The sequence below is a fragment of the Triticum aestivum genome, chromosome 5D (genome assembly GCF_018294505.1).
Source record: "Triticum aestivum cultivar Chinese Spring chromosome 5D, IWGSC CS RefSeq v2.1, whole genome shotgun sequence".
Classification (NCBI taxonomy): domain Eukaryota; kingdom Viridiplantae; phylum Streptophyta; class Magnoliopsida; order Poales; family Poaceae; genus Triticum; species Triticum aestivum.
The window spans coordinates 541,038,100-541,110,188 of record NC_057808.1 but is presented as its reverse complement, the minus strand read 5'-3'; the positions used below and the strand labels follow the sequence as shown (position 1 = coordinate 541,110,188).

The 72,089-nt window shown below is 46.5% G+C and overlaps 3 protein-coding genes and 1 pseudogene across 4 annotated transcripts; 2 read left to right on the top strand and 2 right to left on the bottom strand.

Annotated features, from left to right (window-relative positions):
- The first annotated feature begins 42,843 nt into the window (after positions 1 to 42,843).
- LOC123123639 (guanosine deaminase) lies at positions 42,844 to 45,551 on the top strand. The gene is made up of 5 exons (XM_044544187.1): positions 42,844 to 43,099; positions 43,800 to 43,859; positions 44,022 to 44,212; positions 45,034 to 45,138; positions 45,227 to 45,551. Exons 1-5 carry the CDS (start codon positions 43,084 to 43,086, stop codon positions 45,413 to 45,415), a joined length of 561 nt encoding a protein of 186 aa, XP_044400122.1. The 5' UTR covers positions 42,844 to 43,083; the 3' UTR covers positions 45,416 to 45,551.
- A 255-nt stretch (positions 45,552 to 45,806) lies between these two features.
- LOC123123638 (probable polygalacturonase) lies at positions 45,807 to 50,006 on the bottom strand. 2 transcript variants are annotated; one of them, XM_044544185.1, is made up of 7 exons: positions 49,701 to 50,006; positions 49,491 to 49,617; positions 48,129 to 48,446; positions 47,799 to 47,919; positions 47,534 to 47,708; positions 47,370 to 47,440; positions 45,807 to 46,815 (listed from the first exon to the last, which is right to left on the bottom strand). In XM_044544185.1, exons 2-7 carry the CDS (start codon positions 49,506 to 49,508, stop codon positions 46,088 to 46,090), a joined length of 1,431 nt encoding a protein of 476 aa, XP_044400120.1. In that variant the 5' UTR covers positions 49,509 to 49,617; positions 49,701 to 50,006; the 3' UTR covers positions 45,807 to 46,087. The 2 variants fall into 2 exon arrangements, with proteins under 2 accessions (XP_044400120.1, XP_044400121.1); XM_044544186.1 differs by having other exon boundaries at positions 49,737 to 49,980.
- A 10,243-nt stretch (positions 50,007 to 60,249) lies between these two features.
- LOC123123637 (probable RNA 3'-terminal phosphate cyclase-like protein) lies at positions 60,250 to 63,139 on the top strand (annotated as a pseudogene).
- Positions 63,140 to 63,288: 149 nt separating this feature from the next.
- On the bottom strand, positions 63,289 to 65,054 carry LOC123123636 (mucin-5AC). Its single transcript, XM_044544183.1, has 3 exons — positions 64,085 to 65,054; positions 63,939 to 63,978; positions 63,289 to 63,803 (listed from the first exon to the last, which is right to left on the bottom strand). The coding sequence occupies exons 1-3, from the start codon at positions 64,974 to 64,976 to the stop codon at positions 63,512 to 63,514; spliced, it is 1,224 nt and encodes a 407-aa protein (XP_044400118.1). The 5' UTR covers positions 64,977 to 65,054; the 3' UTR covers positions 63,289 to 63,511.
- Positions 65,055 to 72,089: the final 7,035 nt, after the last annotated feature.

Genomic DNA, 72,089 nt, shown 5'->3' with positions numbered 1-72,089 from the left:
TCTTCGGTACCATGACCAGGTTCGCTAGCCAGTCCAGATGTTTGATCTCTCTGATAAACCCGGCTTCAAGTAGCTTGGCTAGCTCCTCCCCCATAGCTTGTCGTTTGGGTTCGGAAAATCGCCGCAGCGTTTGCTTGACTGGCTTGTATCCCTTCAATATATTGAGACTATGCTCGACCAGTCGGGGTGGGATTCCTGGCATATCCGAAGGGTGCCAGGCGAAGATGTCCCAATTCTCTCGCAAAAACGCGCGTAATGCGGCGTCGACCGTCGGCTCCAGCTGCGCCCCAATGGACGCTGTCTTCTTGGGGGTCCATCGAGTGAACTTGAAATTTGACTATTTCATCCGCTGGCTTCAAGGAAGCGGACTTAGGTCTCTTATCGAGGATTACATCATCCCTGTCCACTGTAAAGCGTAGGGTGGTCAATTCTTCGGCCGCGAGGGCCTCGGATAGTGCCTCGAGGGCCAAAGAGGCGGTTTTATTTTCGGCGCGGAGTGCTATGTCCGGATCACTGGTGATAGTGATAACTCCGTTGGGCCCGGGCATTTTGAGCTTCATATACCCGTAATGGGGTATAGCTTGAAAGCGTGTGAATGCGTCTCGCCCCAGCAAGGCGTGATACCCGCTGTTATAAGGTGCCACATGGAAGAGTAACTCTTCGGACCTATAGTTCTCCGGCATGCCGAATACCACGTCGAGTTTGATTTTCCCCGAGCATCTTGCTTCCCGACTGGGTATAATGCCCCGAAAGGTTGTATGCCTCTGCTCAATGCGACTCCTATCCATTTGCATTTTATTGAGCGTGTCCTCATAGATGAGGTTCAGTCCGCTGCCACCGTCCATTAACACTTTAGTGAGCCAGAAGCCATCCACGATTGGGTTTAGGACCAAAGCGGCTGGTGCCCGGACTGAGCGGGACCTTGGTTCATCGTCGGCGTCGAAAGTAATCGCCGTATCGTTCCAAGGGTTTACTGCTGCTACTTGGCAGACTTCGGCAAGGTCGCATAGCGCCCTTTTGCGCCGATTATTTGATGAGAAGGTCTTGAAGACCGTGAATACTTTGATATCGTTGTCCTCCGAGGAGTATTTCTCTGAGGTAGTGTTGGTGAGGATACCCTCGCCGCTCTTGGACACTTGCCGGAGTATCCAACATGCTCGGTGGTTGTGCATTGGTTCGGTGTTCGGCGTTGTGTGTATTTGACAGGGCCTATCAAGCCATTCCTCGAAGACAGTTTTATGTCTCGAAAAGGGCTTAATTTTCTTGTCCGCGGGATGATGATCAGGTGCCCCGCGAAGCTGCATCTTTTTGCTCGTCCTGGAGATGGCTTAAAGGCCTGCGGTTCCCAGCGGGTTGTCTGAGTTTTCCAAGCGCTTTCCATTGTGCAGTACTTCTGTACTATATGTGCCAAATCTGCAAAGTGCAGTACGCGATGGCGTTTGAGGGCATTAAGGATTCCGGCATCCGTACAGTTGTTGTTAAATACTGAAATCACATCGTCGTCGCAGCAATCTTTGATCTTGTTTTTAACAAGGAGGAATCTTGCCCAAAAGTGGTGGACTGTTTCCTGAGGCTGATGCCGCACATACAATAGATCGCATATGTCCGGTGGACCGGAATTGCTTGGGGAATATTGTCTGTGGTGGGTGGGCGGACTTAAATTCGCACCCTGACCCACAGTGGGATCCGGAGTTTGGTGAATTTCCGAGGTCACCAGCTCGGGCTCCAGAGTGTCCGGTGAGTTTCCGGGCTTAACGTCCGGTCCTATGTTCGGAGAACGGGGAGTGCCTTCCCGGAGACGGGTATTGAAGGAAATATGCCCTAGAGGCAATAATAAAGTTATTATTGATTTCCTCATATCATGATAAATGTTTATTATTTATGCTAGAATTGTATTAACCGGAAACATAATACATGTGTGAATACATAGACAAACATAGTGTCACTAGTATGCCTCTACTTGACTAGCTCGTTGATCAAAGATGGTTGAGTTTCCTAGCCATAGACATGAGTTGTCATTTGATTAACGGGATCACGTCATTAGGAGAATGATGTGATTGACTTGACCCATTTCGTTAGCTTAGCACTTGATCGTTTAGTTTACTACTATTGCTTTCTCCATGACTTATACATGTTCCTATGACTATGAGATTATGCAACTCCCGAATACCGGAGGAACACTTTGTGTGCTACCAAACATCACAACATAACTGGGTGATTATAAAGGTGCTCTACATGTGTCTCCGATGGTGTTCGTTGAGTTGGCATAGATCGAGAATAGGATTTGTCACTCCAATTGTCAGGAGAGGTATCTCTGGGCCCTCGCGGTAATGCACATCACTATAAGCCTTGCAAGCAATGTGACTAATGAGTTAGTTATGGGATGATGCACTACGGAACGAGTAAAGAGACTTGCCGGTAACGAGATTGAGCTAGGTATTGAGATACCGACGATCGAATATCGGGCAAGTAACATACCGATGACAAAGGGAACAACTTATGTTGTTATGCGGTTTGACTGATAAAGATCTTCGTAGAATATGTAGGAACCAATATGAGCATCCAGGTTCCGCTATTGGTTATTGACCGGAGACGTGTCTCGGTCATGTCTACATAGTTCTCGAACCCGTAGGGTCCGCACGCTTAACGTTCGCTGACGATCGGTATTATGAGTTTATGTGTTTTGATGTACCGAAGGTAGTTAGGAGTCTCGGATATGATCACGGACATGACGAGGAGTCTCAAAATGGTCGAGACATAATGATAGATATATTGGATGACTATGTTTGGACTTTGGAAGGGTTCCGGGCAAGTTCGGACAAATACCGGAGTACCGGGGGTTACTGGAACCCCCCGGGGAGTGTAATGGGCCTATTGGGCCTTAGTGGAGAAGAGGAGGGGCGGCCAGGGCAGGCCGCGCGCCCCCGCCCCCTCTATTCCTAATTTGACAAGGAGGGGGGCGGCGCCCCCCTTTCCTTCCCTCTCTCCTATTCCTACTCTTGGAGGGGGGAATCCTACTCCCGGTGGGAGTAGGACTCCCCTTGGGGCGCGCCTAGGAGGGCCGGCCCTCCCCCCTCCTCCACTCCTTTATATACGGGGGAGGGGGCACCCCATAGACACACAAGTTGATCATTGATCTCTCTTAGCCGTGTGCGGTGCCCCCCTCCACCATAATTCACATCAGTCATATCATAGCGGTGCTTAGGCGAAGCCCTGCGTCGGTAACTTCATCATCACCGTCATCACGCCGTCGTGCTGACAAAGCTCTCCCTCGAAGCTCTACTGGATCGTGAGTTCATGGGACGTCGTCGTGCTGAACGTTTGCAGTCCGCGGAGGTGCCGTAATTTCGGTGCTGGGATCGGTTGATCGTGAAGACGTACGACTACATCAACCACATTGTCATAACGCTTCCGCTTACGGTTTACGAGGGTACGTAGATGACACTCTCCCCTCTCGTTGCTATGCATCACCATGATCTTGCGTGTGCGTAGGAATGTTTTTGAAATTACTACGTTCCCCAACAGTGGCATCCGAGCCAGGTTTATGCGTAGATGTTATATGCACGAGTAGAACACAAGTGAGTTGTGGGCGATACAAGTCATACCGCTTACCAGCATGTCATACTTTGGTTTGGCGGTATTGTTGGATGAAGCGGCTCGGACCGACATTACGCGTACGCTTACGCGAGACTGGTTCTACCGACGTGCTTTGCACACAGGCGGCTGACGGGTGTCAGTTTCTCCAACTTTAGTTGAACCGAGTGTGACTACGCCCGGTCCTTGTTGAAGGTTAAAACAACACTAACTTGACAAAATATTGTTGTGGTTTTGATGCGTAGGTAAGAACGGTTCTTGCTCAGCCCGTAGCAGCCACGTAAAACTTGCAACAACAAAGTAGAGGACGTCTAACTTGTTTTTGCAGGGCATGTTGTGATGTGATATGGTCAAGGCATGATGCTATATTTTATTGTATGAGATGATCATGTTTTGTAACGGAGTTATCGGCAACTGGCAGGAGCCATATGGTTGTCGCTTTATTGTATGCAATGCAATCGCCATGTAATTGCTTTACTTTATCACTAAGCGGTAGCGATAGTTGTAGAAGCAAGTTGGCGAGACGACAACGATGCTACGATGGAGATCAAGGTGTCGCGCTGGTGACGATGGTAATCATGACGGTGCTTTGGAGATGGAGATCAAAGGCACAAGATGATGATGGCCATATCATATCACTTATATTGATTGCATGTGATGTTTATCCTTTATGCATCTTATTCTGCTTTGATTGACGGTAGCATTATAAGATGGTCTCTCACTAAAAAAATTCAAGGTACAAGTGTTCTCCCTGAGTATGCACCGTTGCCAAAGTTCGTCGTGCCGAGACACCACGTGATGATCGGGTGTGATAAGCTCAACGTTCTTGTACAACGGGTGCAAGCCAGTTTTGCACACGCAGAATACTCGGGTTAAATTTGACGAGCCTAGCATATGCAGATATGGCCTCAGAACACTGAGACCGAAAGGTCGAACGTGAATCATATAGTAGATATGATCAACATAGTGATGTTCACCATTGAAAACTACTCCATTTCACGAGATGATCGGTCATGGTTTAGTTGATTTGGATCATGTGATCACTTAGATGATAAGAGAGATGTCTATCTAAGTGGGAGTTCTTAAGTAATATGATTAATTGAACTTTAATTTATCATGAACTTAGTACCTGATAGTATTTTGCTTGTCTATGTTGTTGTAGATAGATGGCCCGTGCTGTTGTTCCGTTCAATTTTAATGTGTTCCTTGAGAAAGCTAAGTTGAAAGATGATGATAGCAATTACACGGACTGGGTCCGTAACTTGAGGATTATCCTCATTGCTGCACAGAAGAATTACGTCCTGGAAGCACCGCTGGGTGCCAGGCCTGCTGCAGATGCAACTGACGACATTAAGAACGTCTTGCAGAGCAAAGCTGATGACTACTCGATAGTTCAGTGTGCCATGCTTTACGGCTTAGAGCCGGGACTTCAACAACGTTTTGAACGTCATGGAGCATATGAGATGTTCCAGGAGTTGAAGTTAATATTTCAAGCAAATGCCCGGATTGAGAGATATGAAGTCTCCAATAAGTTCTACACCTGCAAGATGGAGGAGAATAGTTCTGTCAGTGAACATATACTCAAAATGTCTGGGTATAATAATCACTTGATTCAACTGGGAGTTAATCTTCCGGATGATTGTGTCATTGACAGAATTCTTCAATCACTGCCACCAAGCTACAAGAGCTTCGTGATGAACTATAACATGCAAGGGATGGATAAGACAATTCCCGAGCTCTTCGCAATGCTAAAGGCAGCGGAGGTAGAAATCAAGAAGGAGCATCAAGTGTTGATGGTCAACAAGACCACCAGTTTCAAGAAAAAGGGTAAAGGGAAGAAGAAGGGTAACTTCAAGAAGAACGACAAACAAGTTGCTGCTCAGGAGAAGAAACCTAAGTCTGGACCTAAGCCTGAGACTGAGTGCTTCTACTGCAAACAGAGTGATCACTGGAAGCGGAACTGCCCCAAGTATTTGGCGGATAAGAAGGATGGCAAGGTGAACAAAGGTATATGTGATATACATGTTATTGATGTGTACCTTACTAAAGCTCGCAATAGCACCTAGGTATTCGATACTGGTTCTGTTGCTAATATTTGAAACTCAAAACAGGGATTACGGATTGAGCGAAGATTGGCTAAGGACGAGGTGACGATGTGCGTGGGAAATGGTTCCAAAGTCGATGTGATCGCCGTCGGCACGCTACCTCTACATCCACCTTCGGGAATAGTTTTAGACCTGAATAATTGTTATTTGGTGCCAGCGTTAAGCATGAACATTATATCTGGATCTTGTTTGATGCGAGACGGTTATTCATTTAAATCTGAGAATAATGGTTGTTCTATTTATATGAGTAATATCTTTTATGGTCATCCACCCTTGAAGAGTGGTCTATTTGTATTGAATCTCGATAGTAGTAATACACATATTCATAATGTTGAAGCCAAAAGATGCAGAGCTGATAATGATAGTGCAACTTATTTGTGGCACTGCCGTTTGGGTCATATTGGTGTAAAGCGCATGAAGAAACTCCATACTGATGGACTTCTGGAATCACTTGATTATGAATCACTTGGTACTTGCGAACCATGTCTCATGGGCAAGATGACTAAAACACCGTTCTCTGGAACAATGGAGCGAGCAACTGATTTATTGGAAATCATACATACTGATGTATGTGGTCCAATGAATATTGAGGCTCGCAGCGGGTATCGTTATTTTCTCACCTTCACAGATGATTTGAGCAGATATGGGTATATCTACTTAATGAAACATAAGTCTGAAACATTTGAAAAGTTCAACGAATTTCTGAGTGAAGTGGAAAATCATCGTAACAAGAAAATAAAGTTTCTACGATCTGATCGTGGAGGAGAATATTTGAGTTACGAGTTTGGTCTACATTTGAAACAATGCGGAATAGTTTCGCAACTCACGCCACCCGGAACACCACAGCGTAATGGTGTGTCCGAACGTTGTAATTGTACTTTACTAGATATGGTGCGATCTATGATGTCTCTTACAGATTTACCGCTGTCGTTTTGGGGTTATGCTTTAGAGACAGCTGCATTCACGTTAAATATGGCACCATCGAAATCCGTTGAGACGACGCCTTATGAATTGTGGTTTGGCAAGAAACCAAAGTTGTCATTTCTTAAAGTTTGGGGCTGCCATGCTTATGTGAAAAAACTTCAACCTGATAAGCTCGAACCCAAATCAGAGAAATGTGTCTTCATAGGATACCCAAAGGAAACTGTTGGGTACACCTTGTATCACAGATCCGAAGGCAAGACATTTGTTGCTAAGAATGGATCCTTTCTAGAGAGGGAGTTTCTCTCGAAAGAAGTGAGTGGGAGGAAAGTAGAACTTGATGAGGTAACTGTACCTGCTCCCTTATTGGAAAGTAGTTCATCACAGAAACCGGTTCATGTGACACCTACACCAATTAGTGAGGAAGCTAATGATATTGATCATGAAACTTCAGATCAAGTTACTACCGAACCTCGTAGGTCAACTAGAGTAAGATCCGCACCAGTGTGGTACGGTAATCCTATTCTGGAAGTCATGTTACTTAAACATGGCGAACCTACGAACTATGAAGAAGCGATGGTGAGCCCAGATTCCGCAAAATGGCTTGAGGCCATGAAATCTGAGATGGGATCCATGTATGAGAACAAAGTGTGGACTTTGGTTGACTTGCCCGATGATCGGCAAGCCATAGAGAATAAATGGATCTTCAAGAAGAAGACTGACGCTGACGGTAATGTTACTGTCTGCAAAGCTCGACTTGTTGCGAAAGGTTTTTGACAAGTTCAAGGGGTTGACTATGATGAGACTTTCTCACCCGTAGCAATGCTTAAGTCTGTCGGAATCATGTTAGCAATTGCCGCATTTTATGATTATGAAATTTGGCAAATGGATGTCAAAACTGCATTCCTGAATGGATTTCTGGAAGAAGAGTTGTATATGATGCAACCAGAAGGTTTTGTCGATCCAAAGGGTGCTAAAAAAGTGTGCAAGATCCAGCGATCCATTTATGGACTGGTGCAAGCCTCTCAGAGTTGGAATAAACGTTTTAATAGTGTGATAAAAGCATATGGTTTTATGCGGACTTTTGGAGAAGCCTGTATTTACAATAAAGTGAGTGGGAGCTCTGTAGCGTTTCTAATATTATATGTGGATGACATATTGTTGATTGGAAATGATATATAATTTCTGGATAGCATAAAAGGATACTTGAATAAGAGTTTTTCAATGAAAGACCTCAGTGAAGCTACTTATATATTGGGCATCAAGATCTATAGAGATAGATCAAGACGCTTAATTGGACTTTCACAAAGCACATACCTTGATAAAGTTTTGAAAAAGTTCAAAATGGATCAAGCAAAGAAAGGGTTCTTGCATGTGTTACAAGGTGTGAAGTTGAGTCAGACTCAATGCCCGACCACTACAGAAGATAGAGAGAAAATAAAAAGTGTTCCCTATGCTTCAGCCATAGGCTCTATCATGTATGCAATGCTATGTACCAGACCTGATGTGTGCCTTGCTATTAGTTTAGCAGGGAGGTACCAAACTAATCCAGGAGTGGATCACTGGACAGCGGTCAAGAACATCCTGAAATACCTGAAAAGGACTAAGGATATGTTTCTCGTTTATGGAGGTGACAAAGAGCTTGTCGTAAATGGTTACGTCGATGCAAGCTTTGACAGTGATCCGGACGATTCTAAATCGCAAACCGGATACTTGTTTATATTGAACGGTGGAGCTGTCAGTTGGTGCAGTTCTAAACAAAGTGTCGTGGCGGGATCTACGTGTGAAGCGGAGTACATAGCTGCTTCGGAAGCAGCAAATGAAGGAGTCTGGATGAAGGAGTTCATATCTGATCTAGGTGTCATACCTAGTGCATCGGGTCCAATGAAAATCTTTTGTGACAATACTGGTGCAATTGCCTTGGCAAAGGAATCCAGTTTTCACAAGAGAACCAAGCACATCAAGAGATGCTTCAATTCCATCCGGGATCAAGTCCATGTGGGAGACATAGAGATTTCCAAGATACATACGGATCTGAATGTTGCAGACCCGTTGACTAAGCCTCTTCCACGAGCAAATATGCCCTAGAGGGAGACTAAAGACTCCATGGGTGTTAGAATCATTACTGTGTAATCTAGATTATTGACTCTAGTGCAAGTGGGAGACTGAAGGAAATATGCCCTAGAGGCAATAATAAAGTTATTATTTATTTCCTCATATCATGATAAATGTTTATTATTCATGCTAGAATTGTATTAACCGGAAACATAATACATGTGGAATACATAGACAAACATAGTGTCACTAGTATGCCTCTACTTGACTAGCTCGTTGATCAAAGATGGTTGAGTTTCCTAGCCATAGACATGAGTTGTCATTTGATTAACGGGATCACATCATTCGGAGAACGATGTGATTGACTTGACCCATTTCGTTAGCTTAGAACTTGATCATTTAGTTTACTGCTATTGCTTTCTCCATTACTTATACATGTTCCTATGACTATGAGATTATGCAACTCCCGAATACCGGAGGAACACTTTGTGTGCTACCAAACGCCACAACGTAACTGGGTGATTATAAAGGTGCTCTACAGGTGTCTCCGATGGTGTTCGTTGAGTTGGCATAGATCGAGAATAGGATTTGTCACTCCAATTGCCAGGAGAGGTATCTCTGGGCCCTCTCGGTAATGCACATCACTATAAGCCTTGCAAGCAATGTGACTAATGAGTTAGTTACGGGATGATGCACTATGGAACAAGTAAAGAGACTTACCGGTAATGAGATTGAGCTAGGTATTGAGATACCGACGATCGAATCTCGGGCAAGTAACATACCGATGACAAAGGGAACAACGTATGTTGTTATGCGGTTTGACCGATAAAGATCTTCGTAGAATATGTAGGAACCAATATGAGCATCCAGGTTACGCTATTGGTTATTGACCGGAGACGTGTCTCGGTCATGTCTACATAGTTCTCGAACCCGTAGGGTCCGCACGCTTAACGTTCGGCGACGATCGGTATTATGAGTTTATGTGTTTTGATGTACCGAAGGTAGTTCGGAGTCCCGGATATGATCACGGACATGACGAGGAGTCTCGAAATGGTCGAGACATAAATATCAATATATTGGATGACTATGTTTGGACTTCGGAAGGGTTCCAGGCAAGTTCGGACAAATACTGGAGTACCATGGGGTTACCGGAACTCCCCGGGGAGTGTAATGGGCCTATTGGGCCTTAGTGGAGAAGAGGAGGGGCGGCCAGGGCAGGCCGCGCGCCCCTCCCCCTCTAGTCTGAATGGACAAGGAGGGGGGCGGCGCCCCCCTTTCCTTCCCTCTCTCCTACTCCTACTCTTGGAAGGGGGGAATCCTACTCCCGGTGGGAGTAGGACTCCCCTTGGGGCGCGCCTAGGAGGGCCGGCCCTCCCCCCTCCTCCACTCCTTTATATACGGGGGAGGGGGGCACCCCATAGACACACAAGTTGATCATTGATCTCTCTTAGCCGTGTGCGGTGCCCCCCTCCACCATAATCCACCTCGGTCATATTGTAGCGGTGCTTAGGCGAAGCCCTGCGTCGGTAACTTCATCATCACCGTCATCATGCCATCATGCTGACGAAGCTCTCCCTCGAACTCTACTGGATCGTGAGTTCGTGGGACGTCGCCAAGCTGAACGTTTGCAGTCCGTGAAGGTGCCGTAACTTCGGTGCTAGGATCGGTCGATCGTGAAGACGTACGACTACATCAACCGCGTTGTCATAACCCTTCCGCTTACGGTTTACGAGGGTACGTAGACGACACTCTCCCCTCTCGTTGCTATGCATCACCATGATCTTGCGTGTGCGTAGGAATTTTTTTGAAATTACTACGTTCCCCAACAGGTATCCGGCCCGCCGGGCTCGGAAATCCGAACAAAGTTCGTTCTCAACGTAGGAGAAGAGTTATCGTTGGCCTGCTCCTCCACAACCGCTATTAGATGGGTGATCGGCGGAGATATGATTTCTCTCCGATCAGGTTTAAGCCCAATCCGGTCATAGTCAGTTGCGAATCCCAAGGCGGCGATGCGATCTAGCAGCTCATTCAAAGACGCTACATTTGCCGGATCCATCTTGTCGGAGTATTCGGGGCCGATGCGGAGATGATTTTTGGCGACTTGGGGGCCGCCATTGGCTTAATGGCCGAACGGGCGCCCATGGTGAAGTTGCCAAGCCGGAGGGTCTGCCCTGAAGCTAGGGCTCCTCCAGAAGTGATGCTGTCGTTGATGACAAGGCGAGCCATTAATCCTTCTATCGATGACACAGAGGAACTCTCAATGAAAGCACCAATGTCGGTGTCAAAACCGGCAGATCTCGGGTAGAGGGTCCCGAACTGTGCGTCTAAGGATCGAAGGTAACAAGAGGTAGGGACATGATGTTTACCCAGGTTCGGGCCCTCTTGATGGAGGTAATACCCTACTTCCTGCTTGATTGACTTTGATGAGTATAGGGGTTACAAGAGTTGATCTAGCTCGAGATCGTAATGGCTAAACCCTAGATGTCTAGCCTGTATGATTGTGATTGCCTCTATGGACTAAACCCTCCGGTTTATATAGACACCGGAGGGGGCCAGGGTTGTACAGAGTCAGTTTACAGAGAAAGGAATCTTCATATCAGAACGCTAAGCTTGCCTTCCACGCCAACGGGAGTCCCATCCGGACACGGGGGAACGCCTTCCATCTTGTATCTTCACGGCCCACGAGTCCGGCCCAAGTCACATAGCCCGGATGCCCGAGGACCCCTTAATCCAGGACTCCCTCAACTATCAAAACGTTTATTCCAACTCCGAGAGGCTTGCACTAGTCCATAAATGGATCGCTCGAGCTTGCACACTTTGTTAGCATCCTTTGGATCGATAAAACCTTCTGGTTGCATCATATACAACTCTTCTTCCAGAAATCCATTCAGGTTACGCTATTGGTTATTGACCGGAGACGTGTCTCGGTCATGTCTACATAGTTCTCGAACCCGTAGGGTCCGCACGCTTAACGTTCGGCGACGATCGGTATTATGAGTTTATGTGTTTTGATGTACCGAAGGTAGTTCGGAGTCCCGGATATGATCACGGACATGACGAGGAGTCTCGAAATGGTCGAGACATAAATATCAATATATTGGATGACTATGTTTGGACTTCGGAAGGGTTCCAGGCAAGTTCGGACAAATACTGGAGTACCATGGGGTTACCGGAACTCCCCGGGGAGTGTAATGGGCCTATTGGGCCTTAGTGGAGAAGAGGAGGGGCGGCCAGGGCAGGCCGCGCGCCCCTCCCCCTCTAGTCTGAATGGACAAGGAGGGGGGCGGCGCCCCCCTTTCCTTCCCTCTCTCCTACTCCTACTCTTGGAAGGGGGGAATCCTACTCCCGGTGGGAGTAGGACTCCCCTTGGGGCGCGCCTAGGAGGGCCGGCCCTCCCCCCTCCTCCACTCCTTTATATACGGGGGAGGGGGGCACCCCATAGACACACAAGTTGATCATTGATCTCTCTTAGCCGTGTGCGGTGCCCCCCTCCACCATAATCCACCTCGGTCATATTGTAGCGGTGCTTAGGCGAAGCCCTGCGTCGGTAACTTCATCATCACCGTCATCATGCCATCATGCTGACGAAGCTCTCCCTCGAACTCTACTGGATCGTGAGTTCGTGGGACGTCGCCAAGCTGAACGTTTGCAGTCCGTGAAGGTGCCGTAACTTCGGTGCTAGGATCGGTCGATCGTGAAGACGTACGACTACATCAACCGCGTTGTCATAACCCTTCCGCTTACGGTTTACGAGGGTACGTAGACGACACTCTCCCCTCTCGTTGCTATGCATCACCATGATCTTGCGTGTGCGTAGGAATTTTTTTGAAATTACTACGTTCCCCAACAGGTATCCGGCCCGCCGGGCTCGGAAATCCGAACAAAGTTCGTTCTCAACGTAGGAGAAGAGTTATCGTTGGCCTGCTCCTCCACAACCGCTATTAGATGGGTGATCGGCGGAGATATGATTTCTCTCCGATCAGGTTTAAGCCCAATCCGGTCATAGTCAGTTGCGAATCCCAAGGCGGCGATGCGATCTAGCAGCTCATTCAAAGACGCTACATTTGCCGGATCCATCTTGTCGGAGTATTCGGGGCCGATGCGGAGATGATTTTTGGCGACTTGGGGGGCCGCCATTGGCTTAATGGCCGAACGGGCGCCCATGGTGAAGTTGCCAAGCCGGAGGGTCTGCCCTGAAGCTAGGGCTCCTCCAGAAGTGATGCTGTCGTTGATGACAAGGCGAGCCATTAATCCTTCTATCGACGACACAGAGGAACTCTCAATGAAAGCACCAATGTCGGTGTCAAAACCGGCAGATCTCGGGTAGAGGGTCCCGAACTGTGCGTCTAAGGATCGAAGGTAACAAGAGGTAGGGACATGATGTTTACCCAGGTTCGGGCCCTCTTGATGGAGGTAATACCCTACTTCCTGCTTGATTGACTTTGATGAGTATAGGGGTTACAAGAGTTGATCTAGCTCGAGATCGTAATGGCTAAACCCTAGATGTCTAGCCTGTATGATTGTGATTGCCTCTATGGACTAAACCCTCCGGTTTATATAGACACCGGAGGGGGCCAGGGTTGTACAGAGTCAGTTTACAGAGAAAGGAATCTTCATATCAGAACGCTAAGCTTGCCTTCCACGCCAACGGGAGTCCCATCCGGACACGGGGGAACGCCTTCCATCTTGTATCTTCACGGCCCACGAGTCCGGCCCAAGTCACATAGCCCGGATGCCCGAGGACCCCTTAATCCAGGACTCCCTCAACTATCAAAACGTTTATTCCAACTCCGAGAGGCTTGCACTAGTCCATAAATGGATCGCTCGAGCTTGCACACTTTGTTAGCATCCTTTGGATCGATAAAACCTTCTGGTTGCATCATATACAACTCTTCTTCCAGAAATCCATTCAGGAATGCAGTTTTGACATCCATTTGCCAAATTTCATAATCATAAAATGCGGCAATTGCTAACATGATTCGGACAAACTTAGGCATTGCTACGGGTGAGAAAGTCTCATCGTAGTCAACTCCTTGAACTTGTCGAAAACCTTTCACAACAAGTCGAGCTTTGTAGACAGTAACATTACCGTCAGCGTCGGTCTTCTTCTTGAAGATCCATTTATTCTCTATGGCTTGCCGATCATCGGGCAAGTGAACCAAAGTCCATACTTCTTTCTCATACATGGATCCCATCTCAAATTTCATGGCTTCAAGCCATTTCGCAGAATCTGGGCTCATCATCGCTTCCTCATAGTTCGTAGGTTTGTCATGGTCAAGTGACATGACCTCCAAAACAGGATTACCGTACCACTCTGGTGCGGATCTTACTCTGGTTGACCTACAAGGTTCGGTAGTAACTTGATCTAAAGTTTCATGATCATTATCATTAGCTTCCTCACTAATTGGTGTAGGAATCACTAGAACTAGTTTCTGTGATGAACTACTTTCCAATTTCGGAGCAGGTACCATTACCTCATCAAGTTCTACTTTCCTCCCACTCACTTCTTTCGAGAGAAACTCCTTCTCTAGAAAGGATCCATTCTTAGCAACAAATATCTTGCCTTCGGATCTGTGATAGAAGGTGTACCCAACAGTCTCCTTTGGGTATCCTATGAAGACACACTTCTCCGATTTGGGTTCGAGCTTATCAGGTTGAAGCTTTTTCACATAAGCATCGCAGCCCCAAACTTTAAGAAACAACAACTTGGGTTTCTTGCCAAACCACAGTTCATAAGCTGTCGTCTCAACGGATTTAGATGGTGCCCTATTTAACGTAAATGCAGTCGTCTCTAAAGCATAACCCCAAAACGATAGCGGTAAATTAGTAAGAGACATCATAGATCGCACCATATCTAATAAAGTGTGGTCGTTCGGACACACCATTATACTGTGGTGTTCCGGGTGGCGTGAGTTGCGAAACTATTCCGCATTGTTTCAAATGAAGACCAAACTCGTAACTCAAATATTCTCCTCCACGATCAGATCGGAGAAATTTTATTTTCTTGTTACGATGATTTTCCACTTCACTCTGAAATTCTTTGAACTTTTCAAATGTTTCAGACTTATGTTTCATCAAGTAGATATATCCATATCTGCTCAAATCATCTATGAAGCTCAGAAAATAACGATACCCGCCGCGAGCCTCAACACTCATCGGACCGCATACATCGGTATGTATTATTTCCAACAAGTCTGTTGCTCGCTCCATTGTTCCGAGAACGGAGATTTAGTCATCTTGCCCATGAGGCATGGTTCGCAAGCATCAAGTGATTCATAATCAAGTGATTCCAAAAGCCCATCAGCATGGAGTTTCTTCATGCGCTTTACATCAATATGACCCAAACGGCAGCGCCACAAATAAGTTGCACTATCATTATTAAACTTATATCTTTTGGCTTCAATACTGTGAATATGTGTGTCACTACTATCGAGATTCAACAAAAATAGACCACTCATCAAGGGTGCATGACCATAAAAGATATTACTCATATAAATAGAACAACCATTATTCTCTGATTTAAATGAATAACTGTCTCGCATCAAACAAGATCCAGATATAATGTTCATGCTTAACGCTGGCACCAAATTGTTGGGGAACGCAGCAATTTCAAAAAAAATCCTACGCACACGCAAGATCCATCTAGGTGATGCATAGCAATGAGAGGGGAGAGTGTGACCACGTACCCTCAGACCGAAAGCGGAAGCGTTTTATCAACGCGGTTGCTGTAGTCGTACATCTTCACGATCCGACCGATCCTAGCACCGAACGTACGGCACCTCCGTGTTCAGCACACGTTCAGCTCGATGACGTCCCTCGTACTCTTGATCCAGTTGAGGCTGAGGGAGAGTTTCGTCAGCACGACGGCGTGGCGACGGTGATGATGAAGTTACCGGCGCAGGGCTTCGCCTAAGCACTACGACGATATGACCGAGGTGTGTAACTATGGAGGGGGGCACCGCACACGGCTAAGAGATTGTCTGTTGTGTGTTCTACCGGTGCCCTCCCCACATATATATAGGTGGGAGGGGGAGGGAGCAGCAGGAGGCGCGCCCCAAGTAGGAGGAATCCTACTTGGGGCCTAATCCTATTCGGCCTCCCCCCTTTCCATGTTTTCCGGAGGGAGAAGGAAAGAGGAGGGGGGAAAGAAGGAAAGGGGAGGCCGAATTGCCCCCTTCCTTTCTCTCCTCTCCCTTTCCTTTCCCCCACCCTATTCGGCCATATATGGGGCGCACTAGCCCACTAGGGGCTGGTCTGTCCAGCCATAGGCCCAATAAGGCCCATATCTTGGCCGGGGGTGCCCGGAACCCCTTTCCGGTGACCCGATCCGTACCCGGTACCCCCAGAACACTTCCGGTGTCCAAATACTATCGTCCTATATATGAATCTTTATGTCTTGGCCATTCCGAGACTCCTCGTCATGTTTGATCTCATCCGGGACTCCGAACAACCTTCGGTACATCAAAACACATAAACTTATAATACCGATCGTCATCGAACGTTAAGCGTGCGGACCCTTCGGGTTCGAGAACTATGTAGACATGACCCAGACTCATCTTCGGTCAATAACCAATAGCGGAACCTGGATGCTCATATTGGCTCCCACATATTCTATGAAGATCTTTATCGGTCAAACCGCATAACAACATACGTTGTTCCCTTTGTCATCGGTATGTTACGTGCCCGAGATTCGATCGTCGGTATCTCAATACCTAGCTCAATCTCGTTACCGGCAATCTCTTTACTCGTTCCGTAGTGCATCATCCCATAACTAACTCATTAGTCACATTGCTTGCAAGGTTATAGTGATGTGCATTACCGAGAGGGCCCGGAGATACCTCTCCAAAACACGGAGTGACAAATCCTAATCTCGATCTATGCCAACCCAACAAACACCATCAGAGACACCTGTAGAGCATCTTTATAATCACCCAGTTACGTTGTGATATTTGATAGCACACAAGGTGTTCCTCCGGCATTCGGGAGTTGCATAATCTCATAGTCTGAGGAACATGTATAAGTCATGAAGAAAGCAGTAGCAATGAAACTGTAACGATCATAATGCTAAGCTAACGAATGGGTCTTGTCCATCACATCATTCTCCTAATGATGTGATCCCATTCATCAAATGACAACACATGTCTATGGTTAGGAACATAACCATCTTTGATAAACGAGCTAGTCAAGTAGAGGCATACTAGGGACACTTTGTTTTGTCTATGTATTCACACATGTACTAAGTTTCCGGTTAATACAATTCTAGCATGAATAATAAACATTTATTATGATATAAGGAAATATAAATAACAACTTTATTATTGCCTCTAGGGCATATTTCCCCACTTGCACTAGAGTCAATAATCTAGTTCACATCGTCATGTGATTTAACACCAATAGTTCACATCTTTATGTGATTAGTTCACATCGCCATGTGACTAATACCCAAAGGGTTTTCTAGAGTCAATAATCTAGTTCACATCGCAATGTGATTAATACTCAAAGAGTACTAAGGTGTGATCATATTTTGCTTGTGAGAGAAGTTTAGTCAACGGGTCTTCCACATTCAGATCCATATGTATTTTGCAAATTTCTATGTCTACAATGCTCTGCACTGAGCTACTCTAGCTAATTTCTCCCACTTTCAATATGTATCCAGATTGAGACTTAGAGTCATACGGATCAGTGTCAAAACTTGCATCGACGTAACCCTTTACGATGAACTTTTTGTCATCTCCATAACCGAGAAACATATCCTTATTCCACTAAGGATAATTTTGACCCCTGTCCAGTGATCCACTCCTGGGTCACTATTGTACCCTCTTTGCCAAACTCATGGTGAGTTACACAATAGGTCTGGTACATAGCATAGCATACTTTATAGCACCTATGACTGAGGCATAGGGAATGACTTTTCATTCTCTTTCTATTTTCTGCCGTGGTTGGGTTTTGAGTCTTTACTCAACTTTACACCTTGCAATACAGGCAAGAACTCCTTCTTTGACTGTTCCATTTTGAACTACTTCAAAATCTTGTCAAGGTATGTACTCATTGAAAAAACTTATAAAGCGTCTTGATCTATCTCTATAGATCTTGATGCTCAATATGTAAGCAGATTCACCGAGGTCTTTCTTTGAAAAACTCCTTTCAAACACTCCTTTATGCTTTCCAGAATATTCTACATCATTTCCGATCAACGATATGTCATTCACATATACTTATCAAAAAGGCTGTAGTGCTCCCACTCACTTTCTTGTAAATACAGACTTCACCGCAAGTCTGTATAAAACTATATGCTTTGATCAACTCATCAAAGCGTATATTCCAACTCCGAGATGCTTGCACCATTCCATAGATGGATCGCTGGAGCTTTGCACACTTTGTTAGCACCTCTAGGATTGACAAAACCTTCTGGTTGTATCATATACAAATCTTCTTTAATAAATCCATTAAGGAATGCAGTTTTGATATCCATTTGTCAGATTTCATAAAACGTGGCAATTGCTAACATGATTCAGACAGAATTTAAGCATTGATACGAGTGAGAAAATCTCATCGTAGTCAACATCTTGAACTTGTCAAAAACCCTTTTCGACAAGTCGAGCTTTGTAGATAGTAAAACTACTATCAGCGTCCGTCTTCCTCTTGAAGATCCATTTATTCTTACTGGCTCGCCGATCATCGGGAAAGTCAATCAAAGTCCATACTTTGTTCTCATACATGGATCCCATCTCAGATTTTATGGCCTCAAGCCATTTCGCGGAACCTGGGCTCACCATCGCTTCCTTATAGTTCGTAGGTTCATCATGGTCTATTAACATGACTTCCAGAACAGGATTACCGTACCACTCTGGTGCGGATCGTACTCTGGTTGACCTACAGGTTCGGTAGTAACTTGATCTGAAGTTTCATGATCATCATCATTAGCTTCCTCGCTGATCGGTGTAGGAATCACTGGAACTGATTTCTGTGATGAACTACTTTCCAATACGGGAGAAGGTACAATTACCTCATCAAGTTCTACTTTCCTCCTACTCACTTCTTTCGAGAGAAACTCCTTCTCTAGAAAGGATCCATTCTTAGCAAAGAATATCTTGCCTTCGGATCTGTGATAGAAGGCGTACCAAACAGTCTCCTTTGGGTATCCTATGAAGACACATTTCTCCGATTTGGGTTCGAGCTTATCAGGTTAATGCTTTTTCACATAAGCATCGCAGCCCCAAACTTTTAAGAAACGATAGCTTAGGTTTCTTGCCAAACCACAGTTCATACGGTGTCATCTCAACGGATTTAGATGGTGCCCTATTTAATGTGAATGCAGTTGTCTCTAATGCATAACCCCAAAAAGATAGTGGTAAATCGGTAAGAGACATCATAGATCGCACCATATCTAATAAAGTACGGTTACGACGTTCGGACACACCATTACACTGTGGTGTTCCCGGTGGCGTGAGTTGCGAAACTATTCCACATTGTCTAAAATGAAGACCAAACTCATAACTCAAATATTCACCTCCACGATCAGATCGTAGAAACTTTATTTTCTTGTTACGATGATTTTCCACTTCACTCTGAAATTCTTTGAACTTTTCAAATGTTACGATGATTTTCCACTTCACTTCACAGATGATTTAAGTAGATATTCTCATACATATCTACTTAAATCATCTGTGAAGGTCAGAAAATAACGATACCCGCCGCGAGCCTCAACACTTATTGGACCGCATACATCAGTATGTATTATTTCCAATAAGTTAGTTGCTCGCTCCGGAGAACGGAGTCTTAGTCATCTTGCCCATGAGGCATGGTTCGCAAGCATCAAGTGATTCATAATCAAGTGATTCCAAAAACCCATCATCATGGAGTTTCTTCATGCGCTTTACACCAATATGACCTAAACGGCAGTGCCACAAATAAGTTGCACTATCATTATTAACTTTGCATCTTTTGGCATCAATATTATGAATATGTGTATCATTACGATCGAGATTCAATAAACCATTCACATTGGGTGTATGACCATAGAAGGTTTTATTCATGTAAACAGAACAACAATTATTCTTTGACTTAAATGAATAACCGTATTGCAATAAACATGATCCAATCATATTCATGCTCAACGCAAACACCAAATAACATTTATTTTAGGTTCAACACTAATCCCAAAGGTAAAGGGAGTGTGCGATGGTGATCTTATCAACCTTGGAATCACTTCCAACACACATCATCACCTCACCCTTAACTAGTCTCTGTTTATTTTGCAACTCCCATTTCGAGTTACTACTCTTAGCAACTGAACCAGTATCAAATACCGAGGGGTTGCTATAAACACTAGTAAAGTACACATCAATACATGTATATCAAATATACCTTTGCTCACTTTGCCATCCTTCTTATCCGCCAAGTATCTAGGGCAGTTCCACTTCTAGTGACCATTTCCTTTGCAGTAGAAGCACTCGGTTTCAGGCTTGAGTCTAGCTTTGGGTTTCTTCACGGGAGTGACAACTTGTTTGTCATTCTTCTTGAAGTTACCTTTCTATTCCTTTGCCCTTTTCTTGAAACTAGTGGACTTGTTAACCATCAACACTTGGTGCTCTTTCTTGATTTCTACCTCCGCCGATTTCAGCATCGCGAAGAGCCTGGGAATTGTTTTCGTCATCCCTTGCATATTATAGTTTTCTAGTAGCTTGGTGATAGTGACTAGAGAACACTATCAATCACTATATTATCTGGAAGTTTAACTCCCACTTGATTCAAGCGATTGAAGTACACAGACAATCTGAGCACATGCTCACTGGTTGAGCTATTCTCCTCCATCTTGTAGGCAAAGTACTGTAAGAGGTCTCATACCTCTTGACACGGGCATGAGTCCGAAATACTAATTTCAACTCTTGGAACATCTTATATGCTCCATGACGTTCAAAACATTTTTGAAGTCCCGGTTTTAAGCCGTAAAGCATGGTGCGCTAAACTATCAAGTAGTCATTATATCGAGCTTGCCAAACGTTCATAATGTTTGCATATACTCCTGCAATAGGTCTGTCACCTAGCGGTGCATCAAGGACATAATTCTTCTGTGCAGCAATGAGGACAATCCTCAGATCCCGGACCTAGTCCGCATCATTGCTACTATCATCTTTCAACTTAGTTTTCTCTAGGAACATATCAAAAATAAAACAGGGAAGCTATACGCGAGCTATAGATAAACAACATAGTTTTGCAAATAATATCAAGACTAAATTCATGATAAATTAAAGTTCAATTAATCATATTACTTAAGAACTCCCACTTAGATAGACATCCCTCGAGTCATCTAAATGATCACGTGATCCATATCAACTAAACCATGTCCGATCATCACGTGAGATGGAGTAGTTTTCAATGGTGAACATCACTATGTTGATCATATCTACTATATGATTCACACTCGACCTTTCGGTCTCAGTGTTCCGAGGCCATATCTGCATATGCTAAGCTCGTCAAGTTTAACCCGAGTATTCTGCATGTGCAAAACTGGCTTGCACCCGTTGTATGTGAACGTAGAGCTTATCACACCCGATCATCACGTGGTGTCTCGGCACGACGAACTGTCGCAACGGTGCATACTCAGGGAGAACACTTATACCTTGAAATTTAGTGAGGGATCATCTTATAATGCTACCGCCGTACTAAGCAAAATAAGATGCATAAAGGATAAACATCACATGAAATCAATATAAGTGATATGATATGGCCATCATCATCTTGTGCCTTTGATCTCCATCTCCAAAGCATCGTCATGATCACCATCGTCACCGGCTTGACACCTTGATCTCCATCGAAGCATCGCTGTCGTCTTGCCAACTATTGCTTCTACGACTATCGCTACCGCTTAGTGATAAAGTAAAGCAATTACATGGCGATTGCATTTCATACAATAAAGCGACAACCATAAGGCTCCTGCCATTTGCCGATAACTATTACAATACATGATCATCTCATACAACAATATATATATCATCACGTCTTGACCATATCACATCACAACATGCCCTGCAAAAACAAGTTAGACGTCCTCTACTTTGTTGTTGCAAGTTTTACGTGGCTGCTACGGGCTTAGCAAGAACCGTTCTTACCTACACATCAAAAACAACCTTCAACAAGGACCGGGCGTAGTCACACTCGATTCAACTAAAGTTGGAGTACTGACACCCGCCAGCCACCTGTGTGCCAAGCACGTCGGTAGAACCAGTCTCGCATAAGCGTACGCGTAATGTAGGTCGGGGCCGCTTCATCCAACAATACCGCCGAATCAAAGTATGACATGCTGGTAAGCAGTATGACTATTATCGCCCACAACTCTTTGTGTTCTACTCGTGCATATAACATCTACGCATAGACCTGGCTCGGATGCCACTGTTGGGAAACGTAGTATTTCAAAAATTTCCTACGATCACGCAAGATCTATCTAGGAGAAGCATAGCAACGAGCGGGGAGAGTGTGTCCACGTACCCTCGTAGACCGAAAGCGAAAACGTTTTATCAACGCGGTTGATGTAGTCGTACGTCTTCATGATCCAACCGATCCTAGCACCGAACGTACGGCACCTCCGTGTTCAGCACACGTTCAGCTCGATGACGTCCCTCGTACTCTTGATCCAGTTGAGGCCGATGGAGAGTTTCGTCAGCACGACGGCGTGGCGACGGTGATGATGAAGTTACTGGCGCAGGGCTTCGCCTAAGCACTACGACGATATGACCGAGGTGTGTAACTGTGGAGGGGGGCACCGCACACGGCTAAGAGATTGTCTGTTGTGTGTTCTAGCGGTGCCCTCCCCACATATATATAGGTGGGAGGGGGAGGGAGCAGCAGGAGGCGCGCCCCAAGTAGGAGGAATCCTACTTGGGGCCTAATCCTATTTGGCCTCCCCCCTTTCCATGTTTTCCGGAGGGAGAAGGAAAGAGGAGGGGGGAGAGAAGGAAAGGTGAGGCCGAATTGCCGCCCTTCCTTTCTCTCCTCTCCCTTTCCTTTCCCCCAGCCTATTCGGCCATATATGGGGCGCACCAGCCCTCTAGGGGCTGGTCTGTCCCGCCCTAGGCCCAATAAGGCCCATATCTTGGCCGGGGGTGCCCGGAACCCCTTTCCGGTGACCCGATATGTACCCGGTACCCCCAGAACACTTCGGTGTCCAAATACTATCGTCCTATATATGAATCTTTATGTCTCGGCCATTCCGAGACTCCTCGGCATGTCCGTGATCTCATCCGGGACTCCGAACAACTTTCGGTACATCAAAACACATAAACTCATAATACCGGTCGTCATCGAACGTTGAGCGTGCGGACCCTACGGGTTCGAGAACTATGTAGACATGATCGAGACTCATCTCCGGTCAATAAACAATAGCGGAACCTGGATTCTCATATTGGCTCCCACATATTCTACAAAGATCTTTATCGGTCAAACCGCATAACAACATACGTTGTTCCCTTTGTCATCGGTATGTTACGTGCCCGAGATTCGATCGTCGGTATCTCAATACCTAGTTCAATCTCGTTACCGGCAAGTCTCTTAACTCGTTCCGTAATGCATCATCCCGCAACTAACTCATTAGTCACATTGCTTGCAAGGCTTATAGTGATGTGCATTACCGAGAGGGCCCAGAGATACCTCTCCGAAACACGGAGTGACAAATCCTAATCTCGATCTATGCCAACCCAACAAACACCATCAGAGACACCTGTAGAGCATCTTTATAATCACCCAGTTATGTTGTGATGTTTGATAGCACACAAGGTGTTCCTCTGGTATTCGGGAGTTGCATAATCTCATAGTCTGAGGAACATGTATAAGTCATGAAGAAAGCAGTAGCAATGAAACTGTAACGATCATAATGCTAAGCTAACGAATGGGTCTTGTCCATCACATCATTCTCATAATGATGTGATCCCGTTCATCAAATGACAACACATGTCTATGGTTAGGAAACATAACCATCTTTGATAAACGAGCTAGTCAAGTAGAGGCATACTAGGGACACTTTGTTTTGTCTATGTATTCACACATGTACTAAGTTTCCGGTTAATACAATTCTAGCATGAATAATAAACATTTATCATGATATAAGGAAATATAAATAACAACTTTATTATTGCCTCTCGGGCATATTTCCTTCACAAATAACAATTATTCAGGTCTAAAACTAATCCCAAAAGTAGATGTAGAGGTAGCGTGCCGACGGCGATCACATCGACTTTGGAACCATTTCCCACGCGCATCATCGCCTCGTCCTTAGCCAATCTTCGCTTAATCCGTAGCCCCTGTTTCGAGTTGCAAAAATGAGCAACAGAACCAGTATCAAATACTCAGGCGCTACTACGAGCATTAGTAAGGTACACATCAATAACATGTATATCAAATATACCTTTCACTTTGCCATCCTTCTTATCCGCCAAATACTTGGGGCTGTTCTACTTCCAGTGACCAGTCCTTTGTAGTAGAAGCACTCAGTCTCAGGCTTAGGTCCAAACTTGGGCTTCTTCACTTGAGCAGCAACTTTCTTGCCGTTCTTCTTGAAGTTCCCCTTCTTCCCTTTACCTTTTTTCTTGAAACTAGTGGTCTTGTTGACCATCAACACTTGATGCTCCTTCTTGATTTCTACCTCCGCGGCTTTTAGCATCGCGAAGAGCTCGGGAATTGTCTTATCCATCCCTTGCATATTATAGTTCATCACGAAGCTTTTGTAGCTTGGTGGCAGTGATTGAAGAACTATGTCAATGACACTATCATCCGGAAGATTAACTCCCAGTTGAGTCAAGTGGTTGTGGTACCCAGACATTCTGAGTATATGTTCACTGACAGAACTATTCTCCTCCATCTTGCAGCTATAGAACTTATTCGAGACTTCATATCTCTCAATCCGGGCATTTGCTTGAAATATTAACTTCAACTCCTGGAACATCTCATATGTTCCATGATGTTCAAAACGTCGTTGAAGTCCCGGTTCTAAGCTGTAAAGCATGGCACTCTGAACTATCGAGTAGTCATCAGCTTTGCTCTGCCATACGTTCATAACGTCTGGAGTTGCTCCAGCAGCGGGTCTTGCACCTAGCGGTGCTTCCAGGACGTAATTCTTCTGTGCAGCAATAAGGATAATCCTCAAGTTACGGACCTAGTCCGTGTAGTTGCTACCATCATCTTTCAACTTAGCATTCTCTAGGAACGCATTAAAATTCAAAGGAATAGTAGCACATGCCATTGATCTACAACAACATAGACATGCAAAATACTATTAGGTACTATGTTCATGATAAATTAAAGTTCAATTAATCATATTACTTAAGAACTCCCACTTAGATAGACATCTCTCTAGTCATAATGATCACGTGATCCATATCAACTAAACCATGTCTGATCATCACGTGAGATGGAGTAGCTTTCAATGGTAACATCACTATGTTGATCATATCTACTATATGATTCACGCTCGACCTTTCGGTCTCAGTGTTCCGAGGCCATATCTGCATATGCTAGGCTCGTCAAGTTTAACCCGAGTATTCCGCGTGTGCAAAACTGGCTTGCACCCGTTGAATGTGAACGTAGAGCTTATCACACCCGATCATCACGTGGTGTCTCGGCACGACGAACTGTAGCAACGGTGCATACCAGGGAGAACACTTGTACCTTAAAATTTAGTGAGAGATCATCTTATAATTCTACCGCCGTACTAAGCAAAATAAGATGCATAAAGGATAAACATCACATGCAATCAATATAAGTGATATGATATGGCCATCATCATCTTGTGCCTTTGATCTCCATCTCCAAAGCACCGTCATGATCACCATCGTCACCGGCTTGACACCTTGATCTCCATCGTAGCATCGTTGTCGTCTCGCCAACTATTGCTTCTACGACTATCGCTACCACTTAGTGATAAAGTAAAGCAATTACATGGCGATTGCATTTCATACAATAAAGTGACAACCATAAGGCTCCTGCCAGTTGCCGATAACTTCTACAAAACATTATCATCTCATATAACAATTTATATATCATCACATCTTGACCATATCACATCACAGCAAGCCCTACAAAAACAAGTTAGACGTCCTCTACTTTGTTGTTGCAATTTTTACGTGGCTGCTACGGGCTTAGCAAGAACCGTTCTTACCTACGCATCAAAACCACAACGAATTTTCGTCAAGTGTGCTGTTTTAACCTTCAAAAAGGGTCGTGCGTAGTCAAACTCGATTCAACTAAAGTTGGAGAAACAGACACCCACTAGCCACCTGTGTGCGATGCACGTTAGTAGAACCAGTCTCATGAACGCGGTCATGTAATGTCGGTCTGGGCCGCTTCATCCAACAATACCGCCGAATCAAAGTATGACATGCTGGTAAGCAGTATGACTATTATCCCCACAACTCTTTGTGTTCTACTCATGCATATAACATCTACACATAGACCTGGCTCGGATGCCATTGTTGGGGAACGCGGTAATTTCAAAAAAAATCCTACAATCACGCAAGATCTATCTAGGAGAAGCATAGAAACGAGCGGGGAGAGTGTGTCCACGTACCCTCGCAGACCAAAAGCGGAAGCGTTTTATCAACGAGGTTGATGTTGTCGTACGTCTTCACGATCCGACCGATCCTAGCACCGAACGTACGGCACCTCCGTGTTCAACACACGTTCAGCTCGATGACGTCCCTCGTACTCCTGGTCCAGTTGAGGCCGAGGGAGAGTTTCGTCAGCACGACGGCGTAGCGACGGTGATGATGAAGTTACCGGCGCAGGGCTTCGCCTAAGCACTACGACGATATGACCGAGGTGTGTAACTGTGGAGGGGGGCACCGCACATGGCTAAAAGATCAACTTGTGTGTCCTAGGGTGCCCCCTCCCCACGTATATAAAGGAAGGGGAGGAGGAGGCCGGCCAAGGGGGAGGCGCGCCATGGGGGGGAGCCCTACTAGGACTCCAAACCTAGTAGGATTCGCCCCCCCCCCCTTCCTATTCCAAGTGGGAGAAGGAGGGAAGGAGGAGGAGGGGAGAAGGAAGGAGGGGGGGCGCCGCCCCTCCCCTTGTTCCAATTCGGATTGGGGCACGGGGGGCGCGCGCCACCTCCTGGCCAGTCCTCTCTCTTCTCCACTAAGGCCCATGGTGGCCCATACTTCCCGGGGGGTTCCGATAACCCCCCGGTACTCCGAAACTTATCCTAAACGACCCGAAACATTCCGGTGTCCGAATGTAACCTTCCAATATATGAATCTTTATGTCTCGACCATTTCGAGACTCCTCGTCATGTCCCTGATCTCATCCGGGACTCCGAAAAAACTTCGGTCATCAAAACACATAACTCATAATGCAAATCGTCATCGAACGTTAAGCGTGCGGACCCTACGGGTTCGAGAACTATGTAGACATGACCGAGACACATCTCTGGTCAATAACCAATAGCAGAACCTGGATGCTCATATTGGCTCCTACATATTCTACGAAGATCTTTATCGGTCAAACCGCATAACAACATACGTTGTTCCCTTTGTCGTCTGTATGTTACTTGCCCGAGATTCGATCGTCGGTATCATCATACCTAGTTCAATCTCGTTACCGGAAAGTCTCCTTACTCGTTCCGTAATGCATCATCCCGCAACTAACTCATTAGTCACATTGCTTGCAAGGCTTATAGTGATGTGCAATACCGAGAGGGCCCAGAGATACCTCTCTGAAACACGGAGTGGCAAATCCTAATCTCGATCTATGCCAACTCAACAAACACCATTGGAGACACCTGTAGAGAATCTTTATAATCACCCAGTTACGTTGTGACGTTTGATAGCACACTAAGTGTTCCTCCGGTATTCGGGAGTTGCATAATCTCATAGTCATTGGAACATGTATAAGTCATGAAGAAAGCAATAGCAATAAACTAAACGATCATAGTGCTAAGCTAACGGATGAGTCTTGTCCATCACATCATTCTCTAATGATGTGATCCCATTCATCAAATGACAACACATGTCTATGGCTAGGAAACTTAACCATCTTTGATTAACGAGCTAGTCAAGTACAGGCATACTAGGGTCACTCTGTTTGTCTATGTATTCACACATGTACTAAGTTTCCGATTAATACAATTCTAGCATGAGTAATAAACATTTATCATGATATAAGGAAATATAAATAACAACTTTATTATTGCCTCTAGGCCAGATTTCCTTCACGCCAACCACCGCCAACCAACCAGAACGGAGTCGCCCGACTCCGGTGGTTGGGGCGGTACACTAACCGGAGCAACCGCCCTGCAACACCGTGGGGAACAGCCAAGTCCAGGGCGGTACTACCGCTCGACCTTCACCTGGGGCACTGCCCAACCCAAGGGAATCACTCCTTGGGCGGTGGTTGATCCGGAAGCACTGGACACCCAGTGCTACTGCACCCACCAGCGGTACAACCGCTAGTGTGGGAAAAAACAACACTTGGTAGAATTTGAGGCTCTCTCCTCGAACGAAAGAATGTATGTGGGTGCAATATAAGTGTTTTGATTCACTCAGTACTTTCCGATGCCGGCCCCTCTTAATAGTATGGATTTCCTACGACCAAGGAAACAAAAGTGTCGGAAATGCCGTCTTCAATCTTTTCGTCCGGATAGGTACCCAACCGTCTCATGCCACATAAAGTATACGTGTGTAGCTTAGGCACACAGTTAGTCCACAAATTGCATTGTCATCAAACACCAAAACACTTAAGACGGGAAATGCCCTTACATCGGGCCATGGTGTGGGTCCTTGTGAGTTTCCCCTTCCCCTTCATCTTCGTCGTTGGAGTAAAATGCACCATAAATCCTAAAACTATTGGAGGTGTGTCAGTTTAGTCCTATAACTTCGAAACTGCATTTTTGGGTCCTAAAACTATTGAAGGTGTGTCAGTTTAGTCCTATAACTTCGAAGCTGCAGCTTTGGGTCCTAAAACTATTGGAGGTGTGTCAGTTTAGTCGTGTAACTTTGAAAGCGCAGTTTTGGGTTCTAAAACTATTGGAGTGTGTCAGTTTAGTCCTATAACTTCGAAACTGCAGTTTTGAGTTCTAAAACTATTGGAGGGGCCTCCCCAGCGGCCGCGTCACGGGAGAGGGATGTCGTCCTCCATGCCGACTAGCTCAGGATCTCCCTCCCCCCCCCCCTCCCACCCCCGCGCGGCCGTGCCAAACATATTAGTGAGGCTGGCTTGCAGCTCATGGCCACGTAGGTGGTGGGCGCACAGGTTGCAACACACACTGCGACGTGGAAGCGTATGAACCACTTTTGGGGAACTAAACACATATAAAGGGATCATTTAAAAAATTGCACCATATATGTTGGCCATGCAAGCTTAGGACCTGAGATGAACAAACTTAGGCCCTGTTCGGTACGTAGGAAAACGAAAGGAAACACATTCCTGTGGAATCGCTGCGTTTTGTCTGTTCCTATGAAGGAATAGGCTCGTTCCAATCCGATGGAAAGTTTCGATCTCCTACGTTTTTACGGGGAAAAAAAATCTACCCTCTTGTTTTCGCGTTGGCCCGAGGCAAGCAGGGGAATGGCTGCTGTGAACCATGCACAATTTGGACCCACATGCACATGAGCTGCAGCTAGTGCTCATCTTTCTAGCATTTAAAAATTACTAGATGGGACCCACCTGAGCTGATTTCCTCTGATTCGATTTCCTCTGTCCCGAACGGCAATTCTGTATGAAGCACAACGATTTTATTTCCTGTGTTTTGTACCTCTATTCCTTTCCAGTTTCTGGGTTTTCCCCAATCCTATGCTTTTCTTCCCTTTGTTCCGAACATATTCTTACATAGTTTTGGGAGTCAAAACTGCAGTTTTGAAGTTATAGGACTTGACTGACACACCTCAATAGTTTTAGGACCCAAAACTGCACTTTCAAAGTTATAGGACTAAACTGACACATCTAAAATAGTTTTAGGATTTATGATGCATTTTACTCTCGTCGTTGCGCCAGCAAGCTCCCCATTGGTGGCGCGGAGGTTGGGTCTTGGTGTGCTTGTGGGTGTGGATTTCTGGATTTGCGTGAAGCCGTGAGGATTTGTCACTGATGGTTGTGTCTTTGGTGTGCTGGTCCTCGGTGGACAAGGTTGGAGACTTACGCCCGTCATGGCTGTCTACACAAGGGTGCTAGCTCTGATAGGAGCGATGGCGATGGAGGCGCACCCTCACCCCGCTCCGGCGTGCGGGGTCTTCCTCAGGTGGTCTGTGGACTTTGTTGTAAAATTGTTTACTTTCGGTGTGCTTTGTACTACATCTGAATTTTTAATATAATCGGGTCATGTTCTCAAAAAAAAAAAGATTGACTGTGGGTTAGTGCCATGTCCCTGTCTAGATTGTCCCATTAGAGAAGCAACAACAGAATACCTTCAGAGCTTTCCCCACACGAAAAGATATCAGGACAAGAAAAAGTTTGCGAAACGATTATTTTGGTATACGGCGCGCTTAGCCATTTCCTATTGAGCAATGTGTTGTTCAAGACAATAAGTTCCCCTGTTCGTTCGAGATTATAGGTAGGTTCATATGAGTAATATCCAACTAGACAAAACAAATCCGACTTTCAAAACTGAGCCTGAAACCAAATGGTAAACAACACCACGTCAAAACTGGGAACACTTTTCCCACTCGGTTTCCCATATTTGTTCTCGTTTCCAGCCGACTTCCAAACAAACATAAGAATATATATTTTTTAGGAAAAATGTGAACACGATCTACATATATTTAAGGGTGTATTTTTTAGAAAATTAAAGTGAAATACTTTTAAATTTTGTGTTAAAATTTACTTAAATTGTATGGACAACTTTTTCTTATAAAAATTCCACTGTGTATTTGTAATTTTTTTGACATGTATTTAAAAAAATTCATATATGCACGAGAAATTCATTTTTACTACTATGAATTGAAAACAAAGGGAAAGAACATATTTAAAAAGTGGGTTGAAGAACCCAAAAAAGAAAAAAGGGATGGAAAAAAGAAAGAAAAATTGATAAGACAAAATAAAAATAAGGAAAGAATACAAACAAAAACCGATGAATAGCTAGAAAAATATTAAAAAAGAAAAAGAAAAATATTGTGCTTGCAAGTACAGTACGAAATAGAGATGAAATCGCCTATCCTAAAAAAATAAATGAAATCGCCTAAATGGGTTGGCAGAGTGCAGTGTCCCTACTTTCTTTTTGCGAGAAGTGCACCGTCCCTATACTACTCCCTCCGCCCAGTTGCATAAGTCATCTTATGTTGTGCACCATGACCAAGGCGAAGGAAAAGACGAGAGAAGTTAATATTTATTTGCCAATTAATACCATTTCAGGCAATGAACTGACCACTGCATGTCTTATGTCGTAGTCTCAAGTCATTGAAAACATACACACCCCACATCTCTTATTGATTGATTTCTTTAGTTATATTAAGAAACGATATGAGAGTTAATGCACCGCCCCTAAGTATTTTGAAATTATTTTATTTTCGTAAGGTGACTTATACATCTGGACGGAGGTCCAAATTGTCCACACGGAGTGGGGACACAACAATCAACAAGCTAAATGATTATTTTTATCATAAGGCTAGTTATAGTGGGAGTAACTTAGGTAGTAATATAACACATCCTAAAATAAGTTTGCTTATGTGGCAGCTAGTTAATGTGGAGAGAGGTAACTAGAGTAACATATTATGTTACCATCACATAGCGCTTCCCAAGAAAAGTTGAGTCTACAAACTAATAAATGCAACCATATACTATGATAGTACTTCTATGTTAGTTTGCACTATGAAGATAGTAACATAGACTAGTGCCATATGCATGGAAAAATACACAGGAGCTCCTGGGTGCTCCACACCCCTATACGAATATTAATCATATAAAAAATACCAAACAATTCAAAAAAATCTGAAATTTGGGGATATCAAACGTGGGTTCTCAATCTACTCCCATGTAAAATTTCGTGAAAAAATACAAGAAAATATATCTGTGGCGAAGGAAATACTGTCTGAACAAAAATTTATCCAAACAGTTTTTTTTTCTATATATAGGAGTTTTTTGTCTTTTTTTGCCACAGATACGTTTCGTGATATTTTCTCCACGAAATTTCACAAGGAAGTAGATTGGGACCCCAGATTTGATATCCCAAAATATCATATTTTTCTCAAATTTCTCGGTATTTTTTATTTATTTAATGTTCGTATAAGGGGTGTGGAGCACCCGGGTGCTACAAATCCGCTTCTCATATGCATGACACTAGTCTAAATTACTCTTCACTGTGACTAGCCTAATATGGTGTGGGGCTTAGCCATTTCCCTAGGCGTGTTGAGCAATGCGTTAATCAAGATTGAAGACGACAGTTTGCCACGAACAGCTGATAATTAAATGAAAATTATGTTGGCATGAGAACCTGCGCTCCCCCGTGATCGTGAGGTGATACACTCTACTCATCACAAGGTTTTCAATTTTTTATTTTTTTTGAGGATAAGGTTTCCAATTCTTTGCGAGTGCGCATGGACGCGAGCATCTTTCCAGTCTGATGATGATGTGATGATAAAAAATGAAAAAGAAATCCCGTTGACGGAGACCATGCCACGTCGCCTCTGGCGTCCCCGTGGAATCGAAATCGAAACAGAATAAAGGAAAGCGCCACCGCTTCGTACTACGTGATGCACGTTTACATTTTTTTTCTTTTGAGAACTGATGCACCTTTACTTGACGCGACTGACCCACCGCTCCGCCCGTCCATCGACGCCGTCCGTCCACGTGTGTGACGTCACCCAAGCCATGATCGCCCGCGTGCCGCGTGGTTAGAGCATTTACAGCCGGATGCCTTAAATCGTTCTTCAACGCCCGGCCGGATAACACGGCCTTATATCATCCTCAAACGCCCTGATCCGACGACCCAGTCATTCACTGGTAAAAAAACAACTCAGATGAACGCCTCATACCAGCCCTAAACGTACGGGTTGACCGGCACCTCTCATATCTAGCCTAAATGTGGGGCGAATATGAGGAGGCCAAGGCGCGCCCGGAAGCGTCCCCATGTCGGATTAGGCCCACGCTGGCCCACTCGACCCCACATATATTCACCATCATCCCTTGCTGAACCAAACCTAGCCACTCCACTCTGTCGCCAAGCTCCCTTCCGGCGACCTTCGGCCTTCTCCGGCATGATGGGCAGCAGATCGAGTCCTTCGTCACCCGATCTGCGGACTAGGACCTCATCCCAATCAGGCCCGAGGAGGAGATGGCCACGCCCGCTTGGAGAACGCCCGACAACGCTCGGACTCGATCCGCCGGGAATCCATAGCGTCCGCCCAAATGGGCCTCGCCGGAGGCGGTGCGCTTCGCCTAGCGTTCGAGCGCTGTGGCGGACACGCAACCCCTTCGTTGATGCACTGACTCGGAGGGCATTTGTGGCCTGTCCGCTGAATGTATGGCGCGGCGTGCCCGCCATGCGAGGCAGAGGTCGCTGGAGGCCGCGGCAAGCCCTCTCGGCAGATGTCTGCGAGGCGGAGTCGTACACTCCGACGCCGATACAGGTGGCCGGCAACCCCGGGCATCGCAACCGCGTCATGGTGGATGTGTCGGGCTCCGACCACAACGGATTCATCGTCGACCTCACATCCACCAGCGATGTGCACGCGACGGGCTCGGACGAGAAAGAGTAGGGCATGGAAGACGGTGATGCCTCGAGTGTCGTGAGCTGGTGCATGTCCCATGTCCTACTCTACATTGCCAATGACCGCACAAACACTCCGAGGGGCGCAACTAGCCGCCGGACATGGGCACGGCTGAGTCGGACGAGCTCCGCTTAAGATTAGATTTCATGTGCATGTAATTGTATGGATTTGAGTATTCGTAATTGCGGTGTCTGATTGCGGGAATGATTATTTAAGGTGTGACCGATCACTATCAACAAACACGCGCTAGTGCGTTCGCGGGTGTTTGAGGGGTCAGATTTGGTGTATGCGGCTATAGATGCTCTCTCACTTTCCTAGTTTCCTTCCTCTTTCCCCTTTGCTTTTGGTGGAATGACGCCATCCTCGGTGTCCACGCGATCCGGCTCCAGGGCCCGCCCGCCAGCGGCCCTATTTATACGGCATCCACTAAGGATTTTGCAAGCTCCGAGATCGCCTAATTTGTCAAGGAGAAAAGCGCTGGTTTTTTTGTGGGGGAAAAGCGCTTGTTAGAGGTTGAGGATTATCTACTTTGTAAATTGTCTAAAAAAATTACTTTGTAAATGTATCTCCCTTAGCGAGGCTTTGTATGGCATCTTCAATGCTGACCCTTAAAACGGATACAGTATCCATCTGCCCATCCGTGGATACAATATCCAGACTAATCCACGGATAGTGATGTGAGAGCCAATCACCATCCATGATTGAAAACAAATTTTTTTTATTGTTCGGACTAGTGTAAGCACTTGCCAAAAAAAGTGCAACTTGAAAAAAAGAGTGATTCTCTCCAATATTTTGGGATTATCCAATTCCAACAATGATGGAATGAGTGCAAAAATATCACTCATCAATTGCGTGACAAGTAAAAATTTGGATCACTTACGACAAAGTCTACCGTGGAAGGGGGCTAGCATTGAAAATGCTATTTAGTAATAGGGTCATTGGGATGATTCATTTGACAAGTTATATGCTTCGAAAGCTGAAGTCGAAAAGAGATCTCCTGGAAGCATAGTGGCCATTGATCACATGGAGTACAAAGGAAAAAAATAGGTTTGTGAAGATGTTTGTTGCATTCAAGCCTTTGTGTGATAGATTTTTGGCTGGTTGCCTACCCTACTTTTTTTATTTAAAAGGAAACTTTATTCATTTAAAATAACATGTACGTCGTTTGTGAGGATCATTACAATTTCATTTGGAGGTTCCTCAAACCAGTCGGAAGTCGAAGAAAATCTAGCTAATCTAGCAAGTTCATGAGCTACTTTATTTGCCTCTCTATTACAATGTTCGAATCTAGTCATGACAAAATCACGGGCAATTGATATTACTCATTATTTGCCTCTTTATTTGGCTGGTTGCCTACCCTACTTTGCAATTGATCTTACTCATTTGACAGGGGAGTATAGAGGTCATATAGCAACTGCTTGTGTTGTTGATTGGCACAATTGGTTGTACTCCCTCCCTTTTGGTTTAGAGGGCTCAAATCTGAAATCTCATCAATCAAGGTAGATTGTGAGTGGATGACACGAGTTGTGTGGATACAAAACTGCCTGATGAAATATTGCTCACATATTCGATTCCCGGTGCAATAATAAGTGCAGCACCCTCTCTCTCATTGAACTTGCATGGTGAATGTAGAATAAGATGCATGCATGACCACTAGTTCCCTCTCTCTTATCTCTATGAATTAAATGTGACGTGGGACTCAAAACACTTTAACTCAAATGCACTCAAAGTGAGCCTAATATAATGGAAATATGAAATTTTTGAGATGAGCCCTTTAAACCGGAAATGAGGTAGTACCATGTTGCTTATGGAATTATTGACTCCGAATCAACAGAAAGGTGGGTGTGGTTCGCGGAGAAGCTTCATCAAGCTATTGGTTATCCACCTGGACTCAATATGTTCAGATGCAAGAAAAGGGATTGATATTGCATGAAGATGTGTGTAGGTATGTTGAACATAGGGAATGCATGTGTCCCTTGGTTGTCAACATTAAGAAAAAGTTTCATCGTAAAGTATTTGGTGACAATATGCGGCCAACATCGTATTCATGGACTCCTGCAACTTTTGAAGCCCACATGGCAGCATACATGAGAAAAAACTTAAAAAAATAGTATTTGAAAAAAACATAGTAGGCTTTGGTATAGAAGCAGATTTTTTCACTTCCTCAAAGGTGGATTATGTGACGAAAAAATTGGCCGAGTGTTTCAACAATTGGATCAACAAAGCACAAAGGGCCTAATGTCGTTTCAGTTCGGGGATCACATTGGAAGATAGTGGTCCCGACGGAGAAAGGAGGATGATTGCTAAAAATTGGAAGGCCACTGTATACTACCTAGTGTCATGAAAAAGTTGAATGCAAAGAGTTTGTGTCACTTGTTGCACTACCAGGTTGCAGTCTCTGCGACAGACAAGGTGGTGAATTCTCATCGGACTGCGAGTCGCGGGACATATGAAGGAGGGCTTCATATTCTGCGACATCTATAAATTTGATCAAGCTCATAAAAAACAATATCCACATGTACACCTCAACTACATATAGTACCCCCTCCTTTCCGGTTTATAGATCCTACGCGTATGTCTACTTCATCCATTTTACGAGTGAAATCTATCTAATACACCATGCTCCCTAATTTCAGAGGCCTCACAATCAATCGATATCTCCAATTTGGAATTGGGGTACTCGATTTTGACCGGGTAAACAATTTCTTAAGAAGCTCTCTCATTCTATTCTTTTAATTCATTATGTTCCCTATTCATTACTCTCCCATGTGATTGAGGTATTCAGTTTTGGATTTGGATCAAATCAATCGGCAACAACCAGCCTATAAAAACATATCAATACAATGCACCCTCTCACCACTTAGAAAAAAGAAGCACAAACATGTGACACTGTAGCATCAACATAGTATATGCAACCACTGACATAGAAAATTTCCCCACATGAGTATAAGTTGATTAGCAGATAACACAGAATCACATCGTGAAAGGCCCATTAAAACACCACATTATAAAATTAAAATAAAACACACTCCATCATCTCCCCAACTCGCCAAACCAAATACTCCCCTGGTTTTAAAATATAAGGCGTATTAGTTTATTTAAAGGACAAGTTTCTTTAACTTTGATCAAGTCTAGAGCCAAAAATATCGACATCCACAATTTATAATAAATAAAATATGAAAACTTATTTCACAATGAATCTGATGACACCAATTAGAAATTGTGGATAATTATATATTTCTCTATAAATTTGGTCAAACTTAAAGAAGCTTGTCTTTAAAAAAATGCACCTAACATTTTGAAATAGAGGGATTATTTTCTTTATAAAAACCGAATAACACCAACGGCGTAGCAAAGTGCATCCAACCCTTCTAGTACATATTATATATCATCCAAGCTACACCATTAGAAAATTGAATATTTGAAGTTTCTAATGATATACTCCCAGCGTTTAGATCACTACTTTAGTGATCTAAAGGCTCTTATATTCTTCAGGCTGACCTCCTTGGGGCCATACTTTAGTGCAGTTTACATTCTTCAGGCTGACCTCCTTGGGGCCATGGGAGGTGATGAGGATCCTATCCCTCTAGATGGTGTTCTGCACCCCATGCCTCATGCTCCATTTGGAGGTATTTGGCACGATGCTGATTTCATGGATGATAACCACCATGCTGCACCTGCTGCTCACCATGCTCCTGTTGATGAGGATGAACCTATGGTGCAACCCCCCCCCCCCCCCCACTAAGTCCTGAACACCATGAACCCCCCCCCCTTGCAGCCTGCTATTGAGGCCACTGATTGCTTTGTTGTGCTTCAAGACATGGTGTCAAAAATCATGGCCACTGCACCGACCATTTTGGAGCAACTTGCAGATTCTACTGTTTTAAGTACTCGATGCCATATCATCAATGTGGAAGAAGAGCATGGCACTGTCAAGAAGTGTCTGCTGACTGTCACCACTGAAGCACTCCCTACCCCTACTGCATCCACTGTTGTCATTGCTGATTATGTTGATGAAGTACAACCTGTTATACACGATCCCCTGGATCTTTTCACTGTCCAGCAACCACAGGAGTATGCTCCCTCTGACGCAGCAAGCCCTGCCCAAGAGATATCTGCTGCTATGCAGCAACCACAGATGGTTGTTCCCTCTGATGCTCCTAGTTGTGCACTGATGATATCACCTGCTGTCAACAAAAGAAAGAAGGTTAATGCCCCGCTGGACGTCCAAGATCTTCGTCGCAGCCGTCGACTTGCTGGTCTCAGTGTTGGTTTCAAGGATCAGACTGCTGCTAATAAAGCCAAGAAGATGAGCAACTGCAAGAAAAACCTGTCAGCTGACTTTGAATTTAAGCTCAGGGACCCACAGGCAGCGCCCCCACCAGAACTCCCTCTCGCTACCATTCAGGCTATTGCCACTATGCAGTGTCAGATACCTCCTGAGGAGGTCTCTGGAAGCCTCCTGAACTCTGCTGCAGATCATGAATAATTTAGCTTTTATATGCAGTTGGGTTTGTAATATCAAGCCCAATTATGGCTCTAGGCCCTTAGTTATCCTTGGCAGTTTATCTTGCTTTTGTTACTCTTATGTTGAACTTTTATTTCTGGTCTGTAAGGAGCTATGCTCCACTGTGAGGCACTATGGTTTGAAGAATTTTATTTGCTTATCAGCTTTATTTATAAGGTGTCTGAATGGTTATGTTATGAATGATATCCTATTATGCATGTTGAAATGGAAGTCTGTTGTTGGTGCTTGCTTAACACATCAGCCCCATGATCTGCCAGTATCTTCAGAGATGGTTAACCCACTCTCTGCTCATGACCCCTACTCCAACCAGTTTTTCTATGAATAGGCATTCGAATATACTTAATTGGAATGTAAGAGGAATAAATTCACAAACTAGATGGGATGATCTGCGTGCAAGAATTGATGAAAGCAATTGTGGCATTATCTGTATCCAGGAAACAAAAAGAGACAATTTTGACCTGCCATATTTGAGAAATTTCTCACCCAGGAGATATAATCAATTTGCCTACAGCCCATCTGCTGGCCTATCTGGTGGTATCATAACTATATGGAATGGCAGTCTTTTCACTGGGACTGTGATTGATCAGTCTAATTTTCAAATCACTGTCAAACTAACCTGCAACTTATCAGGCCATATATTCCATATTACAAATGTGTATGGTCCATGCAGTAATGATTTCAGGGCTGATTTTTTTCATTGGTTGGACACTATTGATGCTTCCAATATGGACAACTGGATGTTAGTTGGGGATTTTAATCTTATCAGAAGCCCACTGGACAGAAACAGACCTGGTGGTGATACAAATAACATGTTAATGTTCAACAGCTTGATTCAGCAACTGGACTTAGTTGAGGTCCCCCTCAAAGGCAGGAGCTTTACATGGTCCAATATGCAAGATCTTCCTTTGTTAGAAAAGATTGACTGGATTTTCACTTCTGGTAATTGGAATATCTCCTTCCCCAACACCTTAGCTCATCCTCTTGCCAGAGTGACATTAGACCATGTTCCTATTCATATCCAAATTGGCAGTGACATACCCAAAGCCTCCATATTTAGGTTTGAAAATTATTGGTTTGAATTTGATGGTTTTTATGAAACTGTGGTACAATGCTGGAACAGAAATCACCAGCTCAACAACTCTGCTAAGGATGTCTCTACCAGGTTTAAATGTCTCAGACTTGGCCTAAAAAATGGAGCAAAAACCTATCCAGGCTAAACTCCACCATTGCTGCATGCAACTATGTTCTTACATTATTGGATGGAATTGAGGAGCAAAGACAGTTATCTACTATGGAGGCCAACTTCAGGAAAATACTGAGGAAACACACCAGCAAATTACTAGAGGCTAAAAGAATTTATTAGAAATCCAGGTTCAAGATGAGAAGTGTCAGATTAGATGATGAAAATACTGATTTCTTCCATGCCATGGCTACACAAAGTTTCAGGAAAAATTACATTACCTCCATTCTCAATGAAGATGGAATTTCTTGTCAAAATCATGACCACAAGGCTGCAATTATTTGGCAATCATACAAGGACAGACTGGGTAAATCCATCAACCCTACTATGCTATTCAATCTGGATGAATTAATACAACACCATGACTTATCTGCACTTGATGCTCCATTCACTGTGGATGAAATTGAAAAGGTAGCCAAAGAATTCCCTGCTGACAGAGCACCTGGTCCTGATGGGTTTAATGGTATGTTCCTAAAAAAATGCTGGGATATTATAAAACAAGATTTCTATACTATGATTTGGGATTTTTTGAAGGAAATTGTGACATCCAGAGTATCAACACTGCTTACATTATCCTCATCCCAAAAGTTGCCAATCCAGAGAGCATGAATGATTTCAGACCGATTTCTCTGGTTAGCTTACCTCTTAAGTTTTTTACAAAACTTTTGGCAAACAGGGCACAAAATATCATTACATATGTTATTCATCAAAACCAATATGGTTTCATCAAAGGCAGAAATATACAAGACTGTTTGGGTTATGCTTTTGAATATCTCCATCTCTGCCATCAATCAAAAAGACCCATTATCATTCTCAAACTTGATTTTGAAAAGGCTTTTGATAAGATTGAATACAAGGCCATTATTGCCATGCTTAAAGCCAAAGGTTTTGGACCAAGGTGGATCAATTGGGTATCCAACATTCTTAACTCTGCTTCTACTGCTGTATTACTCAATGGAGTTGCAGGGAAAAAATTATGTGTAAAAGAGGAGTCAGACAAGGAGATCCATATTCTCCCCTTCTATTTGTTTTAGCGGCTGACCTCTTATAGTCTGTAATCAATGCTGCTTGGGTAAATGGGGAATTAACTCTACCTATAAATCATGCTTATGGACAAGATTATCCAATTATTCAGTATGCTGATGACACTCTTATGATAATGCCAGCTGATGCTGACCAAATTATTCATCTCAAATATCTATTAAACCTCTTCAGCCTCTCAACTGGACTTTTTGTGAACTACAGCAAATCTTCCATGATCCCCATCAATATTCACCCGCAGACTGTCTCTGACTTGGCTAATTCTTTTGGATGTAAGGTTGAAAGTTTACCTTTCACATATCTTGGACTCCCCCTTGGCATCACCAAACCATCTGTTCATGATCTTATCCCTGTTATCTCAAAAATTGACAAGAGGCTGTCTGGGGTTGCCAGATTTATGAACCATTCTGGTAGGCTAACATATGTTAACTCAGTTGTTGCTTCCATGCCCATATTTGCTATGTGCTCTCTTAAAGTACACTACACCGTCCTGGATCATGTGGATAAATCTAGTAGGAACTTCTTATGGTATGGCAATGACATTAACAAAAAAGGAAAGTGCCTTGCTAGCTAGGAAATGATATGTAAACCCAAAGACCAAGGAGGATTGGGAGTGCTCAACCTCAGAATCCAGAATCAAGCTCTCCTTATTAAGCACATGTATAAGTTTTTCAATAAGGCTGATATTCCCTGGGTTAATCTGATCTGGAATGCCTATTATGATTGTAATGGGTTCCACTCTCTGGTAACAAGAAAGGATCATTCTGGTGGAAAGACTGTCTCAAATTCTTGGACTTATTTAAATCTATGACCACCTGTCAGGTCAAATCTGGCAATACTGCTATGCTATGGAATGATAACTAGGATGGCAATATCATGAAACTTAAATTCCCTGAGCTGTACTCTTTCACCCTCCAGGAACATATTTCCATTACGACAGCCAAAAATATGGAAAACATATATGATTTATTCCAGCTTCGTCTGTCAATTGTTGCACACCAACAGCTTCACAGCTTGTCAGATCAACTTATCAACATTAGGGAACACAATGACAATGATAAGTGGATTTTCCAATGGGGCAACAGTACTCACATGACTAAGAAGATCTACAACTTTCTTATGGGACAATATGACACTGCTGATCCCATTAAGTGGATCTGGAAAACCTGCTGCCTCCCCAGACATATGTTCTTCTGCTGGTTGATGCTAAATGATAGAATAAACACATGTGAGCTGCTTACCAGGAAATCATTTCATTTGGATTCCACTTCTTGTGTTTTATGTAATGATGAAGATATGGAGGACAGAACACATCTACTATTCTCATGCACTTTCAGTCAAAACTTCTGGTGGAATATTGGTATTGAATGGAACACCAATTTATACATTCATGATATGATTTCTGATGGCAAGCTGAGATATAACCTACCTTTCTTCATGGAGATTGTGACTGTGGGATGCTGGAGTTTATGGAATCAGAGAAATGGACTGATATTTGAAAATATACCATGCTCCATCACATCATGCAAGTTTGATTTCATCACAACTTTCAAGCTCACCATGTTGAGAGCAAAGCCTAGCCTTAAGGATGGCATGTCATCCTCGATAGACAACATTTGAATAATTCTGTATTTTATCTTTTCTTTTCTTTACTGTAAACTCTTCCTCTCTGGTTGCTCTCCCAACAACCATTGTACTATGCACTTTTATTCATTATGATGAAAAATGACACACAGTAGGGTTTTACCCTACTGTTTTATGGTCAAAAAAAATGCTCTTATATTTCTTTACGGAGTGAGTATTTGTGATATAAAAGTCATGGTACGTTGGTTAAATCATGAACATAGGGATACGTGTGGGCCTTACAAACAGGAAAGGGCTAGCAGTCTCTCCGTTCCAAAATATAGTGCATTTTTTGAAAGTCAAACATGTTTACATTTGACCAAAATTTAAAGAAAAATTTAACAGTCATTACACAAATCAGTATCGTTAGATTCATGATGAAGTACACTTTTATGTTTTTATTTATTTAGTATTTAATGTGTCGATAGGTTAGTATATAAATAAACTAGGCTAGACACGGACATGTTTGACCTTTGAAGAAAAAAAAAGCATGCACTACATTATGGAACATAGGAAGTATGAACATATATTTGTTGACAAGTCTAATGAAACCAATTTGATGATCTAGATGTTGGTATATTTTATACCAACTTGTTTCAGCTTATAGATATTTGATTTAATTTGATCAACGATTTGCCGGTGAGCCAGAGAGGGGTGCTCATAGGAATACGGTGCGCGCGGGGTGCCATTGACCTGATGAAATTGGCACGTTTGCCAATAGGATTGTAATGGTCTCCGTTGATTAACACAATCTTTTCTATTCGCAAAGAAAGCACTTTCTGCTTAGACAGAAAGGATGACTGATCTTGGGTCTCACGGCCTTTTTTTTCTTTCTTCTAGTAAAAAACCCGCACATGTGCGGCGCAAGATGAAGAAGAATCCCGGCGACGCAGACCACGTTCCGATCCCATCCCACGAAGCACGTCAGCCTTTCGTGTCGGCTCATCCCACGTCGAAATCGAAAGGAAAGAGTAAAATGCACATGCGCCGCGGCAGCGTGATGCACGCGACCGACCTACCGACGGTGGGCCGCTCCATCACCGCCGTCCGTCACGCGCCGCCCTCCCTCCCCCTCTCTATCCCTCTATCCGGTTGCGTCCGGTACTCCGCCAGTGGCCCGGCGCGGCCCTATTTATTCGCCGCGCACGCGACGACGACCCCCACACACACCTCCTTCCTTCCCAATTCCCATTCCTACGGACAGGCAGACACGCAACAGCCCGGCGCGCATCTCGCTCGGGGAGCTCCGCCGCCGATCCGCCCGCCTCCCCCTCCCCTCACTCGCCCGCCATGGAGGAAGCCAAGGGTGAGCATACGCATACCCACGCCGCGCTCTCTCGTCCGTCCATCCATCCGCCCGCCCGCCCGCCCGACCGAGGGTCGCCACCGGCCGGCGGCAATTCGTCCTGCTCCGGATCGGTCGCGTCGCGTGCTTGCTTTCCTTCTTCTTAGTTAGTCGCTCTCGGGGGCGGCGGATCGCCGCCTCCTGCGCTGCGCCGGCCGATCAGTCGAGCGCCGGGCGGATCCGAGCGGGGGCGCGCGCCGGACGGGGGGTGGGAAATGTGGCTGTTTTGTTTCGGAGGATGGGTCCTCTGCTCTGCTCCGACCGATAACATAAAAGGCAAAGGCAGGGCTCTGCTTTTGCCACATCTGGGAAGTCTGTTAGTTTTCCCATCTGTCAAGTGATGTGCTCCTACCGTACGCCTGTAGATAGATTGCCAGTTCTCTACTCTGGTTAACGATTTTGTTTTCTGCTCCGATCACACGCACTCACTCCTCCAAGGCCTACCCTGCTACTGCTTACAACCTTCCAAGTTCACGGGGGATCTTGTTCATTTGTTTGTGTCATAATTCTTGCACACATTTCATAGTTTCTTCTATGTGACTTGGGTGATAAATTCTTGTACACATTTCATAGTTTCTTCTACCAGATTTTGGATACAATCCTGTGCAAATTATGAAGTAACTTGGGTGCCTCGGTAATCAACTTCTTCCTTCTTCTGCAGTTGTGGAGACCAGGGATGGGACTATCGCAGTTGCTTCTGCGTTTCCTGGTCATCAGGAAGGTACTAACTACCATTTCCTCTCTCTACTTCTTACTTACCACACTGCAAGGCAAGGCATATCTCACCATTGCAGGGCCCTTTGCTACATTTGCTATTTTCTGTAATTGGAGAGCTGCTCAAAAGGCTTTCTTGTTTATGCTTATGTTTTGCCTCGTTCAACAGCGGTACAAGATAGGGATCACAAGTTCTTGTCGAAAGCCGTAGAAGAGGCTTACAAAGGAGTTGACTGTGGCCATGGAGGCCCGTTTGGCGCGGTTGTCGTCCGCAATGATGAAGTAATAGTTGGTTGCCATAACATGGTTTTGAACAACACCGATCCAACTGCCCATGCTGAAGTCACTGCAATAAGAGAGGTAGGTTGCCATGTGGACAGAGGTTATCCCTAACAACTACTAGGTGCTTGCTGTTTACATTTTGCTACTGAATGTTTTTCCTGTAGTGGCCTCATCTGCTGATATAGGCTGTATCCGATTCAGGCTTCATGCTTTTGGAACCAGTACCACTACATTCTTGCAGAATTTATTGTTATTTGTGCTCACCTGTCGACACAACTGAGATGGCATATGTTCTAGCCTCTGTCCATTCTTGTACATCTTCATGTTTTACATTTTCAGTTTTCCTTATTCTCACATTAGTAGTGATATTATCTTGTATCACGTTGTCAAATTGAGCTACTTCAGTGTGACTACATAAAGTTGACTGTTCAAGCGTGTTATATACTTTATTGAAGACAGGGCTAAAGTTCCATAGTGATGCAAACAAACACTTCCAGCCTAACAATTGTTTCTTTTATTTTCATCAGAAAGGCTGGTAATGGATGAGTTATCATTGATGGATAGCCTTTATATTTTAACATTTCCTTGCTGAATGGTACTCCCTCCGTCCCAAAATTCTTGTCTTAGATTTGTCTAAATACGGATGTATCTACGGAGGGAGTAACAGGGTAGGTACTGTCCACATTAGTGGATAAAATAGAACATATTTATTTTGACATAAGAACATGTATTTATTTTTCTGAATAATCCACCAAGGGCTGTTGTTAGTGGCACTAGGTTGTATGGTTCATATTCCCTCTGAGCCGGTATATAATGCATGGTAATTTTGCATTTTATATTATTTCATTTCCATTGTTTGGTTATCCGTCTCACACAATCAGTTTTTGCTTGTACTCTAGGCTTGCAAAAAGCTTGGAAAGATTGAGCTGTCGGATTGTGAAATGTACGCATCATGTGAACCTTGCCCAATGTGTTTTGGGGCTGTCCATCTATCCCGGATCAAGGTTCACCCCTTACCTTACCATTCCTCATCCGGTACAATATGGTTTATCGAATCCTTAATTAACAATCTCGTTGAATGCTGCAATGCAGAGGCTGGTGTACGGAGCCAAGGCGGAAGCTGCTATTGCCATTGGATTCGACGACTTCATTGCTGATGCTCTGAGAGGAACTGGGTTCTACCAGAAGGCCAACATGGAGATTAAGCGAGCAGATGGGAATGGAGCTCTGCTTGCTGAACAAGTCTTTGAGAACACCAAGGAGAAATTCCGAATGTACTAATGTGTAGCAAAGACATGGTAGAATTTCACATCATGAAAGACCCTGATGCTCAGAAAAAATAATGTAATTGTCAACATTCTGTCATTGGTGATGGACCACAAACTATCAATTTAAATATACCATTTGATTCTCATTATACGCATGTTATTATTCAAGGAAGATTAGTATTACCTTGCTCCTTCATTTGATCTTTCTTAATTCTGAGATACTAATTTGGGGGTGATAATAAGATCTTCATCATCAGACTATCTTTAAAAAAAAGTCTTAAGAGAAATCTATGAAATACAGCATTTCATAAAAGTGAGTTTCCTCCTGCATTTCAACCATGCATAAATGACATTTCTTGCTATTCAACTTGCAACGAAGGAAGCCTACTCACAAAATTGGGGAATATCCAATTGTTCTGTTCTTAAAATCTACGACTCAAAACTGAAATATTACAGTAATTTTGCTTTTGTTCTCATGCTCCAACAAGGCTTTGGAAACAGAGAACAAATCAAAGATCGTGACAGAACAAGCTAGCACTGACATTCATCTCCACATCTATGTACAAGAAACAAATTGCATTCTAAGCAAAACTGATTGCAAAAATAAGATATACATGGCTAACACGACGCATCCCATGACGCAAGCCCCTTTGCAACAAATAACAAGCATCTATATCTACCTACATTACAGCGACACCAACTGCAATAATGAATTTAGTAATATGTTGGCACTAGGCTTATTATGTATGGATGCCCGTGAACCAACGGCTAAAGAACTGCCACCGTCATAGCAGATCGATGTCTCTTCACAATCTGTTCTGAGTTGCTCGCACGACTCTGGAGTCACAGAGTTTGAATAGCCCTGGATGAGCGAACAATTCCACGGATGCCTGGATCGTACGCTGAGGGAGACATTGGAGATGCATATGCTGCTGAAGTTGTCGCCCTCAATGCCCTCCAAGATGCCAGCAACACCAACATCAACGCCAACGACGTTCTCAATTGTGATGTTGCTTATAATGGGGAGAGCATTCTTGTCATAATTGTTATCAGGATGTTCGCCGTAGTTTCCATTGATCCTTATGGCCATCGAAACATTGTGCATGCTCACATCGGCTATGTAGACGTTCCTTACATACCCTCCACGTCCTGGAGCGGTCTTGATTCTGATTCCATGCAATGAGTTAACAATGCGGATGCCCTCGGCCCGGACTTCAGATATGCCACCTGACATCTCACTTCCGATGGCAATTCCAGCACCGCCCCCTGTTTCTCCTGTGATGTTGCTGATGCTGATATTGGAGCTAGGCTGAGCAAAAGAAATGCCATACTCATCCCAACCACTTTTGATGACAACAACATCGTCTCCGTTTCTGACATAACAATGACTGATGCAAACATTTGTGGACGAATCTGGATAGATATAGAGTTGCATTAGTATTTCAAGTGAACATTACCAGGACAGATTTAAGCCTTTTATGATTGCATAATAAGATGGCCTCAAAACTGTTGTGTATTGTACATCCAAATAACTAGGCTATAGTTCGATTTCAAGCAGTACATAACGTTAGCAATATTCTGAATTAACACAAATTTTCATATTTAGATTACAGTTGCATCTCATCGTAAGCAGTACATCATCGTTAGATTATAGTTGAAAGTAAATTCGTTCAACTGGTTAACTGCAATCTGTACTAACATAGTGTGATCAATTTACAAAAGAATATTTGCATATTTATTAGAATCTCAGTTATAAATGCAAGTTAAAGTTAACTTTCAAAACACAATGGAAGGAAAATAACATTTAAAAGGGAGCATGTGAAATTATATTGCAAGAACTGATATTTTTCTTCCTTTTTGTGCTCCCAAGACACAGCAGTGTAAAAATGGACATAAACAGGTATAACACTAAGAATAACAGGGATAGAGACCTCAAGTGGAAGAAACAATTCAGAGCTTCATATTACCTGGATTAATGCCGTCGGTGTTTGGCGAATTCAAAGGTGCTAGGATTGTGATGTGCTCGACAATAACTTGGCTGTTTATTCAGCAAAAGCACTCTAGGTAATGAATTGTCATTTGAAGATAAATTCTTAAGTTTTAAAAGAAAGCAAGTATTTAAAACACCAACCTGCAGTATACAGGATGGATATTCCAGAACGGGGAGTTCTTGAAAGTCAAATTTGATATAACAACATTGGTTGAGTACATCAACTCGACAAGATGCGGCCTAGTATAGTTCAATGTGTTGTTATAGAACCAATCCCACCAAATGGCTCCTTGACCATCAATTGTCCCGTTAGCACCTACCAAGAGTGCCACATTTAAACACTTGCAAAACCAGCATAATAATAAAAGGTCGCTGATGCAAGCATAGACACAAGTTAGCTACTAACCAGTAATTATTACATCTGTCAAATGGGAGCCAAAAATTAAGCTCTGGTGCCTTCCTCCGGGGAGCTCTCTACCGCGCCCATAGGATGGAAGAGGGTCTATAACAGGCCAATCAGATGAGTGCTGCAGATACAGTATTTTCAATCAATAAAGTTGGAATTTACCACTATTTGTTCGGTAACCACTTCAAGAAAACATCATTTTGTAAAGCATATAAGAAGATTACATATATAGTTTTTCATTTAGAGGAAGTTGTAATCAACATGACAGTATAAGATATCATGGGCATGTGCATCATGTCATAAGCATACAAGAGCTGCGAGATATATTACCGGAGATCCGATTATTACTGCATCTTTGTCCAGCGACAGAGTGAGATGGCTGATCAGACTAAAACCGCCTGTCAGCCACCTTCCAGCAGGCACAAAGAGCTGCGCGCCGCCCTTGTCCGCAAATGAATTGAGGTAGAAGATGGCATTCTGGAATGCTTTGGTGTTGAGAGTCACGCCATCCCCGACAGCACCAAACTCAGTTATAGTGACACTATGGGGACGGTAGACGGTTGATGCCATGTCCGCGCAGTACATGCCGGATACGCTGGACCATTGGGTCTCAATTATTGTTAGGAAAACCAAAAGGGCTTGAAATACCTAGCAAAAAAATCCAAAGAGAGCAATGTCAGAAGTCATCGCGTACTCGCAGATTTGAAATAACCGAAGCAAAATACTAGCAGCAACATGGAACATGTGAAACAAAGAGTTGCAAGCAGGCTTCATTCTACTCTGTTGCCACGGACACGCAAGGTAACACAAACAGAGCAGAACAACGCCTCACGGAGAACAAAATCACTCTTTATGTCTGAATGAACTTTTTCCCACAAGTATCAGTAAGTACACCTAGAACACCTCCAACAGAGCCAAACAAACTAATCTTATCTTCGTTTATGTCCCCTGTTCCCCGCAAAACTAATGGCCCCTGCAAGCACATGTATAGGCATCCTGAACCCACAAAATGCGGAATATCATTTCACTCCAATTTCTGAATTCGCTATCGACAACCAAGCGTTTGGCATCAGGCACATGCTACGACAGGACAGGAGGACAGGGCGCACTACACCATAATTACGCCTCACCGAGAACAGAATCATTCTTATGTTTGAATGAACTTTTTCTCACAAGAATCGGAACCCTCCAGCAAAGCCAAGCAAGCCAATCTCATCTAGTTTATCCCCTCTGCTCCCCACTAACTAATGGTCCCTGCAAACACATGTATAAACCCAAGGCATCATGAATGAGTTCCCAAATGCACAGCATCACTTCCGTCCGACTCCTGAATTTCGCTGTCGTGGGTGCTCGGCAACAACTAAGCATTTTGGCATCAGGCACATGCCACGGCAAGACAAGAGGACAGTCAGGACACAATACAGCTCAGTATGCACATTCGATCCACCTCTGAACACAGGCTGGGTGAAGGGCGGATCACGCCCCAATGCCAGCGGGGATCACCCCGCAGGACCAGCCACCGGACCACCGCCGCCGCCGACGACGGCACCAGTCCGCCTCCGGCCAGAGGTAAGAAGGCAATGGGGGCGGATCCCGCCGCCGCCGCCGCCGTCCATCCATCTACGATCCATCTCCCCTCCGCCGCCGTCCGAGAAAAGAGATCGAGGAAGGATTGGGTCAGCGGGCACTTACAGGCGCGGATCTCCCCATCTTGCCGGCGGCGACAGATCTTCCCCTTCCCCTTCCTCCTCCCCACAGACGCCCCCTCTTAACTCGGGTCCGGTCAAAGCCCGCGCCTTGAATGCGGCGGCGGCGTGAACTGCAAACAAACAACAGGAAACCCATCAAAAGAAAAGGACACGGAGGAATATACATGGAGACAAACCGGCGCTGCTGGCTCACCCGCCGGAGATCGATCGGCGAGAGAAACCTCCTCACCTGCTCCGCTCGGTCAGGAGGGGAGGGGAGGAGCGAGTCAAGTGGACTGGGTGAGTGAGGGGGGAGTGATGCGGAGGGCAGGGCAGAGGGCAGACAGGGCGGTGGGCTAGGCCATGCACCCAATCATGGTGCCGCCAGCGAGTCCGCCACGGTGGTGCGCGCCATCGGGGTCAAAGTCGCGGCAGGCGCAGAGGAGGAGCAGAGCCTGGCTTTATAGCCACCCATCCAGCCGCAGCCGCAACGGAGAGGGGAATGAGGGAGGATGGATCCTGAGATGGCTCTCCCCTGCCTGCTGACTGTTCCACCCTAAAGTCCAGCCGAAGTGACAGCCGTTCGCCGTCACTCCTCGCCAAATCTCCTCCGTCATTTCCTTTTCTCATTTTCGGTTACCATATCAGGCCTTGTTTTCATGTTTTATCATATGTAGATAGATGTAGAAATGTGTAGCATCTTTTTTTGGAGGTACATGTGTAGGATCACCGTCTCCGCACATATGATTTTCCATGTGTCTGTTTTTACGGCAGCGAAAAATGTAAACTAATTTTATTGAACAGATACGAGTTGTGTAATCGTGTAGCATTAGCGTCTCGGGCGAGGGCGCGCGTGTTTCTCCGTTGCGGCTTTTTTACAGTGCAGACGCCGATGGTTGCCTACTCTGCGGGTGCCTGCGCCGCCGCATCAACCGCCTCCGCCTCCACCGCCATCATGTTGTCAGTGAGGTGGGCCTCGGCTTCCCTCATCCTGTCCTTCCCACGGCGGGCACACGGGTCCCGGGATGACTCATACCCCGGTGGACAGGTGATGGGGAAAGGGAGATTGGAAGGCTCCCGAGAAGATCGCGATGATCCAGCACCGAAGGATCCGAGCGCCAGATGCGCCGACACAATGGACTCATGCCGGACAGATCTCGCTGTCGGTCGGGGCCTGTCCTCTCGGGAGCGGCAGAGTGCACTGCGGACGACCATTGCCTCCTCCAAACCGCATGAGACGACACCCTAGTCGATGGATCTGTACTGGTCGTTGCCGGATCCGCTGCCTGCCATGTTGGAGGAGGCCGGAGATCACCAGACGGGAGCTTGGGGTGGCGGAGGGGAGTGGAGTGAAGTGGCTAGGGTTTGGCCTAGGCAGCTGATGGGGAGGATGTTGGGGATCGTTGCAGAAATTAAAATTTTCTACGCATCACCAAGATCAATCTATGGAGAGACTAGCAACGAGAGAGAGGGGAGTGCATCTTCATACCCTTGAAGATCGCGATGTGGAAGCGTTACAAGAACACGGTTGGAGGACTCGTACACGCAGCGATTCAGATCGCGGTCGATTCCGATCTAAGCGCCGAACAACGGCGCCTCCGCGTTCAACACACGTGCAGCCCGGTGACGTCGCCCGCGCCTTGATCCAGCAAGGAGGAGGGAGAGGTTGGGGAAGACAACTCCAGCAACAGCACGACGACGTGGTGGTGGTGGAGCAGCGTGGTTTCCAGCAGGGCTTCGCCAAGCACTACGAAGGACGAGGATGTGGAGAGGTAGGGCTGCGCCGAGAGAGAGAGAGAGGGAGAGAGAGAGAGACTCGTATGTTTGGCAGCCCCAAAACCCCCACTATATATAGGAGGAGGGGAGGAGGGTGCGCCCCCTCTAGGGTTCCCACCCCTAGGGGGGCGGCAGCCCTAGATGGGATGGAGGGGGGCGGCCAAGAGGGGGAGAGAGGGGGGCGCGCCCTAGGGTGGGCCTTAGGCCCATCTGCGCCTAGGGTTTCCCCCCTCTCCTCTTTCCCGCGCCTTGGGCCTTGGTGGGAGGCGCACCAGCCCACTCAGGGGCTGGTCCCTTCCCGCTCTTGGCCCATGCAAGCCTCCGGGGCTGGTGGCCCCTCCCGGTGGACCCCCGGAACCCTCCGGTGGTCCCGGTACATTACCAGTGACGCCCGAAACACTTTCGGTGGTCAAAACCTCACTTCCTATATATTATTCTTTACCTACGGACCATTCCGGAACTCCTCGTGACGTCCGGGATCTCATCCGGGACTCCGAACAACATTCGGTAACCACGTACAAACTTTTCCTATAACCCTAGCGTCATCAAACCTTAAGTGTGTAGACCCTACGGGTTCGGGAGGCATGTAGACATGACCGAGACATCTCTCTGGTCAATAACCAACAGCAGGATCTGGATACCCATGTTGGATCCTACATGTTCCACGATGATCTTATCGGATGAACCACGATGTCGAGGATTCAATCAATCCCGTATAAAATTCCCTTTGTCTACCGGTATGATACTTGCCCGAGATTCGATCGTCGGTATCCCTATACCTTGTTCAATCTCGTTACCGGCAAGTCTCTTTTACTCGATCCGTAACACATCATCCCGTGATCAACTCCTTGGTCACATTGAGCTCATTATGATGATGTCCTACCGAGTGGGCCCAGAGATACCTCTCCGTCACACGGAGTGACAAATACCAGTCTCGATTCGTGCCAACCCAACAGACACTTTCGGAGATACCCGTAGTGCACCTTTATAGCCACCCAGTTACGTTGTGACGTTTGGCACACCCAAAGCATTCCTACGGTATCCGGGAGTTGCACGATCTCATGGTCTAAGGAAATGATACTTGACATTAGAAAAGCTTTAGCAGACGAACTACACGATCTTGTGCTATGCTTAGGATTGGGTCTTGTCCATCACATCATTCTCCTAATGATGTGATCCCGTTATCAATGACATCCAATGTCCATGGTCAGGAAACCGTAACCATCTATTGATCAACGAGCTAGTCAACTAGAGGCTCACTAGGGACATGTTGTGGTCTATGTATTCACACATGTATTACGATTTCCGGATAACACAATTATAGCATGAACAATAGACAATTATCATGAACAAGGAAATATAATAATAACCATTTTATTATTGCCTCTAGGGCATATTTCCAACAGAGGACTATATGTGGGGTCGGGTGGGCCAGCGTGGGTCGGGTTCGACGTGGCGGACGCGCCCTGGCGCCCCATATCCGCTCTACGTTTGGGCTGGATATGAGGGGTGCCGGTCACACCGGGCGTTTGAGGCACCCGTCTAGGTCGGTTTTTTGTGACCGGTCATTTACCGGGTCGCCTGCCTGGGCGGATGAGGGGGTTTGGGGTGCTCGGTTGTAGATGCTCTAACGGGGGTGGATTATGGGGTTATCCACCGACGCAGCGTGAAGTAACTGGTTAGAGATCAAGCTAATGTTGTCTGCTTTTATTTCACGGTTCGGTCGATTCCAGCGTAGGCATAGGTGGTGACGACACTGAGTGAAAGCAATGAGTAAGAGGCGGGACGACACCGTGGTTTGTGGTCACCGAGGAGGGCGAGCCGGGATCGAGCTAGAGACAGGCAGCCACATAGTCATTGAAGTCAACAAGCCCGAGCATTGACCATATGGGCACGACATCAAGGTGATGGGTCTTTGCCCGAACAGAGAAGGGGGTTTAAAGAGTTGGCCCGGGGTTGGCAGAGGCGGCACTGGAGAGTACAGTTCAGGCTGGTGTCCGCTCACAAGCAACACTATTAGGAGAAGAAAAACAAAGAGGCAAGGGCCAAAGTGGGTGGGTGGGTGGGTGGGGGGGGGGGTTCGATGAATAGATGGTTCCACTATTTTCATAATGTGGCATTTTTCTTGACACGGATCGACTTGTGGTTAGATGATTAGGAGGATGGTGGTATTCACAACCCATCAGGGTTCAAGTCTAGCCGTAGACTTGACACCGATGCTTCTATTGTTTTTGAATTTATTTTAGGCTTTCCGGCGATGTTCGTTCGGTGGGAGGAGACGTCCCGTCGAGTACGAGGCATCTATGGTGACCTCGTCAATCTCAAGATGCTATGCCGGCTCAATCTCCCGGGGATGCTCATAGTAGGGGCAGGGCGTACGTGCGTGAGCTCTTAGGGATGACTTGTGTGCTCGTGTATTTTTTTTTCTTTTTGAAAAAATAACGCACTGTTTTTGTTTTTTGTATAAATGTAGATGTCCGCACTGTTCTAGACGTGTTTCGGGACATAAATTCCGCAGAGGAAAAACCAGATACGCGCTGGGAACCTAGCTAGCGGCAGGCAAGGTCAGTCCGGTGTACCTCCCGGTCAACATGACTACACTACACACGAGCTGGCAGCACTAGGCTTTGGACCCCGTGGCATCATGCCCGTGCCACAACAACCAACTCCCTTCTTTCCGTTCGTTCGCGCGAGGATCCAAAGCCCATGGCTATGTAGCTAGGCCGGGGCCCATTTCCATGGCGCTGTCCATCTTCGACTAGGTCTAGGCGCACGAGAGTCGGGTTAATTTTCCTCCGATCTCGCGCGACCACGGATGGATGGAACCGGATCCGGCTTGCCTGCTCCCTCTCCATGCTCCCATCCGTGCTCCCACTTCATCCTACGGCTGTTCTTTTCCTTTTTTCTTTTCTAATCTAATCATCTCCCCCCTGATTTTCAGGGGTGGGACCGGGCCTTATTTTCTTCCAATCAAATCAAGCCACGTATGCGGGAGCACGGATGGGAGCATGGAAGGGAGCAGGCAAGTCTCGTCCGATGAAACCGATCCAAGACGAAGTAGAAAGAGAAAAAAAAGATGGATGGAGAGACGCGTAGATAGACGGACAGAGCACGGTGTTGCTGCCAGCGGCGGCAGGAGTGGAGCGGGCACTTGGGCCTGCCTGCCTGGCTGGCCCCACTGTAAGGCAAGGCGGACAGGGCGCCCTCCGCGTATGTACGCCGTGGGCCACGCCTGGCAGCGGCAAAACGTGGTGTGTGCCCTTGTGGGGTGTCCGGCACCATCACGCCCAGCAACAACCTCAAACCCGCCAAGTTCACCGTCGGTCGCTCACGGTTGGCTGTGGACTGTGGTGTGGGGAATCTTGCGCAGGGCCGGTCGTGTGATTCCCGGTGGCGCCAGCGTCCAAGCCACCAGGCCCAGCCGAGGTTGGCCATGGCCGCCCGGCGTCTCGCGCCGCCGCCATTATTTTACTCGCCCCTCTTTTTCTCACAACGTCGTGAATAAGAGCATCTACAGCCGGGCTTGAGATCTCAAACACCGTGAATACACTCGGACACCCGGACGCGAGGCGGAGACTGGCCGGTGCCACCACCGTCCAAGCCATGTCCGTTGGCCGGCTGCACTCCCCAGAGTATTGGTTCGATCGCCGGAAAGATAGAGTGGGGCATGTGACACGAGCCGGCTCACGGGACTCAAGGCGCCCCCGTCTCCCATGCTCCTCATTGGAGCCCGGAACCCGAACAGTGCCAGTGGACGTCAGATCGATGATGGATCCATCGTGGGACGAGCCAACGACATCCACCACGGCGCGGGCGGTGCCCGGAGTGCTGCACCATACGAAGCGCCGGAGAATGCAACTCCCCTCGCTGACACCCACCGCCGCGAGGGATGCCGCCGCCTCCGAGGCAGCGGGTATGCCGTGCCATGTTTGCGCCGGACGACACCCATGCTGCGTCCATGGCCTCTGCGCGCCAACGGAGGGGTTGCGCGTCCGCCACCTGGTTAAGACGCCAGACGGACCGCACAGCCTCCGGTGAGGCAGCATGGCACACCTAGCGCCGGATCCATATATCATTTGGGCGGACGCAATGGATTCCCGACGAAAAGGAGTCCGAGCGCTGCCTCGCACGGGCCTCCCTGGAGCGGCGGAGCGCAAGCCGGACGGCCACCTCCTCCTCGGGGGCCGCATGGGATGAGCTCGAGGTCGACGGATCTGGAGGTGAAGGACATGGATCCGTTGCCCGCCATGCCGGAGACGGCCGGAGTTCTCCGAACGGGAGCTTTGGTGACGGAGAGGAGTGGAGTGAAGTGGCTAAGGTCTGGTCCAACGAGCGGATGGTGAGAAATGTATGTGGGTCGGGTGAGCCAACGTGACAGACGTGCCCGGGCGCACCCTATCCGCCCCATATTTGGGCTGAATATGAGGGGGTGCCGGTCAGCTCGGGCGTTTGGGGCCGTTTGAGGCGCGTTTCTGAGTTGAATTTTTGCGCCCAGTAACCACGGCGTCCTTCCGGACGCTTGAGGCGGGTTCGGGGTGACCGGTTAGATGCTCTAATGTGCGCTAGCTGGTGGCACCATGACGTCTGTGCTGGCTACACGTGTGGTGTGTGGCATTTGTGGTATGCATGCCACTACATGACGAGCTTGTTTGGTTTATGACTAATTTTGCCACAATTAAATTTAGACAAAGTGTGGCTGTCATAAAATGTGACTAATAAAATGACCACCACAAACGTGGCAAGATTTAACAAAGTCTATAACATATGGACCATATAACTAAGAAAGTATGAGCCACAAGTGCGACAATGAATTTAACACATGTTTAAGATATTGTGCCATGACCAAGGTTAGTGGTGGCAACACCGGGAACCAAACATCCATGCACATGCCGTATCGATCGATCATCGCCCTGGACGGCATGGCAACGCCAACGCCAACGCATTGATTGATTACATGTACGTACGTGTGGCTCTTTCAGTGTCGCCGCTCGGGATACGATCCATCGATCCTCCTACTGTGCACGAGTTACCTGCTCCGGATGCAACGTGCCGCTCCACAGCGTGCTACGTACAGTGCGTGGCCTCGAAGCCCGCGGAAGCAGCCATGCCATGCCGGGCGTGCACCGGTCGTCGTTTGCATTTCAGAGGACGGACGCGGTACGGCGAAGAAAAGAAGACAAGACGGATGCTCATTACGAGCTTGCCTGGACGGTCACGTCCGCCTCGCCGTGACCAGTGCGCCAGCAGACATTGTACATCGCCGGCCGGCCCTGGCTGAACAGCACATGTACATCGGCTTCAGGCGAACTGCCTACTGGCTGTGTGTGCTCTCTGCTCAACTGTTGGAAAGTAAATCTATATGCCTGCCTGACACACGATACGTGCGCACGCAGATATCAGACTCAGACTCGCCGGCGGGTCCTCCGGCCGGCAGGTTTCCGTCCAGGTCGCCGGCCGGCGGCAGTGGCCTCGGTCGCATCAACCGATAAGCCGCCCAAGTGCCGAGTGCGTCCACAGTTTCAGCCAAAAGCCCCAGGGCACTGAAACTTTTGCGACTGTCAGCAGCATGGCCCCAAGGGCCAGTGCACGCGCGTGAATGTGATGACTCCACCATTGACAGGCAAGTCCAACCAGCCTTGCCGGCCAACATCCCTATATATTTTGAATCCGGGAAGAAAAAGAGTAGATTATGACTGATAATCACCGTCCATTACGTACGTCTTGCAAGCGAATGATGGTCTACAGTAACGCCATGCATATACAAGAGCGAGTACAGTACCTTTAACCTGTCAGGTAATCAAGGTCATCAATTGGCCGCGGCGAGGCATGCAGCTGCAAAGTATACTAGCCTTAAAGATTAAGGGTCGCTAGCCCGAGCATATATAATTGCACTGGATCTTTGTCGGTCTTAGTGACCGGCCTAGACGATCGATCCTACTGCTAGGTAGGTCCCGGCGCATGCATCATGTCTAAACCTGATGTCCCATTGGCCATCATGCAGCAGCAAAGCTTTTGATCGACGGTGATTAACTACCTTTTCTCTAGTTAGTTTATTCGGCGAGAACCATCCATCTGGCCAATGGAGCAAGACGCACTTTTTGGGCACTGATCTCATCTTGCTGGTTAGTTAGCGATTACTATAGCCAGCGAGGTACATTACATACACTGACGGAAGAAGAATCATTAACCATCTTTCTTTTTTTTGAGAATCATTAGGCAGCTTGATTGATTGGAACCTGCCTCTGTCTAATTGCAAAGCTCCGTCACAGCAGACAAGGAGGCAGGCAGGCGATGCAGCCCCCAAACACAAGAGAAGGCCGGTGCACATGCGTCAACCAACGGTTATTTTTCTCTGTAGATCAGACCAAAGTGAAGGGCGGCAATCATTGAAGGGTAAAAAAAAAAGAAACTAATAGTAGGAGCTTGTAGTTGTATAGCATGGACCATGGAGCCTTGTGGAGGCAAATGCATGCACATGGACTACTCAAATCCAGATCCTGACAAGAACCAAGGTAGTATGAGATGTCTTTATTATTAATACCCCAGGCCGCCCAGAATATTTATAAAAGAGGTAAGTATTTTTGATTATCCAGGATTAGGCTTTGATCAGCAACCGACACACACAAATTCCTTTGGTCATGCCTGCTGGTATCTTTGGCTGTCCTATTGGATTCGATGATACCAACTGAACCACTGATCACTAGTGTGTATATTCTCCATGTTCTAACTGCTACCGACGGATGTACTACCTGATCGATGCTCCTACATTTAATTTTAGTCCTCTTTCGTTGATTACCTCTAAGGCAGGGAAGATGCAACTAGTAGTAACTAACTACTGGAACACTCAGGGCGTACGTACAGCAACTGTAGTTGCATGATCATTATGGCAATGCACCAATAATTCTGAATCTAGCTTGGGTGAGAAGAGCGTCCCCTAATAAGTAGCCACAAATGTACAGCAGGATCACATCAGTGTCTGTCACCTGCATGAAAAGACAGAGAGAGTCGATGGGGATCGGCGAGATGCATGCATCTCCTGGACAATGAATGACATGCTAACTCATGATTAACTCAGAGCTGGCTACCTACCTACCTGATCCCATCTGAATGTTTGGGTCGGGCAAAAAATGAACTCAGGTTAGGTCTTTATATGTAGACTGAACTGGAGCTAACCTGTGCTCGAACGAGCAGGGAAGATCGACGTAAATGAAGGAAGAAGATAAGGATCAGAGGAGCTGTTGATTGATTGAAGGCAATAATACAGTCTACGGAGCAAGCAGTGAGTGTGTCATGCCATGCACATGGCTGCATGTGTATACATGAGCTCATGCAGTACGTGTGTGTGGTGAGACCTGGACTGATCCGAAAAGTTTGGACCCAGCTGGGTCTACTCATCCACTCTCTGCTGGGCACTGCACCGTATGACATTTGCAATAGTGTTTGGCTGGCCAGTGAAAGATGAAAGGCGACCAAATGATTTTTCAGTGACCGCACATCTATGTGATGGTTATGGGATCAAGGCATCTCCAATGCGGACCATCGAACTTTCGCTCGCAAATGTCCACGGACATCTGGTTGGGCGGAGGCCCTCCAACCAGTGTGAGTAGCAAATGCCGATCCTTGCCCTTGCCCTCAACCTAGGCACACGGGTGGCCGGTGCAAGCCCTCCGACGGTTGGATCAACATCATCGTCGCCACCGGCTTCAACATTAACGGTCTTGGCGGAATGGGGAATGGCTGCTTACTTGCTTTGTCCATTCAACTTGAACCAACAATGCATCAGCTTGAATGGCTTGCCCTCGGCCTTGCGGTACAAGGCGGAGGCCCGTTTGGCTAGCAAAGCAAGACAACGAAATGATCAACAAGCTGCAACATAGAGCTGATCAATCCAATTACCAACACATAAAGCATGAAGAAAGAGAAACTTACGAGCTCCAGTAGTGACATGCCACTTGGCCATTGGTTTTGTTTTACGCGCCACTATATTTGTTTTCACACTTTGCCAAAAAGCCGAGCCCTTTTGCTCTGTGCCTTGAAACGAATCAACACTCGTGGCCAATCATGCCTCACACAACAATCCGTCCTCTTTGTTCAAGAACGACGAACCTCTCTTCTTCTTTGCGTCTGTATCGAGTATGCGGCTCCAACTGCGGCGAGTAGTTGCCCTCAAATTTTTCGTCCTCGCGGGCGCCCCCATTGTGGATCATGTTCACCATCGCCTCATCGGTGGCCTCCTTCCAGCTTGGGGGAGGCATTCTTCCGAACAGTGATCGAGGAGCGCCGGACGAGGGCTCTTCGGACGGAAACCGTGGGCGGACGAGCTATGGCCACTGTGACTCCATGAACAAGTACTTAGTGTTGAGGTCGACGACATACGACACGTGTTGTTCTCTAGGCGCTCCCTCCGATTTTTTTTATTTTTCCGCACGCGTTTTCGGCTTTTTAGATGGTTTTTTTCCGGTTTGTCACCGGTCTTTTCTAGGTTTTCGACATTTTGTTTTGGAAAAAAATTCTTTTTTATATGAAAAACACATTTTTCTTTTTTTCTTCCGTGAGAGGTATGGCTTTGCTTTCGCGAGAGACACGATTTTGCTTTCACGAGAGGCACAACCGTGCCTCTCGGAAACGAAAAAAAGACGCATTTTATATCTTTTTTTTCCGCGAGTGCCTCTCGGAAACGAAAAAACCCGTGTTTTTTCTTTTTTCCGTGAGAGGCATGATTTTGCTTCCGCGAGAGGAAACGGAAAAAGGTGTCTGGATATTCATCGGTGTCACGTCTCTCTGTGGGCTGTATTAATTTTTTATGGCATGGGCTGTATTGGTCCTATTTGTTTTTTTTAGGGGTGACAAAGGGCTGGATCTAGACCACTGGGCATGGTTCTATGCGGGCCGTTGCCCGAGGCCGGCCTCAACTCGCCCATTGGGCCTGGTTCTCCGAGAAAATGGCAACTGATTCACAAAACCCTAGTAAGCCCTCCCCTGTTTTGCTAAAAAAAAAAGTGAGCCCTCCCCGCCCCCGCCGCGCGCACGACCAATCCCATCCCCGGCTAGGCGAGAGAGCAGCCAACCGTCTCCGGCGCCGGCGGCAGGCGAGGATGGGTCGCGACAAGTCCCGGAGGCTCTCGGGCAGCCGAGACTTCCGGCAGCGGCTGGTGCTGGCGACGCTGACCTCCACCCCGATCACCATCAGGGACATCCGCGCCGGCGAGGGGGGCCTCTGCCCGCACGAGATGTCCCTCCTCCGCCTCCTCGACAAGGTCTCGGACCAGCACGTCATCGACGTCAACGACACAGGCAAGGCCGCGCCGGCCCGTGGCTTCTTCGATTTGGGATGGTGGCTAATTGTGGTGGGTTCGTTCGTGGGCAGGGACGAAGGTCGGGTACAAGCCCGGGGTGATCGTCGGCGGGAAGGGCCTGGAGCACGACTGCGGGGTGCACCGCGGGATCGGCTACTTCATCGAGCCGCTCCTTCTGCTCGGCCTCTTCGCCAGGTCGCCCTTGTCCGTTCGGCTCAAAGGTGAAGAGCGTTTGCTTACCCTGTTTCTGCTTGAGGTCAATTGATTCGATTGCCATGTTTTCTATGGAACTCCGGAATTGCGATACAATTGTAGCCAGAGGTTGTGCGATTAGGTTGTTCTAGAATTGTTAGTCAGTCTGATGCATTGTTGGGTTCAATGGGTTGTTTCAGTTGGTGTATATGTGACTTACGTGAGTGGACTCTGTTCTGATGTGGATTGTTTTCACAAAGGTGGTTTTATTGGGGTTTGGTTAATTTGGCTGAATTCACTGTCGCCGAGTAAGCAAACCTTCTTAGCTCTTTCCCATGAACTCATGATCCTTGTGGCCATTTATTTTCCCTAATGAAGATGCTCTGTTAACATCAGGCTTCACAAGCTTTCATAAGCCAACATCTGCAAAGGACTAAATAAAATACTCCCTCTGGTCCATATTAATTGTATTACAATATTGTACTAAATCCATGACAATTAATTTGGATTGGAGGGAGTAATACTTCTTTAGTTCTGCACAAGATTGATGGTCATTGTTGTTACTGATCATACAAGCACCTTTACGGAGTCTAAATTTGATGCCATGCTTGTAGGAATCACAATTTCTCTAGAAGGTTGATGGCCATCGCCGTTACTGATCATACAACGTCTTTTGCTTCTGAATTTAGTATGTGATGCCATTGTTTTTAGGAATCACAAATGATACAAAGGACCCTTCTGTGGATACTTTCCGGATGGTTACGTTGCATATGCTCAAGCACTTTGGCGTTCCTCTTGAGGGGCTGGAGCTCAAAATCGAAAGCCGGGGATCTCCTCCTCGTGGTGGTGGTGAAGTGCTTCTCTGAGTTCCCAATATAAACAGTACACTAAAGGTGTGTTGGAGCTTACTTCTGCTCACGTTTCATGATTTCTGTTGACATTCCCGTTCTAATATCAAGTGTTTTTGCAGGCAGTTAATTGGATTGATGAAGGAATGGTAAAGAGGATAAGAGGTGTAGCATTCTCAACGAATGTATCTCCACAGATTGTAACCCGTATCTTCTATGCTGCACGTGGACTCTTCAATAAGTTCATTCCGGATGTTCATATCTTCACCGACAGTAGAGCTGGTGGTTTGTACGTTTCCAGCTTGAAGTAGAACCTGTTGAATATTATTAGTGACACACCGCTGTTCAAAAATTTAAATGTATTCATCTTTTGTCAGGTCAGCAGGCTGTGGCGTATCTGTAGTTGCTGAGACCACAACAGGCTGTCTGATTTCTGCAGATGCTACTGTGAGTTATCCCAATGTTGATGAAATGAGTGAACAATCTGAGAAGCCTGAGATAATGTCTCCAGAGGATCTTGGTGAGCAAGTTGCATCGATGCTGCTAGAAGAGGTGGCTCAAGGAGGAGTTGTTGACTCAACACACCAGGTCTGGTATTTCATTCCAGTTTATTCCTTTCTTATATTATTTAGCAGGCTGGTGGCAGATATTTTTATATTGTGTCTGATAATTTGTGTTTTCTTTACACGCCTCTCGTATGATTCACAATCACTACTGTGTTTTTTTGTCTACTCTGAAGCACTTGGACCGTTCTGCAACAATAATGGTCATTTATTTTGGCTGATGATGTTGTAGGAAGATAAATCGGCAATTCTAGCACTTTTTCCCCCTCGAGAACACAGCAGGGGGGAATCCTTTCTTCCATTGTATTAACTCAAAAGCCAGCCACGAAAGCTGGATAAGAATTACAAATTCAAACTGAACATAGTAAGCATGGATGTAGTCTGTTAGAATGATTGTTTTATGCATGTTCTTCTGCCAACCTAGTCCTTGGTTCATTTTGGCAAGATGATGTCTGAGGCCGTGTCTGCCTTTCCTTCTATGGCTCTTTTTGAATCTTGCTTCAAAATGCTTCTTCTGTTAAGTCACATGATGTTTCTCTTGTAAACAACTTGCAGGGCCTTCTGTTCATGCTGTGCGCTCTATGCCCGCCCGATGTGTCAAAGGTTCGCGTGGGACAGCTGACACCGCGCGCCATAGAATCACTTCGAAACATCAAGGAGTTCCTTGATGTCAAGTTCATCATCAAGCCCGACCCAAACTCAAACACGGTCACTCTAAAATGTGTTGGTGCAGGAGTGAAGAATCTTGCTCGGAAGATTTCATAAACAGAACCATCATGAACCTCATCTAGGATGGAAAACAGTGTTTTGGAACCGCAACACGAGAATCTTCCCCGTAGTAGTTTTGATGTAAGCTAGTTGATCCAGAATGGATCTGCCTATAGAGTACCCTCAATTGTATATCGTAGATCTAACAGAGCAACTACTTCTGTTTCCTGAGAAAACATGGGTGTGAGCTTCACATTGAGATTTCTGGTATTTGGTGTTAGCATTCAGCATGCACACATTTTGGTGCGCTTTTACTTCTTACTTCTTACTAGCCTGGAACATCTAGCAACCTGTGACTACAAATCGCGCATGCCATTGTACTAAGTGTCAAAAGGTCCGAAAGGTAATGGAAAAGAAGATGAAGCTAGCAAGAAGATCATCTGATATCATATCATATTTCATAGAGAATGAACTCCATACTCACCTAACACACATTTCATAGCTATAAGCAACATTCTGCTCAGCTCAGTCCATTATACACACACACACACAGGCACAAAATTATCCCTCTGAATTCATTTATCCACCTCTGTACACAAGTGAATATCATGTCAACAAGAGGAGCACATCAGCACATGGATGCTACACCTTCACCTTGACATAAGCAAAGGTGAACATCCAGATCAGAGACATGACCCAGCTGCAGTTCAGGGAGGCGGCGCCGCTGCTGGTGTCGGAGAAGCCCGCCGGGTTGCCCGGGCCGTACATCGAGGTCCCGCCGGGGTAGTTGTTCGCGTTCAGCACCGTCGAGCCTGACCCTCCACTGCTGACCGCCGGTCCCGTCCCCGTCGTGGTGCCCACCGGCCCGAAGCTTGGCGTCACGCCCACCGGCCCTGTGGTGCCGGTCACTGCCGGGTTGTAGCCGGCGGCAGAACTGCACATGCCGCAATTGCATGATCAGCTTAGCATAAGAACTTAAGAAGTGTAAGAATTCGACTGTTTGATTTGAAATTCTTGACAAGATCATGTGTTCTAGAGACATGTCTTGAACAAAGTTGTTCATTCTTACCCTGAACCTGACGATGTCTGGAACATGCAAGTTCCTGAACCTGAATAATTCAGCAGCTCGTCAGTGATTATCAGAAGGCGTTGCTAACAGTTTCAGAGTTAGCTGAAGAAGATCAAGTGATGGAGTGGGAGTGAGGGTTTGGTTACTTGGGTTGGTGGCGACGAGCATGCCGGCGCCGCCGAAGTCGCAGCTGGCCGGCGAGGGGCTGCGCTGGTAGTAGGCGTTGAAGGCGTAGGAGGCGTGCGCCTGGATCGTGTTGGGGTTGTAGCAGCTGCCCATGGGCTGCAGCGCCGAGCAGTCGGCGCCGCCCATGCCGCACGCGAAGTCCAGCCCGTCCTGCAGCGCCGCCTCCGTCACCCCGGCCTTGGCCACGCACCACGTGGACTGCCCTGTCCCGGCCCCCGCCGCCGGCTGCACTGTGGTCGGCGTCGGCACCGTCGTCGCCGGCGCCTGGTACACCGGGGTCGTCGGCGCGCTCCCGACGGCGACGCCGCCACCGGCACCCCCGCCCGGGTACATAGTGGCCGGGTTGGTGATTGGCGACGTGCCGGGGACCGGCGTCGGCGTCGTGGCCGGGTTGGTGACCGGGGCGGTGAACGGCGCCGGCATCGTAGGCGCGGCGACCGGGTTCGTGAACGGCGCCGGCATCGTCGTCGGGTCGGGCGTGGCCGACGGCTCCGGGTACAGCGGCGGGAGGTTGGGGTTGGTGGGGAACCCGGTGCCCGTGCCCGGGTTGGTCGCCGGCACGGTGACGATGCCGCCCGGGGACGCCGGGTTCGTCGCCGGCACCGTCACCGGGTTCGTCACCGGCGCGAACACGTCTCGAGCCGTCGTCTCCCTGGCTCCCCCAAGGAGCTCCCGCCGGCGCCGCGAATTACTCGAGACGTCGACAACACGACCCATGAAGCTCTCCCTGCCCAACGACCCGTCCTCGGCGCCGGCGGCTACCGTCACGCCGGGCACGGTCTTCCTGGCCTGCGCCGAGCCGTGCGAGAGCAGGAGCATACACAAAACCAAGCTGAGAGCCGGAGCCTCCATTGATGGAGCAATCGGCAATGGTTGCTTGCTGACTAGGCTATGGAGGAAACGGAGCTGGAAATGCGAGGAGAAAGGAGCTAGTTCACCAAAGGCGAAATTTAAAGGCTGGACGTGCGTGATACAAAGCGGAAAAAGCACGAGCAATAGGGGAGAAAAAAAGGCGGCAAAGCGGATCGTAATTCGTTTCAGATTATAATAGTTGCAATTTGAAAATGCAATGCAATGCATGATGCTCCTTTTCTCTTTCTGCTTTGAAACAGCATTTCAATTTTCAAATACAGGTGCACATCCTCTGCTGTCGAGAAAAAGAAGAAAGATGTACCTGGTGCTGAATAACATAAAATTTCAATGTTATCTTGTCACTTTGATCATTCTCATTTCAGTCGCAGAAGATGCACAAAAGAGTTTGTGCCGACGATTCGACGAAATACGGCGAAAAGGAATTTATGTATATTGCATCATGACACTTGAGAATGCTGATTCAGACAGGGGTGGCAATGGCAATATGGCATCCCTGATTGGTTTGTTTTCATCAGGAGAAAAGCATACGTGTAGAAGGTGGTGATAGTGTGATGTAACTGCACACACACTGGCAAGCGACAGTCATTTGCTTGCTGTTCTTGTCAGCAGACAGTCACACAAAAGGGAAAAATGCTTTGCTCTCCACAGAGGTTTTCAGGTCCAATCGACGACAAAGGTGCTTTCTCTGTGTGGTGACTGTCTCTCACACACAAAAATGGCCCTGATCTAGTAGTCTTGCACTGATGATCACTGTGTGTCCATGTCAGTCATCCTCAATCCAATCCAATCCAAGTAGACTTGCTGTTCTGGTAGTGGTAGACTTGGCTCTGAAGAAGAAGAAATTTCAGTGTTTGGACGAGATGGGGCATAGCAGATGGGCTCCAAAAAGGCTGCTCTTGGTTGCTCATGCCATGTGCATGCACCAGCTAGCACCTCAAGGAGTGGATTCTTGCTTAATTTGCACCATTGCTCTCTGGAATCACTTTGTGTCAGCAGATGTGTGTGTGCATCTCTCTAGCCAGAGTGGGTTCTTGCCGTTTCCCTTTTACGAAACGGCCGCGGCGAGCTATTTGTGGCCAAAGATGAGAGTGCAAAGATCAGACAGAGAATTACATGTACTCCCTCTGTAAAGAATATAAGATCGTTTATAGATCACTAATAGAGGGAATAAGAATTAATTACACGGATTAGATGCTAGAATCCACTGGACCAATGCAGGTATGAAGCTGCCGTGGCTTTCTGAACCCTGAACTGTGAGGCAACAGGAATCTGCCAGGATCAGAGGATTCAGTACATTCTGTTGCGTTCCTTGTTGGTTGCCAGAATCGGCAAGCAGCGCTACCTACCTGGCTACATCAGCAGGATGCAGGCCGGTTGCATTCCATTTCCTCCTCATATCTCCACCTGAAAGATTTTTTTCTGAAATTTAACCATGAACATAATTTATATATGAAAATTTAGTTCTGTCATGATAGCTCTTGAGACACATCATTTTGACCGGGAAAATCAAGGGGGGCGGATCGTAGGGCTTTGGCTGCTAGATTTGTTTTGTGAGTGCTATCAAGTTGCGATCTTCGGCCGATGGAGCCTACCCCTCTTCTTTCTGAAGCTAGGATTAGGATCGATCTGACCCTGCATATGCTTTTTGTTAGCACGCAATGCTAACAGTGCCGGCCATTAAAGTCCTTCTGGCCACACCGGATGGAAGCACTCGCATTGCTTATCAACATTTTATCGGGGGCCACTTTCGATCGATTCGCGTGAAAGTCGTCGAACGAATTCATCGGCGGCGATAATCTTTTTCGTAGTCTATCGTCATAGATAGGGTTGTGATATTATTAACCATACGCAGCGCACATGTCTATGTGGAGTTGTCACTTTGCTGATGACAACAAAGGTGCTGATTGGAGAACTTTGCAGTGTTTCCTTTGATATAATTCTTTAGGTGATTTTTCGGTAGAGAATAGAGTACACAGTTTCTCTCTTGGCCCACTCTGGTATATGCTACATTGCCATATAGGTAACTTGATCATCAAAGAAACACATCATGAGATCGATCGCATCAACATGTGCTTGGCTGAGTTTTCCTTGTATAAAGCAACTAACCAAGGAAGGACAAAGGTTCCATTTCTGCATGCTTATGTTAATTATATAAAAAGAATTAGAGAATACACAAATTATAAAAAATTATGACCATTAACAATACAAAACATATACCATATAAAAATATTTCATGATGAATCTGGTACAGATATGGTATTGTAGATGTTGACTTTCCTTACAAAGTTGATCAAAGTGTAGAAAGTTTAACTCAGGACAAACCTTATACGCAGTTTAATTTGGTATAAAGAATGAAGCACATGTTTGACGGATAGGGATAATTAGAGCAACCCTGGCAAAGCCGCAAAAGGCCTCAAATTGCATAATAACCGTCAATATGGAGGCAGAGGGCTAAAAAAACATTCTAGCAAAGTCGCTATCCACCCCTAATTGCTATAGTTTTTGGAGCTCCCTCCATATGTGGCCCATCCACATTTGGAGGACGTGGAGACCTTGTTTGGAGCTTGTTCTAAACCCAACTGCCAGCACGAGAGGGAGGTTTTAGTTTCTTCTTTCTCAGGCCACAAGCCGGATTTGAAGCAGTAGGGCCTCACACACCATCGCAAGGCAATCACCCTGTTATTATGGCGCGACCGCACCATGAGATTCCCATGGTTGCCGGTTGGATGGCTGCCACGCGATAATATATCTTAGCTTGCGTGTGAGCAGCCCGGGAGTAGGGTTGTGAGTGGGACCACGTTTCTCACTAGGAAGCATGCCCCTTCATGGCCTCCCGCCTCCCCAACTGCCCTTTTAATGGCGCTCGAGGCTGCCTATAAAAGGCGGCCACCCTCCCCTCTTTCCATATAAATTGCCCTCTCACCTACGTCTAACCCACCCCTTCCTCTCCAATGGTGCAGTGGAAAGACCTATCCCTTCTTTGGCTTTGGAGATGAGGTGGAGGAGAAGATGTCGGTAGATTAGTTTGGCCCGTACTAGGAGCAGATGGAAGTGGCCCTTGTCGAGCTCAAAGGATAAGGCGGAAAGGGAGCGGCGGATCTGGGACCGCGCGCTCGCCCCCACCCCCCTCCCCACATCACCGCCGACGCATGGCCAGTCTGGGGCACGGCCGCCGAGGTGCATTTCCAGGCCATTGAGGACCACATTGCAGCATTCGTGCTCGAACCCCACCCCACCCCCGCCGGCCATGGCCGCGGTGGCGGTGGCCGCAACTATTAGCTACTTAGTTTATACTTTAACTAATTATTAGTTGGTCTATCATGTAAAAGTCGCACTGTGACTATTTGCTGCCCAGATTAATCGGAATGAAATCGAATTGAATCAAATGTGTTCTGAATTTTGGATTATTGGGGGAAAACATATGAACCCATGACAGATGGGTCCTACTTGCATGGAAATTATGTAGGCGCATTATGACGAATTTGTGTTTGCGCACAACCTCAACAACCATCAAACGCATAGCGGGCTCCATATGCCATATGGCGACCATACATATGTCAACTCTACTAGTGACATGGCGTCGTTGGAGCGCCACTTGCTCAATTTCGACCTATTGGCATTGATTTGGTAATCGTAGATGTTGACCTTTTCGTAAACTTGATCAGAATTTGATTTAGGACAAGTTACATGCACTGTGATCGGGCAAGGAGGGAGCATATTCTGGCCCGGGGGGAGATAGGGAGAAGACCGGGTAGGATATGATGCATATAGAGTATGTGATTTGGGCTTTTGGACCTGCTGGTTTTGGATACTGGTTTCCTCTTATAAACTGGATTGATCAATTGTGTTATTCTCACTGAATCACCACCAGACTTGCTCAACTGGACCCGGGATGGATGGATATGTCTCAAACTTTTGCTCCTTGTCAGTTGCCACCATGCATGGTCCGCGTTGACCCTAGCCGCTAGTCTTGAGCAAATCCGCTGCAATGAACCATAGACAAAAAAAGAAAAGAAACAAGCAGCTAAAGTACGTAGCTAGCTATTGGCCGATGGATCAAGACGAAGGAAATGGAAGAGAAGATGAGGCAAGAGCCAAGTGGGGGAGGGTAGGGACTAGTCTAAGCCAGGGATGAGAATTCAGAAATAAAGAGAAAAGGCAGCACTTTGCTTAACAGCTAAGGCCAAGAAGGAATGTGAATGGATCGTGCCATCGGGGCCTGGGAATTTGGGATTGGGATCGGGGGGTCGTTGATTAAACTAAGCGAGGATTAAAGCAGGCAGCGGCGCCCGATCGAGATCGATACGATTCGCACGCACGGCGCTGCACGAGGGAGCATGCATATGCATGCATGCACACGTCGGTCTGACTGACTGTCGAAAAGGAACAACAAGAAGAAAAGGTGGCACAGGAGTACTATACTATATGGCCAACGAGCAACCAATAGCATGCACGGTAAAGCCAGCTGCTGGCTATATGATGTTGTCGCGTCAATTATAGCTAAGTTTGCTGCTATCGCTCGCGTTGCTCTCTAGGGGGGCGGCACGAGCGAACCCTAGCCGCCGCCGCCCCGTCCCTCGCATCTGTAGCCCGCGGCCTGGCCGCTGCCGGAGGAGGCCGACGGGCGAAGCCCGCCTCGGAGGACGGCAGCGGCAGGGCACTCTTCTCCTCGCGGCGGCGCGTTGCCCTGGACGGCGTGGCGGCGGAAGCCGGCGCGGTGGATCCGGTGGTGAACCCGTTGTCAGTGCGGCGAGGAGGTTCTGCGTGGCTGACCGGGGTCGCGCGCGAGGGATTCAGGTCGTCTGGATCGATCTTGCGTTGGCGCCTTCGTCTTCAGCCGGCGCGGTCATGGCGGCGACCCTGGCATGCGGCGGCGGCCATTTCCCCCATGGCCGGTGGGTTGAGTCTTTGGCTTGCCTGACCGGGTGTTGGTGGCGGCGGTTGTTGCGGATCTGGCGTCCCGGCCAGATCCGTCGTGGTTCGGCTATGGCCGGCCGGCGGCGCGTGATGGGGCCGGGGTGGGGCGGCCGGAGGTCCTCAACCGGCTTTTCGATGACACCATACGTCTACATGGCGAGGGTGTGCTCGGATCCAGTCAGCGGCGAGATCGTAGTGGCGCTACTTCCGGCGAAAATCGCCCCGACTTCGGTCACGGCGACGATGACGGCGTCTCCGACGCCCCCTGTTGAGGCATCGTCGTTGCAAACTGCGTCAACATGATCGCGATGTTCCGGGGGAAACCCTAGATCTGGGTCTACCGGATCGGGCGATGACAACGCCTTCGATGGCTTGCTCCCTCCTGAGGGCATCGTTTTGGAGCAGGAGCTGGCTGAAGGGGACGAGGAGGAGCGGTGTTTCATCTACCGCAAGGCCGACGACGGATCCCGGCGGCATGGCGCTGTGGAGTTTCGACGACGGGCGCGTGTGGATGGACTCGCGCAGGAGGACGACGCTGTCTAGCGTCATGGTGGCGTCGATGACAGATTGACCTGGCACGGTAGATGCAACAGTACAGCTCTGAAGATGGATTGGTGGCAGGTGGCTGCGGCGGCCTCATACCCGGCAGACGTCTTGGTTGAGGAGTGCGCCGGACTGGTAGGTGCCCCATACCCGGCAGGTGTCCTGGCTGGGACCTCAGGTCTTAGGTGTTAGGTTTGGCTGCGAAGTCTGTTTGGTATTAAGCCCAGACTATCAGCATCCCTACATCAACTAGATATGAGTAGCGACAGATGTTGCCTAGATGGTGGCTTCAGTCTTACTGTTGTATGACTTTGTAAGGTCATATGTGAATAATTAATAAAGTGGCTGCATGCATTGTCCAGATGCAGAGGCCGGGGGTCCTCCTTCATTTCTAAAAAATAAATAAATTATAGCCAAGTTTATAGTCCACGAGTATAATAGTTAGATGTAAATAAGTATTACTTCATTGATACATGACCCACCTACCTTTCTCACAAAGTCTCTAGGAGCACGTGCTACAGTCGGCTATTAGTTTGTACTAGCCCGCTTGTCTTCTATCCCCTCTTCTCTCTCTCTTTTAACTCAGCAAAGTATAATAATTAGATGTAAATAAGTACTACTTTATTGATACATGACCCATCTCCCTCTTTCACAAAGTCTCTAAAAGCATGTGCTACAGTCGGCTGTTAGTTTGTAGCCCGCTTGTCTTCTATCCCCTCTTCTCTCTCTTTCAACTAAGCAAAAATATACTATATTTTAAGTCTTATAGCCCGGCTACATCACCTTATTATTCTTGCTTTATGTTGATATGGTACTATACTAATCGAGTGAAGATTACTGGAACATTCTTCGCTCGATCCACCAATGGGATCACAAAGGCATGTGCCACGCGACCTCTCTTCCTAGTTTTTCTTTTGAGACAATCTTGTGAAACTTTATTAACCCGTCACAATGTTTACAGGGACGAAATGAAGATCTCCCGGATGGCCTAACCACACATGGCGGCCAACCGCGAGGGAGAGAGAATGTTTCGCTAGATTGTGAGCTTCATAGTTTGAGCTCATAAATTCATGACCTATATTGCAAGATAAAAAGCTACAAGAGTGTTCCGAAATCTCCCGAAGTACAGCTCCATAAGTAGCTAGCTTTCCATGTTTCAACTCATCGACAACCACCTTGCAGTCGGATGCAACCTGTATATCTCGTACATAAAGATCATCCGCCAAAGAGAGAGCTTCTCTTATAGCTAGGGCTTCCAACGTTTGAGGTTCTGTGATGTGCTTGAAGACGATCACCGAAGCCCCCAGAAAGTTGCCCTGCTGGTCTCTGCATATCGCTCCGACAGAACCATGTTTCCTTCTCACGGCCACTGCCCCATCAACATTGATCTTGACACATCCTTGAATTGGCGGCACCCATGTTGCACTCCGCATGACTCTTCCTGGTACCGCATGCGTCTCCCTTTTATTTACTATCTCCAACTCTGACAGAAACTTATTGATGAAAGCTGCTGTAGCGTGTGGAGACTGAAAAATATCCTCATGAATCGCCTTTCTTCGTGCAGCCCAGATCGCCCATATAGTTACCACAACACGAACGAAATCATGCGCTTCTAATATTTCATGTAGAGCA

What these genes read in the sequence shown, in the direction of transcription:
- LOC123123638 (XM_044544185.1), bottom strand. An exon ending in CAGTAATAATCGGATCTCCG is followed by an intron (nt 47,920 to 48,128) that starts GTAATATATCTC and finishes CTGTATCTGCAG; the next exon opens with CACTCATCTGATTGGCCTGT. An exon ending in CACCGACGGCATTAATCCAG is followed by an intron (nt 46,816 to 47,369) that starts GTAATATGAAGC and finishes ATATCTATCCAG; the next exon opens with ATTCGTCCACAAATGTTTGC.
- LOC123123636 (XM_044544183.1), bottom strand. Translation starts at nt 64,976, where the DNA reads ATGGAGGCTCCGGCTCTCAGCTTGGTTTTGTGTATGCTCCTGCTCTCG. An exon ending in GCTCGTCGCCACCAACCCAA is followed by an intron (nt 63,979 to 64,084) that starts GTAACCAAACCC and finishes TGAATTATTCAG; the next exon opens with GTTCAGGAACTTGCATGTTC. An exon ending in CAGACATCGTCAGGTTCAGG is followed by an intron (nt 63,804 to 63,938) that starts GTAAGAATGAAC and finishes CGGCATGTGCAG; the next exon opens with TTCTGCCGCCGGCTACAACC.
- LOC123123639 (XM_044544187.1), top strand. An exon ending in GTTTCCTGGTCATCAGGAAG is followed by an intron (nt 43,860 to 44,021) that starts GTACTAACTACC and finishes CTCGTTCAACAG; the next exon opens with CGGTACAAGATAGGGATCAC. An exon ending in TCCATCTATCCCGGATCAAG is followed by an intron (nt 45,139 to 45,226) that starts GTTCACCCCTTA and finishes GCTGCAATGCAG; the next exon opens with AGGCTGGTGTACGGAGCCAA.